Below are 69835 nucleotides of genomic sequence, written 5' to 3' on the forward strand. Positions count from 1 at the left end.
ATTTTGTGGGAAATGATGAGGATACTCAGATACCTTGGACCAAACTGAATCCTCAGGCATGCACACTGATCTCAGTGCTGGGAAGACTGGGATGAGTTTGCTCCTGGCAAGTGCCCAGTGAGGCACAGTATTTCTGAGAGTATCAGAAAAAGTATTTATCTAGATGACAGCACAGTGCTGAGCTCTACATAGAAGTCTACTATGTTTCTGCAGAGCACTTCCCACTTATGAGTGCAGCTTCTTCTCTTCATTTGGCCTCAGGGAATGTTCTGTCCTGTGTGCAGCCTCTTCTGAAGGGTTTTGTCTGGCCCTAAAGCCAATCCCTGCTTCTCTGTGAATTCCTGGGTGGAAAGAGAGTCTGCATCACATTAGTGGATGGCACAGATCCTGTGGCAGTACCAACATGTCGTCAGTGCCAGCTGAAGGCTTTTCAGCTGTGTAGGTAAGACTGAATTTTACTGCCTCAGTTATAAGGGGTCAGAATTGGGTTCAAGTTGGAGGACAAAGGAAAGAGGCAGAGCAGGAGAAGGAGGATGGAGAGAGTTGTGAGAGCCATGGTTTGATGTGGCTGGGAAAGATGAAGGCAGTGAACCTGGTCCTGGAGCAAGTCATTCTTCCCATGCCCTCATTTTGCAGCAGCTCCTGGCACATGTACTCTGAGCCAGCACAGCCCAAGAGCAAGTCACCTCGCACTGGCAAAGTCAGCAAGGGGCAATGAGCATTTTCCTCCCTCAGCAATTTCTTGGCCCATGCAACTGCCCACCTAGGCAGCCTGCACCAAACTGAGCCAAGCAAGAGAAGCCCACAGAGGCCACTTCAGGCAGTGAGAATTGTGCTGAAAGGGGAAAGAGCAGCAGAGATGCCTGCTAAGGAAAGGGAGAGAGACTAATGTGGTACTGCTTCCATCTCCTCCTTCTCCCACAGAGAGCAGAACAGTGGTTTCCCTGGGGTGTCAGCAAAGCTGAGTGAGAGAACTGCCCTGGAAGCAAACAAGGGCCACTGTGTTACTACAAGACTCAGAATATTAAACCCCACCCCTATCACATAAACATGCCAGATCAGTACATTCTATATAAATATTGGCCCAAGTGTCTCCCTGGTGTAACTGCAGTGATTGTATGACAGCAAGGATGGGACTAGCCCAGTGTGTTTAGATTCTCTATTATTTTAACCAGGTGCTTGGGGGGGGTGTTTTCCTTTAATGGGTAATGAGGGCCACCCAAAAGAGAGTTGCTATTTTACTTGGGTTTCATTGAAAGAGACACTATTAAAGGGAGAGGAAATCCCCAAAATGATACTCAGTGATTAACTACATAGAATATAGGATTTCATTGTTTGCAAATCCTTTTTTTCAAATGAACTTGTGGCACTAATCCTCTAATGGCATTATTTCTTTGGAATATATGCCGGATTAAGGAGTCACAATGAGGCAAAGTACAAAAATCCACATTAATCTTTCCCCAGTGGATGCTATGTGGGATGCAGCCTTAACTGTTTTGTTCCAAAATTGGTTCTGTTCCTAACCTTGCCCCAGGTCTACACAGAGGGAAGGTTAGATATAAACAAGTGTGACACTGAGCAGTCAGCAGATGGTCGCAAACCATTTAACTGGATAGAAGGGGAAGTAGTTTATTATTTTTAAACTCCAAAAGCTAAGCCTGCCCTGTGCTGTCCATGACATGCTGTAAGAAGCAGATGCACAGGTTGACAAGGCAGGAGGAGGACACATCTTCAGAAGGATGCCATGGAGAAGACAGCAACCCCCACAGCAAAGCCCAGTCTAGCAGCTAACAGGGACACAGATGAGCCTGGCCATTGTGAGATATTGCATATTCACAGCACAGCCCAGACCTATTGTAAAGTATTTTTCAGCCCAGTGCAGCCACCTTCCTCCAGTTATCCTGCTTTGTTTTGGGATAACCCTGCTGTCCTCTCTTCCCTCATAGCTGCTGTGAAAAATAGCTAAAGATTTGCTTTCTAGGAAGAGGAAACTGGGTCACCGTGAAACTACATTTCCCTTCTGACTGGATTACAGGGAAGCTGACATGGTGCCATGAGGTATTTTCAGTATCCTTCAGTAGCCTAAAGTGGTGAAAGAATTTCTGAATGGGCATCTCAGCACCTGACATACTGATGTCAGAGCCCAGCCTAGCCACTGTAATTGGTGCTTAACATGAATAAGGATTTCCCTAGTTGTAGGGAGTGGAGATTATCAGATATTCCCAGTCCACAGTCTCATTGAACTGCAGTAGGCATTGTGTGTCTTGGGCCAGCAGAGCCTGGCATGTGTTCACAAACATGGCTTGTTTTGTCTCTGTTTCATCCCTGACTACTCTGTTGTTAAGCACAACAAGTAAAGCAGAAAAATCTGTTGAATTCAGTGATTCCTTACCAACAGAGATGGGATTTATGGTCATCTGCATAGCTGAGATGTCTTAATTTGTGAAGTGAATTAGCACACAGGGAGGTGATCTTTCCCAGTGGACACATATCTGTAGTGAGATGCTAGTTTCAGAATTTGGGACAGGATAGCCATCAGAAAACCCTAAAACCAGCTTGGAGATCCTTTCTGTTTGGGAACAGAAATATGCCCTCCTTTCCTGCAGAGAAAGAAGGTTCATCACAGTGGTTTTGTTTCTACTGTAAATGTTTCCCAGCATGGTACCTGAAGGTCACTTCAATTTTTATTTCTCTTAATCTTAACCTGCTGGCTCTCAGCAGCATCTGGTGTTTCATTTCTCCCTTTCTGTATCATTTATATGTTGATGCACTGAGTCAAGCTTGTCCTCACGGCTGGTGTCTGCCTCGCTGCTTTCAAAAAATTGTTACTTTTGTTGGCCAGCTTTATCATTCCCCACCAGCAGTACTCCAGTTTGCATATGGCTTTAGTGTGTACACAGAAGTGGATAGCTCCTTGTATTTAAGGAAGCATAAATTATATCGCAACAGGTGCAGACAAAGGTGAGCAGGAAGTGATAAGGGAAATAGAGAGTTTGCCACAGAGGGAGAGACAAGAAGAGTTTGGCTGATCTAATTTAGGAAAGTGGAGACTTCATCAATTAAAAAGAATTGTCAAAGCTAAAGAGATTCAGCATAAACATCCAAGAGTATTGTTTAAGCTAGAAATGGTAACATTTGCTGTCATAAAAATCAGATTCTAAGGCAGACAGACCGACAAAAAAAGTGAAGTTTAATGTATGTGTGTGATACAAACTTGAACATAGAAGGTTTCACCTAAACATGAGGAGAAAATTCTTTACATGAGGGTGACGAAGCACTGGAACAGGCTGCCCAGAGAGGTTGTGGAGCCTCCTTCTCTGGAGACTTTCAAAACCCACCTGGAGGCATTATTTTGTGTACTACCCTGGGTGATCCTGCTTTGGCAGGGGGGTTGGACTTGATGACCTCTGGAGGTCCCTTCCAACCTCTTATGTTCTATGATTCTATGATTCTATGCCACATATCATGCTGTTGCCTACAAGCAGATTGTGATGGATGATGCAGGATGACCTCTCCTTGTGTCTTCTGTTGCCCTAAAACGAACAGGAGCACTCCAGTCCTGAACAGGAGCACTCTAGTCCTGAGTGCTTCTTTTCCTCACTGACCTACACAACACCACCCTGACAGGACAGCTTTGCTCAGCCTGAAGCAGTATTTCTCGTCAGTATGGACAAAAGGGGTGGGAAAACAAAGAGCTTTTCTTCAGGTAGTTTTGTAACCTGATCTAGAAGGTGAGTCAGCCTCTTCTAACAGCAGCTGTTCCAAGGACATGCAGTGGTTAACTATCCAAGTTTGTGCTGCCACTTCCTGATTCTGCCTTGTGAGTGATCTAAGCTGGGGCATGATCGGAGCATTTAAATGAACTTTTCAAGCCCCTCCAGAAAAGAAAGGCCAGGGACAGCAGGCTGGCAATGGGAGATAGTGCAGAGGAATAGAGGCATTGGGAAGGAACCACAAATCACTTGTGCTGAGCTGCTGTAATCAAACTGATGAAGACAGAAACTCTGAAAAGAAAACCACCTGGAAAGTTCTCTTAGGGAAAGAAGTGAGAATTTGTTTGCATGCCATGGCTCACTTCTGCAAGTCCTGAAAGTTCTCTGAAATGTGAAAGAGATCCTCAAGTGTGCCAATGGAAAAGACAGGTATGTTTATCTTTAAAATAATACTACCCTACAGCATGAAGACACAGCAAGGGTGACCAGTGCTGCTTTCCAGCTCCATAAATGTGCATGGACACCTAGTGACATTGCTTTGTGTAGGTTTTGTATTTAGAAGAAATACAGCTCTGACAGGCTCTGAAGAGCAGGACTTTTCATAATTTTAAGTACTCTGCCCTGAACACTTGTTCAAAGGCAGGTAACTTCCAACACAGTAAGAAAATTGTGTGTAATAAGAAAACAATAAGAAAACAATAAGAAAACTGATGTGTATACATCAGTATATATATATACCCACATTTATATACACATGCACACAGATAAAAGAATGTAAATGTTCCTAACCTTTCTAACCTGCTTTACTCTGATGTTTTCCCCCTGGCCTTACTCTTGCTATAATAACATGGAAACTATCTGTACAAGTCAGAGAGTTTCTGATCCTTCCTCACACGTTTCTCTTTTTTGGAAAGTTGATGCCAGTGACATTCTGTGTAGCTGACAGTTATTAAAATGTTCATGTGCTCTACGGATGACAGCAAATTGTGGAATGAATGTTATGTGGGGGCCTGTACCAGGGAAGGGGGAATCTGTGTGAGCACAGATATCCATTTATGAGCTCTGGTGTGTTACAGGATTGAGGTCTGAGTGCAGGTCATTCCCCTTCCAGCAAACAGTAGAATTTGATACATGTCTTTTCCACATAGTCCTTACAAAGCAGAAGTCAATGAATACCTGCTTAGTTTTTAATGCCTGCTCTGTTAAAAGCATGTGCGTGGGCAAATGCTGGCATTAAAACTAAAGAAAGAGCATTCAATTCACGTTAGGAGAAAAACGAAGCAGCTTCAGAATCACCAGGTTATTATAGCTTGTGTAGTAGAAACAGAAATAAGCAAAGAATGTGTAGAAATTATAAAGCCAAACTTTAATTTCCCTGTGAGTTGGTCACTGAAACTGAGATCAGTGAAGTACTAAACTGTTCCAACAAGGTGTCTGGGGGGGCTTGTTTCCTTCCAGCAGTGGAACACTCCCAGTGTTCATAGCTAGGATGCCTGGTTGGTTTCTGCACTATCAGCTTTGCACTAAGGTTCTGTTTGCCTGTTCTACCCTCAGTTTGGGAGCCTATGGAATTGTTCAGGCAAGGATGTTCTTGTACTTCCTGTTGCACACTTCCTCCTCTCACCTTCCTGACTGCTGGACTGGCCTCTGGCATGGAGAATCACATTGGTGTCAAACTTGAACTAACATCCCCTCAAAACAGGGACATCTCAGCCTTGTTACTTAAATGTGGCCACAAGACTGTGAGCTGAGCCTGGGGATTAAATGACAGTGGAAGCAGCAGGTCAGCCCTCAGTGCTGGGTGGCTGGGTGGGATGACCTTAGGGGCAGTCTGCATTAATGAAGCAGCAGAGAGTGACACTTGTACCACAGGCAACTGGGACCACTGAGTGCTGTGCTAATACAGAGCATTTCCAGTTCCTTTTGAAGGAGGGAAAATGAATTCAGAGTGTGGTCTACTAGACACTGCTTTTCTGGTCTTAGGAAGGAGAGAATAGTAGGAAATTCTCCTTGCATCTGCCATTATGAAAGAAGGTAAGCAAAAATAAATGTTTCTAAAACTAATTCTTTCTGTCTGTTCATCCCCTGACAGATGACATTCAGAGCTGCAGGGATAAGCATGAAGAGGACATCCCGAAGAGCTCCCCATTTGGCTTTGTTATAAAACAATTCCAAGGGAAGAGTTCCTCTTCTGGAAAAAGAGAAGAGCAGCCTTCAGCCATCAGAAAATTCTTCAGGGGCTTTGACATTGGGAAATCTGAGGGCAAGGACAGAAGTGAAATCAAAGAAACAGAAATAGACAACTCTGGAACTGATGATCAGAATGAGAAGCAAGATCTCCCTGTAGAAGGTAATGCAGGTGTGCATGTGGATGTATTTAATTCATAGAAAATCAGCTGCTTTTCTTGATGCCAGAATCCTGCATTTTGCTGCCTACAGCTTATACTTTAGCTCGGATTTGTTCCTGACTGGACCACCTCCCTGGGCTGCCCAGGGAGGTGGTGGAGTCACCATCCCTGGAGGTGTTCAAGAGGGGATTGGACGTGGCACTTGGTGCCATGGTTTAGATAGTCATGAGGTTTAGGGTGACAGGTTGGACTCGATGATCTTTGAGGTCTCTTCCAGCCTTCTTGATTCTATGATTCTATGATTCTATGATTCTATGATTGTCAAGCATGTGCCCTCTAATTTGGTAGGTGCCAAGCAAGGAGTGAGATCCATGTTGCTGAGGAGGGATAAAGCTTTTGGGTGAACCCTCTCTCTATCTCCAAAGCGAGAGGGCAGTGCTGGAGTCAGCTCATTAGCTGCAGAGCTTATTTGGTTTCAAAGCCAAGATCTGAGCAGTAGTTTGGCTTGTATTTAAGATATGTCTCTGGCCATCCTGCTGCTAAAGGCAGACAACAAGAGCAGACGTTTCTGACCACTGGACACTGGTGAGGAGGAGGGGAAGGGAATGGAAATTCATCATGTATGTTAATTTATGCACACAAAAATACTCTTTGCATCCGTACTAGAGAAAACGAGGCTAATTTTAAAAGAGAGCTGGATGATGAGGCTTAGATCCCCATCCTTGTCCTAAGAGTTTTGAGTAATTTTGGGGAAAGAGTGAGAGGACAGCTACTGAAACTAGGAACACTGTTTTGTGAAATTTTTGGCTGCTTTTTTTTTTTTTTTTTTGGCTATAGACATTATATGAAATTACTGATCTGCTAAAGCTTTGTGGTGATCTGATTTATAGTGATCTTTACACTCAGGTTATTGGTCCACACTGGTCAAGATAGCTTGGTTTACTGACAGATTTAGTCCATTTCCTAAAATGGGGAGGTTTAGCCTGGATGTTAGGAAGAGATTCTTCACAGAAAGAGTGATTGGCCATTGGAATGGGTTGCTGAGGGAGGTGGTGGAGGAGGTCACCACCCCTAGAAGTATTTAAAATAAGACTGCATGAAGAACTTATGCCATGGTTTAGTTGATTAGATAGTGTTGGGTGATAGGTTGGACTTGATGATCTCAAAGGTCTTTTCCAACTTGGTTAATTCTGTGATTCTGTGAAAATGTTCACCCTACAGCCTACAAGTTTTACACATTGTGTTAGCAGCAGAGGTAACCAGGACCCTGTTTCTTTCTTATTCAGATGGACTTTCACATCTTATTTCTGAAGCAGAGTCACCATCTGGTGAGCAGAGATTTAACCAATTCATGCAGAAACTGGGCAAGAAACACAGTAGGAAGAATCTGGATCTAAATAACTGTGCACTAAGTGCAGCAGATGTAACAGAGCTGGGTAAAGACACATTTTATTAATACATGTCTTTCATTCTTCTTTGCCTATTCAATTATTCACTCTCCTCTTTTCCCCTGTCTTGCTTTTACAAAGGTCTGGCTTTAATATTTGATTTGATGGTCCTAGGGCCCTGAGAAATCTTAATCAATAAATTATATAAATTATGTAGCATATTTAAATATAAAAACCCTACAAGTGTGTGAAGCAGGTGAATGTCCTTACACTCAGACTACAGATCAGAAACCTGAGGTGCAAATTTTTATGCCTTTATAATGCTGTGTTGGTTGTAGAAAGCATCTCTGTATTAAGATGTATTGAACTCCAGGGTGAGTAGATAATGTGCAAACACAATACACTTTATTTTATTTTTATTTCTTTTCACAGCTTCTTTACTGCCATTTCTCCGAGAGCTGGAAGAGATCAGCCTGTCTTGGAATGGTTGTGTTGGTGGGACTTTGAAAGCTCTCACTGTTCATCTTCATCAAGTGAACCTGTTAAAAGTCCTTCGACTTAACAACTGCAGGCTGACAGCTGAGGATGTCATCTCCTTAGGTACAGGATTTCATTTACATTTACTTCCAGACAGCTTGAGTCTAATGTAATCCATCTCAGCTCATCCTACATCCTACTCCTGCTGCTTTCATACTGGGCAAGGGAAACTCCTGCTGTGAAAGAGTGGAAAGAACTTGAGCTTATGAGTGGCCTTATGCATTTGAGTATCTGCTGAGTTCATTTCTCAGGGTACAAAGCTCTCATATTCAGAAGGGAACAGAATTCAGTCCTGTTTGCAGGAAAGCATGTTTTCAATTTGGATAAGTATTATTTTGGCTAGCTTTGATATCTAATGGTAGACAGAGAACTGAAACAGAGTCAGTCATAACAGGGTCACCCTAGGTCTTCATGCTGCAGGACAGATGAGGGCTCATCACAAAAAAAATAAATCATTTGGAGGAGGCTTTAAACCACCAGTGCTGCCTCAAAGCATTATAAATTGGTTTTGCAATTCTTGGAGGATCTTATTCCTCTACTTACTTCCTTGCTTGGGGTGCCTGCAACCCTGCTGCCCCCAAGGCATGAGATGTAAAAGTTTTAAAGATGGTGTTATGCACTAAGGTTCTGATGCTGAGTCACTTTCCTCTGGGCCTGGAGTTTACTCCGAGGTGGGTCTGTGATTTGTATCAAAAAGAAGGAGAAACACAATCAGCTGGGAACTACAGTAGCTACTGCTTAATTTGCAAGTTCTAAAAATCAGTCTGAGTTATAAAGCTGGGATTTATGTCATTCATTTATGTCATTCAGGCTTTTCCCAGGAAAAGTTCAGTAATAAAATGACATATGTGGTGGTAAGTCAACAGTGGGTCACACTGACTGTTGGGCAGGAAAACTCTACAAAAGCTGGTGAAAATACTTAGTCTGCTTCTGCTGAGGTTAAAGCCTGTGTGTCATTTTCATCACATTTTTTCAAATTTATTTCATCCTTTTTCAACCCCTTTTCTCATATTTTTTTTTCCCTCTTGAGTTTCATTGGTTATATTTCCAATAGATTTATTCTGCCTGGTTCTCCTGTGCTGTTTCCTTCCTCTTTCTGGCTTGGCCTCTGCTGAAACTGATTGTAGGACTTGAATTTCTCGTCAAAAAATGATGTTCTTGACATGTGGAACAGCAAGAGTCAGTTTGCATTGCTTTTGCTTGTGATTTTCAAAATAGCATCTGTCTGGGGCGGTGTGACCACTTGTGGACTCGGTGCATTGTGCTTAGAAATCAATGCCTCAAACATAACTATAAAACCAACCTCTCCTATGTGATTGCTCAGAGCTGTGACTGTGAGAGGTGGTAGGAAACGATTCCTGGAGTTGTACTCCTTTATTTATCTTCTGGGTGGAAAATTTGTTTGGCATGCTAAGTCCTCATGTCAAACGGAGACAAGCTGTGGGGCAGAGGCAAACCCACTTCTCAGCTGCAGAGCATTGCTCAGTATTCAAGACTGAGACAACACTTTAACATATATGCAAAAAAAAAAATTAAGACATGTCCTTTTCTCTCAAACCTGGATGTTCACTTAAAAAAAAAAAAAGTTAAATCATTAATTTCCTATTATAATTTTTTTGTGAAGAATTAATTATGAAAGCACACAGACATGAAAGGGGTTTATTATTAAAATACAATTCTCAATTACTGGCTTGATGTCAAGACTTCAGATCAACTTTCTCTATGACACTTTGAAATTGTATTTGCATATGGCCTGATTAATTGATCCTTCTTGGGAATGAGTTTATGCAAATATGCATCTGCCTCCCTTCTCTGGAGGGAAAGGAAGTGAGGGAGCTGGATTTAGCAGTGGGGTGTTGGTATTACAAAGAAGCACTAACACAGTTCACATTGGTGGGTGCATCCAGCCCGGAAAAGGCTCATTTTTCTGAGTGTAATCAAAATCAGTGCTGTCTGCCTTGGAATCATGGGAAAGTTTGGGCCAAAACAATGCTCATCTTGATTTGTTATGATGTGAGTCAGAAATTCCTCTCAGAAATGCAAGTTTTATGTTTCAGAAATAGTTGTGAGAAGACTTCTTTCATCCCCTTCAAAATGACCTGTGGACATAGTACAGAGGATGTTGGAAGTCTGCCAAATAAAATAGAGCAGAACTATTCAGGGCAGTAAATTCAGACTTGTCACTTGTATTGATTTCCCTGTAGACTGGACTTTCTGGGTCCTGGCACAGGTCTACAGTGATGGCCAAACAATCTGATAAGGATCTGGGAACCTGAATAGGTTGTGTGTACTGTGACAATGACTTGTGATCTATGTTGCTTCTTAGACAAGGTGGAAATTTATACACCATTGCTGCAGTAGCAATAATTTATGACATATACCAATTTTCCTGGCAAGCCATTTAAAATATAGTGAGTTGAGAATTAAGTGATTAACCTTCCTCTTTAATCCATTCCAAACTTGTGTTTTTATCTTTCACTGAATTCGATACCTAGAACAAATCATCTTAGACTTCTGTTACAGGAGAGGCATCTGAAATCATTTCTCAACTTGAAGAACTGGATTTATCATGGAACAGTAACATAGGTGGAAGACTGTCACTCCTGACAAAGAAACTCCAGAAAGAATGCAAGTTAAAACTTCTGAAAATTACAGACTGTAACCTGACAGCAAAGGATGGAGAATCCCTTGGTATGTGTGTCCATCTAGCTGGATTGAGTCTGGCCTCACAATGCCACTTGTCTGCCTTAGATGATGGTTGTATTGAGCTCAAGTTTAGTGGAAAGTTAACTTATTTCAGGCTCTGTATTGTAACAGTATTTACTACAGAGTGTGTGGATTTAATGAAATTTATTCAAAAGAAGAAAGTTGTTCTCTCTGATCAAATGAGGTAGGGTTCAGAAGAAGAGTTAGATCTAAACCACAGTCTGCTTCAGTGGTTCAGGGTGGCTGGATCCTTTGAGACCCTGAGCAAGTCAAGTGTGACAGAATTAAGCAGCTGAATTTGTATTCAGCCATGAGATGGGAAAGAAGGCCTGAGGGATGGGAATTTAGGCTAAGTTGTTAACCACTCATCACCTCTCCCGTCTTTCCTCTCACCACAACTGAATCCTGTGTGGCCTTTTGATCTGATTCTGTATTTTGAAAGATATTTTCTCCCTAAAGAAAAGCCCTTGTGGTCTCATCTGCACTGCAGGAGATGGCCCATATACAACACACAGTCCTCTCTCTTTTCATTAGAAATTTGTCTTTCTCTTTGTATTCCTGCCTTTTTATTCTGTACTTTTCTTGTATTTGGTACTGTTCTTGTATTTTTTCACCTTTCTTTTCATGCAGACTTTTCACTGATTTTCTTGATTCCTGTCCAACTTTTGTTTTGCTCTATTTTTTAGGTAGAACAGGAACTTAGTAAGCCCAAACCACACATACAGGCAAAACCAGCCTCTTCCTGTTTGTTAGGGTGATATATTTTCCTAGGCTTCACCTATATATTTTCCAGACATTTACAAGCTCTGGTTTTCTTTTTCTTCCCCCAGCTGAAATTCTGACTGTGATCCCAAACCTCGAGGTATTAGATCTCTCTATCAACACACAGATCGGCTCCAGCATGAAAGCTATTGCTCAGGATCTGAAACACGTGCCAGGCTTGAAAGAGTTAAACTTGCACATGTGTGGATTAAAGCACGACAGCCTCCAGGGCTTAGGTTAGACTTTATGTTCAGAAAGACTTTCATTCTGAATAAATTGTACATCTGAAAATCATTTAGGAAAGGCAATGAGGTGGGATTTTGCTGATGGTTTGGCAGTATTAATGGGCAATCGTTATTTGCTGTTTGAGGATTGATAAAAGACTACAGAGACTTCCAGCAGGAGTAGCATTTATCTTCCTTGAGCTCAAACATGTGAGAGTCAATGGGGAGAGTTACCCTCCACCCCATTTATCTGAGACACATCTTAGGGTAGATTAGTGGCTCTCTGGATGTGCTTCCTCTCTCCCCTGACGGAGCATAGACAAGGGCACAGAGAGGCTGGCAAACTTTTAACAAGGTAATCCTGCTCTCAGAGGGAAACTCAAATTCACCATCATGACTTAATGAGTGTCCAGTGATGCCATCTGAAATTGGCTTATTATCTGTCTCTCTCCCTAGTGGAGGTCTGATCCATAAGACAAAACAACTGGCACTAATTAGCACATCAGTAGTAATTTCAGCAAAAGGATGAGGATTGAATGGATCTGGGGAATGAGCTGGCCTCACCTTCACCTGCTCTTTCAGGGAAGAATGGAGTTGCAGAGATGGGGAAGCTTTGTGGCATTACTGTGTGTCTGCTGTGATTATACACTGAAGCTTAGCCTAAGAGCTTTGCCTGCAATACCTTGATATTGCAAACTTTGATATTAAATAAATACTGAAGCTGTGACCTGTGCTGTTGCAGCAGCCAGTGACCAGCCTGCTCCCTTTTCCATTTCAGATGCTGCTTTACAGCACCTTGCAGTGCTAAGAAAGTTAGACATATCATATAATAAAGAGATTGGTGGTGGCTTTAAAGACTTGACTGCTCATCTGGCCAGCTTGAAAAATCTGGAAGTCCTTGATCTCCACCGGTGCTGTCTAACAGAAGAGGATGTGACTGTTCTGTGTAAGGATGTGCTGAGGAAATCCATTCAGAAGCTAGGGTTTGACTTCTGAAAGTATCTCAAGGGTGTTTCTGCCCAGCCCAGTCTAGCAGATCTCAGGACATTTTCTTCAGGCAGTTCTGGCAGTGCAGTGTGGAGGATAGCTTTCTTTATTCAGTGTGGAGGATAGCTTTCTTTATTCAGTGTGGAGGGGAATTTTTCCTCATTCAAAGGAAATCTTGTAGTAACTGATCCCATGTGGAACTATGGACCTGAATCTGCCACGATTCAGGCCCATGATGGGAATGTATGAACTGCACTGAGAGCTGCTGTTGTTGATAGTCAGTAATTTTGGAAAGATCCAGGGACAGTTCTCCTGATGGTTTAAACTGCCATGGATCCAGGGTGTGTATGTGCAGGTAAAGGTAACTGCCTAAAACTCACTTGGTGAATTGTAAGTCAGGTAGAGACTCATGGTAGGAGATCTTGCATTGCTGCTGCTTTGAAGAAAAGCTGATGATTACAGCTTCCAGGCTGAAGTGATCCAACTCTGAAGTACTATCAGGAACTAAAAGACTTTTCCCATTCAGTGAGATGATTTATTTTTCTGTGTGCATTATCATAACTTTTTAACTTTGTTTTTTACTCCACAGAACAACATCAAAAATCTCATGACTCAAAGCCTGTATTGTCCACATCTTAAAGAAGATAATTTGAAAAGCCATTGAGGAAGCATTGGGGAATTATTAACTATTAGTCATAGCCGTCATGCTTTGTTTTTAATTTATTGACTAATAGAGCAAAAGAACATGAGTATAAAGGAGTTTCAGTGAGCAGTGAAGACATTTGGAATTAACCCCCTTAACATTTAACGTTAAATTCCCTACTTCACCTAGAAAATTTCAACAGGAAGCCATGCTCTGACAACCTTCCATGCAGTGTGGAATACCTAATTTCTTACACACCCCTGCTGTGAAAATTACAAGGCTATTTATGGACTAAAACACTACTCACCATAAATTTGAGTGTCAGAACTTGGCTTTGACTTTCAGATTGATTTATAAAGACAAGAAATTATGTCAGGCAAATATACAACTACATATTTGTTCTGGATCAGTGACTGCCTAATAAATATTTCATGTTTTCATAGCCCAGGTGATACCTTTACTCTCCAATCTTCAAGAGCTGAATTTATCTTCGAATAAAAATGTAGGAGTCTCACCTGAGCCTCTTCTGGGCAGGCTCAGGTTTTTACCGAAGCTGAGATCTTTGGCCATCAGCAACTGTGATTTAGGTGAAGAGTCATTTTCATCACTAGGTAGGAATGTTTTTTTTTAAAGTGTTGTCTATTCTCTCTGTATCCTTGTGGAACAAAGCATTTCACTCCCCTTTGGCTGAACTCCAGAGCTCATGGTTATTTTACACCACAGGTCCCAAATTAAAAAGCCTGTGGTGAAACCAGTGCTTCATGGGACCTGTTTGCAAGGGAAGACCACTGTGTGCCTTCCCCATTACACCTGACTAGATAAAGTCCTTTTAGTGTTTTGTCTGACAGGAAGCTTTTGTATACTCCCTACTTTTGGACAAGAAAGGAAAACGTGATTTCATACTATGCTATAATTTTAGTTTGGTTGTAACACTGCATTTGCAGTTTTGTAGGGCAAAGTTTTGGCTGAACGTTTTTCACCTCACTGCAGGAAGAAGTTTCAGAAGAAACTTTCTGAGATGTAGTTAAGGATGGGGCAGTGGAGAAACTAAGGTGATGACTGCAGTAGTGGAAAAGGTATTGCAGAGCCATGAAGAAAAGTCCAGTCTGACACAGGATGTGTAAATTCAGCCTCTTTTGCCTGCTTATTGCAAATCTCACTAGATTAGTGGCTGCACTGTCCCTTTGATAGGTGTTCCATATGGCACATGAAATCTAAGTACAGAGGGATCTGTTAGCCACTGTGTATTGTACTTGTATTTTATGCTGCTTACGAGTGACATTGAAACTTATAGTAAAGCTTGCTTGCTTTCAGCAGAAGCAGTAGCAGACTAAACTGGTCTGAGATCCCTGCAGGAACAGTACTATATTTATATCATTACAATTATGTAAGAGTGACATCATGGAAATTGGTATTGTCAGAAGATAACAGAGCATTCCACCTTGCATGGTGAGTTCACAGGAAAAAAAAATGCTGTCTTTAAATCAAGACAAAATTGTTTAAAACAAGCTATTAAATTAATTTAACTTCAGTGGGACAAGGTGAAGCCAATAATGTAAACAGAGCAAGAACCCCCTCCACAGAGTCTTTAAATATTCTACAGGCAGGCTCTTCTTATACTCTTTTGTCTGGCTTCTACTAGGATAAATTAAGTCATTGTAAGCACAAGTAGGCAGCCTGTTCGGAGCCTATTTGCAGCTGAATTGCCAGTGAGGTGTCTGTCAAGGCCCTGTTGTCTTCTCTTAGTAAGCAGAAGTTGCTGGTCTTAATCTTTTCAGCTGAGGCTGCCCTTCACCTTCCTGAACTGGAGATATTAGACCTATCTTGGAATAAGTGCGTTGGTGGGAACCTAAAGCTGCTTTTGGGAGCACTAAAGCTTGCAACGGAGATTCAAGTGTTAAGACTGAGCAGCTGTAACTTGGTGGCTGAAGATTTGACGCTTCTAAGTATGTATAACATGGTATTTACTAGCAGTCAAGGAGCTGGGGCATTTAGACCACAAGTCAGAAGGGACTTGTTCCATGGGCTGAGCATGTTTTTGCATAAATCAAAAGAAAAGATGGGAAATACAGCAGTGGTTTTTTTTTTTTCTGTTTCATTTTGCTGAGGGCTGTTCCCTGTGCATGCACAGTGCAAAAGCTGAAACAAAGAGCAAAGTGCAAAGAATCTTGTAGCTGATTTATCTGTCAGTACAAAAAGGCAGCATTTAGAAAATGTAGGGTTTATATCTGTTTTGTTTTGGTTTAATTATTATTATTTAAAGCTGCCTCTGAATTTTATTTTGCTCAGTTGCTGTTTTGGGTTCAGTAATTTATAGAAAATGTAGATGGTGACAGCCAATAATACAGGCACTGCCAGCTCTCAGTCCACTAGGTGTGCTTCTGGGGCCAGGCTGTTGTGGGAGAATTAAAAGAGAAATATTTTCTCCCACCTCTTAGCAGCTGCTCAGAAATACTGGAAAGTGGAAACCTGATGAAGGAATAAAGCCCAGGATCCTTTTAAAATCTGTTTATTTTATAATCATCCTTGTGATTCTGTGGGCCTGACTCATGGGGTTTGTGTCTGGGACTGGCAGTGGTTGTGTGACAGCTATTAAAGCTCTGTAATCTGAAGGCTGCTGAGAAGCCTGAATATTTCTGCTTTCACAAACATCACCCTCAATGGATGTCTCCTTTGCCAATCATACCTTAAGCATCCCAGTTCCCTTTAGGGCATATTATGTCCATTACCCTCCGACAGTGAGAGGTGGTTGTTGTAATCATGCAACCTCATCTAGTTTTGCTTTCCCCTTTCTACATCTCCCTGTGAAGCCTGTCTGCCTGTTTTAATTGGCACTTGATATAACTTCCTTCCAACTGGCTTCTAGGCTGCCATGCAATTTTAACTTGTTACTTCTGTTCCTTTCCAATTGCCTGCCTTTTAAATGTTGCACACTCCTTCAGCTGTGACAAAAGGGTCTGAGATCAACAGCAAGTGGTTTTATATTACTGAGGAGCTGAATCTTGCTGTTTGACTGCTGAAAAACCTTAAATAACGTGGTGTTAAAATGCTGCTCCTTAGAAAGCTTTCAAAGCACTTGCCAGGATGCGTTAGCTGTGTTTGTGTCGTTTCTTACAGCGCTACTGGCGCAGGACGGCCACCTAGCCAGATTGCGGGAGCTGGATGTGAGCTATAACAACAACATCTCTGATGAAGGGTGGGTCCTCTTCTGTCAAGGCTTAGCAGCATTCAAAGAACTCTCAGAGCTGGATGTCAGCCTTCGACCGTCATCCTGCCGTGACTGTGGGACATGGTTCAGCGAGCTGCTAGCAGCCCTGACACAGCTGCCTGCCTTGGCAGAGCTGGGGATGCAGAGGTGGCTCCTTTCAGAGTCGCAGCAGAAACAACTGGAGAGCTTTAATCAAGGCAGCAAAAGAAACATTCGTTTTGACTGCTGATGGAGGTTGAAGGTTCCTGAAGGGCCATTCACAAGCAGCACAGGAGCCAAGCGTTACGTGTCTCTAACTGAGAAGACAGCCTGGTTTTCAGAACTCTTCCCTCGTGAGAGCTCTTGAAATAGTTCCACAATTATAGAAAACTGTTGTAATTTAACCTTCTGCATGCCTGGATCTCTCCATTGACTGATACATTCTATCAGGTTCTCTAAGCCGTGCTCACAGTACTACACACACTCAGTCTTCCCCTTGTGAATACTGCAGTGACAACTGTCAAAGAGCAGTGGTGATTTCAGATGGACACACACAGGTTTGACAGTGAGGGGAGGAAGTGGCTGAGGTGTGTGCTGATGCAAGGGGGTGGGCACTGTGAATATGGCCTCATGTGCATAAGGATGATGCCTCTAATGTGAAAATACTTGAAACCTCTGTTTTAAATTTTAGTTTCTTCTCCCCCAAACCTTTGCCTCTTTGTCATGTAAGTATGAGATTTGGAAGGCATCCCAACAACTCAGAATTATATATTAGCTCAGTAAGGAGACTACAGAAGGAGCTGTTCTGCCTCTACTCCAGCCCTTGATGCCATCTCATAGTGTAGATGAGTCCTGTGTACAGAATCAGCATAAAATCAAGGTAAGAAAGTTGGCTGGAGTCTTTGCAGGTCTCAGGAGCAAGGGGAATGCTGTGGTAGGTTAAATCTGAGATAATGTCCTGCTACCTTAGCAAGGATTTGGGATACAAAGCAATCTGTAAGCATTCTGGGTAATGCTATACAAAGCAGGATACTTTAGGGATGCACCTTCTCATCCTGAGCTCTTTCAGCCTTACCTAATCTGTGCTTTCTGTACAGACCCTTTTATGATATGCAACACAAAACTTCCAGAACTAAGAGTTTGGGAAGAGATGAAAGCCAGTGTGAGTCCCTGCATTGCCTACATGCTTCCTTGCATTCAAGAGTAATCCATTAATGTTCACAACACCTTGTGATGTAGACAGTGTTCTTTTCCTGACACTAAAGATGAATGAAATAAGCAAAGTTTATTATTCCAGCTAAGAGCACAGCTGCCTGCTCTGTGCCCAAGACTTGTTAGAAGAAGCACCAACTTGGGACACGTGAGTGGCTCCTCCTTTTGTTCATTTGATAATGCCTTCTTTGACATTTTGTTGTATTTGCTTACACAGAGCCAAATTCTAGCATAGCTGTGTCATGGAGCAGGTTAACCCACACGTGAGCTCAAAGACTGCAGTGGGATTATTCACTGGTAAGGTATTTTAAGAAGTAAAGATATTAGATCTGCCCACTGAGTGAGGAGTCTTACAGAAATCCTGAGGCAGCTTGAGGGATAAAGTATTGCTCAATTAGTTCTGAGTATATCTACATGCTGCAGCAGTGTCCTGGAGAAAAGGCACACCAGGACCACTCAGTGGCAATTTCCTAACTTGGTAGGGCCTCTCTCAGCAAGTTTTCTCATGCAGATCCAGATTAATATTCAACTGTCAGCCTAGCTGATCTTTCTAACATCAACTTCTTGCTGGTCAGGGTTACAATCAGAAGCTGACCATGTTCTGCTAATACTTCTTGATCCATGATTTCATGTGAGGGTCTCCATGGACTTCCTCATTCCACTTGAAAAAGTGTACTTGGCTTCCCCAGCTCTGAGAAATGTGAGATGAACTGGAACATCCTGGTCAGAAGCAGCAGGGAATTGCAGTGTGAGATCAGTTTCTACAGAGATCTTCAACCTCTGAAATGAAGCAAAGAGCCTCCATTTTGTACAGGGCTAATGAGACTCTTTCAAGCAGTGACTCAAGTCAGGAGAATTATTCTAATGTGGAAGTACCATCATCTGTAACAGCAGCACATCAACCTCTTCTCTTACTCACTTGCCTTCCTTTGACTTTCCTCCTCTAGTCTGCCTCTGGTCCAAATGGGAAGTTGATCCTTTTGTCTGTTCTGTGAGAATCTCTGAATCACTCCTTTCCCACTTGAACCTCTCTCTGTAATTAATAAAGCAGCTGCCCCATGTTCTATGTCCAGAGTCTGCTGTAATCTTACTGACTGAACTGGACCTCAGTGTTGGGGTTTCTTGCTGTATTAGAGTTGTTCCTCATTATCAGCTCCAGAGCACAGCACTAGCACTGCTAGCAAGGTCTCCACTTGCTGTTCACGATCCCTTTCTCACTCCTTTGTCCTCTGATTATTCTCTCATACCTATTCTGCCAGTAAGAAGCTTTTATTAAATCACTGCTATTAAATGTCCTGTCTATCTGCCAGTCTTCCTGGAAATCTCTCTCTTCCAGTGTTTTCCTCCTCAGTAGTCCCTGAATCATCCTTCTCTCTGTTCCTCTTTGCCTTCACTTAAGGTGAAGAGAATCCATAAGACACCTCCAAACAATTAAACAGCGTCAATTACCTAGAGAAATGGAAAACCCAAACCAAGCCATCCCACTTTCCTGCATTCATAGCTCTCTGCTGCCAAGAAGCATATCAGAGCGAGTTCAGTTTCAATCGATTCAAGAACCAAATAGAAATAAAATCCACACCCTAGATGCAGAATTAGTCGCAGAATTCAGAGAGCACTACCTGGAAGTGGAGCTCTAAGAAGAGCTGGGTCTTGGTGACCCTTGCTTCACCACCTCCTTCAGGATCCCAACTCAGACAGGGGAGGCAACTCAGACAAGGGGAGGGAAAGCTGGACTGCACTTCCCACCAGCCAATTAAACTAAACAAAAGTTTCTGCTCCTACCTACTCATACATTTTGAACCTGAACAGTGGTCAGTCCCAGTCCAGCTCTGAGCTTTATGTATGCTGCGGATAAAACTCTGGCAAGGTTTAAGGAGGAACTGAGCATTATGGAATTAAAACTAGACAAGGACATCAGATGTCTGGGGCAAACAGCAGTCTGCAAAGTGTTGTGGAAAGACATGGCTGCATAGAAGTTTGGCATGCTTGAATTACAGTAAGGAGTGTTTGTCGTGGTTCTTCGGAATAGCAAAGGTGCCAGGAGCCAGAAGCATTGCAGAATATTGCATTCTGCAGAATTCTTGCTTTCAAATAAGCCTGCTGCACAGATGTTTTACAAACTGCTACCAAGCTATCTCGGAGATGAGCTATAAGGAGCTGGCAGCTTGTAGTCATTCAACTCCATTCTAACTCCAGATTGTCAAAACATCAGCCAACAGTTTTGCAGAAGTGTAGAGAGACTTTCAAAACAGCTTTTTGCAGCTCTGTAAGACAGCATGGTGAGGCAAGTAATGCACTTGCATGTGTTCTGACTGCCTGGAATCCTCCTTCATATTTCCAAAGAAGGTACTGATCATTTCTGAATGTAAAACTCATTAAGTAACTACTAGTAGGTGGGGTCACAATTAGTGTTTCACTCTAGGTATGGCTGTACCTCCCTGACTGGAAAACACATTTCTAAGAATTGCATGTAAAATACTTAAGGATTCAGAATAAAGAACACTTAATTGCACCAGATTCCTGCAGGTTCAATCAATTCCCAATCAATCAACTGCTTTTTTGCTTTGAGATGACATGCATTCAGAAGGAGGATATTTCAGAATCTGCCTGATCCAGCTGGAGTCCACGTTGACAGAAGCACAAAAACAAAGCTCAAAAATGGAGTTGTCATTGTAACACTCACTGATTCAAAAGCTTTAATACTGCTTGTATCCTCCTTGCTTGTCCTTGCTTATATTTGCTTTTCTTGTAAATGAAAAGAGCTCTGTGCAATTTACTGCCCAAATATCACTTTTTGGCTTTTGATCCTTTTCCTTTTTTTCCCTTCTTTTTTGTTTTTGCTACATTATAAAGTGCCAAGAAAGGTCCGATTCCCTTCAACCTATGCCACAATCTTTTGACCTGAAAAAGAGAAGAGAGAACAATCTGGATACCTGGAGGAAAGGGATAAAAGAAAATAGTTGTGTGGAGCAGTACTACTGGTGGATATTCTTGATGTAAAAAAGCCAGGCACATTATGGCCTCCAAAAGCCTTGTGTCTGTATTAGACTGCCTTTGTTTGCAGCCACCTGGCTTTTCCTTCACTCTGTGTTATTTTTCCCAAGAGGAACGTTTTACCAGGAAGGACACAAACACTGTACTCCTCCAGACCCTTTGAGTAGAGTAGTAAATGTCTACACATCTTCAAATACCAGCTTTTAGTTCAGAAAACCAGTTTGGGAGAAACACAGTATTTCATGAAGAAATGATAGTCATTACAGAAAAGAGAGAAAGAATTTAGATTCAGAAGAATGAGAGACTGAAGATTTGCCCTTCCTTCCTTCTTGCCCTTCTTTTTTTGAGCAAATGAATTCTGTGGCCCACTGGTGATACAGCCTGGTGTTCTTTTGGGAAAAAGAAACCCAAACAAATCAAAGCAAAAAGCAACATAGAGTGCCTCTACAGTCAAAGTATGATCAACAAGAGTGAAGATGCCACCTGCAGTTAGTTTTGTCTTTAAGTAATGACTTGACTTTAAAGGATCTGCCTTGTTTCAGAGGACAAGGAACCAAGGAAAGCTCCCTTGCAAGTTGTAAGGGCTGTTCTGTGCCTGCTGACTCTGACCTGGTGAGTCAGTGACAGCCTTCTGGTGCATTTTTGAATGATGCCCAATGCCATGTTCCCTGATGGTTGTCCATATCCTGCCTTAACATGATAAGTGATAGAAGTACTGCTCTGCCATAGCTGATGCAAATGGTGGTTTAAGATGTTTCTATGTTGCACAGTGCTCTGTAAGTTGTTCTATTATGACAAAGGCAGCTTTGTATGTATATCGTGGTGGCTTTCTTAACACACCTACCTTTAACTTCATGGCCTTTCTACGCCTTTTTTCCTGTAAGTATTCCCAGATGGCAGCTGTCCCCTGACAGCACACTTCAATTGGAGGGTCTGTCATAGGGTTCTCATCTACAAGTACAAGCTCCAGCTGCTGAAGGCTGTCCAAATCCTCAGGCAGCTGAGACAGTTGATTGTTCTGAAGGAACAGCTTTTGTAAGCCTGAACACACAAAAGCAAACAGCTGTAGCACAAAGAACAGGAATGATGTGGGGTATTCCTGCATGTTCCCAGATGAGGCACCAACAGTTCAGTCTGTGCATGTAATGGATGTATATACTGAACATCTCACCAGAGAGTTTAAAATTTGAAGTTTCTGCTCCCATATATAGAAGAATGGGACCCAGGGGGGGACCCAGGCTTTCCTAGCAAAGCATTTGCTTCGCTAGGTGAAGACCATTCACCTGGCAGCCAGGTGGCTAAATTCAGCTTTCAAAAATCCTGTCCATTAGCAGCCCACAGTGCTAATGGACTTAGCCACACAGAGGTGCAATGGAGAACTGGGGAAGGTGGAAAGACTGGGCTGGGGAGCACCTCTAGAGAACCAGTTCCACAGTGCCACTCTGGATTCACTGGTGCTGACCCATATCAGCATATCAGGGGATCTGCTGAGAGCTGAGCTCTGGGAGACATCTTTTTCTCCAGACCCTAATGTTGAGGTAAGTGATGGATGATACCCTCCTGTCTTCTTGGCTTCGGTACAGCACTTCCCCTATCCTCCTAGTCCCTAACTTTTACCCTTTTTGGCTCCCTTACAGTTACAGGATGAGCCCTCAATGATGTGCTGCATTCCTTCCTTCCCTTCTCTCCTTCTTCCAAAATGCTTTGCTGGTATTTATGTCCTTAAGGGCACAAATATGAAGACTCTTTTTCACCTTGTATTTGGCACAAAGAGTCTGGGAGCTGCTTAAGGAGATTGTTGCGACAGTCCAGTGTTTTCAAGTGGGTCAGCGAACTGATGGCTGCAGGCAGATGCTCCAGACAATTATTCTCCATATGCAGTTCTTTCAGATTCTGGAAAATATGTGTGCATAAGTTTTAATAATTACAAGATTTTTCCTTAGCTTGAAATATAATCAATGTACAGAGGGTATTAACAAATGCAGAAGTAATGTTTATAAACTGAGACACAAATGGGTCAACACAGGGACAACATAATATTCAAACACTGAGGTTTGATACTGTTCCCGTGCTGACAGCCCTGGCCTGATGCTGCACCATATATCTGAAGAGATTAGCAGAACCTTCATTCCTGCATTTGGGAGCACCTGAAATCCACAGAAGCAACACGCTGCGAGCAGACCAAGATCTTCTCTCTTCCATTGCTCCTACCTGCAATTTACTGATGTCTTCTGGCAGACTTGTGAATTTAATTCCTTTATTTTGTCCCAGGTGTAATCTCTCTAATGACTCCAGGAGAAAGATTTCCTTTGGAAAGATACTGAATTGGTTTTCAGACAGGCCAAGACATTTCAAATTTGTCAGTTCTTTCACCTCCGCAGGTATCTAGACACAGTCATTAAAAAGACATATTATGTCAATTAAACAGCAATCTCTGGGATTTTCTTTTCAGGGAAAAATCTCCAAGAAAATGCTGTGGAGCTGCATTACTGTTGATGGATGAACACAGGATGTTCTGCTCATTAATGTAACATTATACCTCACAGTATGGTGGAGATTTTGGCAAAAAAAAAATAGAAAAAATAATCCGTATTGTTTGCTCTGCTGGAAAGATTTCTTAGGGGGGTAATCTTATTTCTGAGCAGAAACATTAGGCTGCTTCTTTATTTCCTTTGTATGCACAGTGCAGGGGAGAGCAACGTAAATGAGTGAAGTCTGAAAGTGATTCTTTTGCATACATTACTACTTCTGTAAATTTAACCTTCAAGAAGGAAACTGCACAAGTAAAAATCTCCTTGGAAAAGAAAGCAGTGTTGCATTGTGTAAAAAGGAAGGTGTAATCCGAGCTCTTAGAATGAATATGCCCATGAATTGTGTTACCCTGATAATAACACAGCTGTAGGGTACATAATTGCTCACTATCAAATGAACAGCAAACAATAATGGGGTTAAAAGCCATTAACAATACCACATCCATTTTTAAATTGCCCTCTGCTCTGTTTTTCAGTTTGTGACGTATTGATTCTACGCAAATGCAGCTCTTATTTTCCAGTGTGCACAGAAAAAGACACAAAAAGACTGAAGCAATCCCTTCACTCACTATTTCATCTTTACAGGTCAGTGTTGCCACGTTCTTGCTATTCTAGCGGGTCCAGGGAAGGGCAACAAAGATGGAAACAAGTCCTGTGAGAAGTGCCTGAGGGAACTGGGGTTGTCTAGTCTAGACAAAAGGAGGCTGAGGGAAGAACACCTCACTTTCTACAGCTACCTGAAAGGAGTTTGGAGCCAGGTGGGGGTCTGTCTCTTCTCCTGAGTAGCAGGTGACGAGACAAAAGGAAACAGCCTCAAATTGCACCAAGGGAGGTTTAGGTTGGACATTAGGAAAAATTATTTCACCAAAAGGGTAGTCAGGGTTGCCCAGGGAAGTGGTGAAGTCACCATCCCTGCAGGCATTTGAAAGACATGGAGATGCAGTGCTGAGGGACATGGTTTAGCAGTGAGCTTGGCAGTGTTATGGTATTAGTTGGACTTGATGATCTTAAAGGTCTTTTCCAGCCTAGATGATTCTATGATTCTCTCCCTGTGTGAATACTCAGATGTCAGTAACACCAAGTAGCCCAAGCTAAGGTGCATATGAGGTGGAACATGCCCTCTCATTCTAGTAGGGAAGGTGACACTCAGTTGTGATGAAGAACTTGGATTTTTTAAAAGGGAGGTATCAATAAAACAAAAAAGAAAGCAAAGGAACAAATACCTCCTGTAGGTGATTGTCATCCAGGGCCAGTTCTTCTAGATTTGTCATAGTGCATATTCCTTCAGGAATCTTATCAAAGCAATTTTCACTCAGATCTAGTATCTTGACACTGGTTAATCTGGCGAAGGACCTAGGTACTTTACTCAGGCCAGTGTTCCTCAGGTAAACACGGGAAAGGGATGGCCAGCAGCAGATCTGACGTGGGAACTTCTCCAGGCTGTTAGCAGACAGACTGAGTTCTCTCATTTCAGTGAGATTCTTCAAACCTGCAGGAAGCTTGTGCAGGAGATTATGAGACAGATCCAGCACAGCCAGTTTCTGGCAATATTGCAGTGTAGGAGGAATAGAGGATAAGTTATTAAAAGCTAAAAATAGCTTAACTAAGTTTGTCAAAAAGCCTACCTCTTCTGGGATGAAACTGATTAGATTTTGTTCCAGATCTATTATTTCTAAATTAGCAATATAACAAAGCTCCTCGGGAAAACTTTCCAATCCATTTTTCTGGAGGTAAATTTCCTTGAGTTTTGTCAGGTTCACTGTTTCTTTAGGCAGACACTTGAGATTATTGTCAGAGAGGCCAAGCAGTTCGACATGATGGAGGCACTCACAGATCTGCACCGGGAGTTCGTGCAAGTTTGTTTTATAGAGCCTGAGCTGACGGAGGGACTGCAATTTGCTGATAACTGGCAGTGAACTGCAGGAGAGGGGATTGTTGCTTAAATCTAAGCTCTGAAGACATTTCAGATCCCCCAGTTCTTCGCATATGTCCTGTATGTGATTGTGATCCAAGTAGAGGATCTTCATGTGCCTCAGGTGATTGATGTCCCTGGGGATGCTTATGATTAGGTTCTTTTCCATGTGCAGCTCTTCCAGATGTTCTAGACTCAAGACTTCTGGTGAGATAGTTTGCAGTTGCTTATTGGCTAAATCAATAAAAAAGACCCTGTCTGTGACATGTGTGGGAGGAAGATCTTCATTATCTGGCACTTCATTCACTGGTATCTCTTGTGTGGTCTCAACCTGGTCATCCTCACAATCAACAGAGTCAGCTTTAGGGCACTGAATGCCCTCTGCACTGGCTTCCTGGCTCTGATGAGACTCAGCCATCTCTGCTCCTTAATTTTAATTTCTGAAGAGAAAAACATTAAAAATCAAGGTACTCAGAGACCTTCCTGTGCTAAATAAATACTGGAAGAATTAGGGGCATTTAGGAACAGGTTCTAGTCTCAGTTGTACCCCTACAAAAAGCTGCTTGTGTTTGTTGAGATCAAAACCTGCAGCACATAGAGGAGGACCATGGATTTGAATCCCAGTGCATCTACAACAGCCAGATTTGGAGAGTGACCTTATGAAGTCAGGGCAGCTAAACAAAGCTACTCCATTGGGATTTGAAAGCCTGCATTTATAAATACTGACTGAGATCTGCATTCAGCTGTGCTGACTGTAAGACAGGAAGAATCTTACTGTTGAAAAGGTTGCACCTTCTTCTGTAACAGTAGTTTCTGAATCACAGAGATGCCAGTGAATCTGGTATTTCATATCAGCAAGTTGTACTCGTGTGACACCAAAAGAACAAGAAGTGGGAAGGGGCAACTACTAGACTGCCTCTGATATCTGAAGAAACCTTTCAGCTGACATTTAAGGAATTGGAGTAATTGAAGGTTAGGAAGCAGCTGTCAGGGCATCAGGTGGGAGGTTACATTTTATGCAGCTGTAACTGCACTGGGAAGATGTCACCGCTCCAGAGATGGGACTGTTTCTAGGTGCCACCAGGACAAGAAAGAACTGAGCAAACACCATGGGGAAGGACCCCTGCTGGGCTGCCCAGTGTTAACTCAGGTGTGGCACGAGGGTATTTTAGTGTTTATTGTCTCCAAGTTCGGTACTGAAGGCTAAGCCCCACACGCCGTGGGACAGGAGAGCTTGTGATCCCAGCCCACCCCTCCTGCCAGCGAGGGCAGTGGTGAAGGCTGTGGGGTTCCTCTGGTGGAAAGGACTGGGACAGGCAGCTCTGAAGTGACTGCTAATCTGCGTAACCAGGGAAAGTTTTGCAGAGGCTCCTTGGAGAACGCACGCAGACCAGAGTAGGTTCCGGGGCGAGCTGACGGAACCCTGCTCCCCGCAGGGCCGGCCGGGCCTCCGCCATGGGGAGGGGCCCAGCACGGCGCAGGGCTGGGAGGACAGTAGGGCCTCCTGCCAGGGCTGCCCGCGCCGCTCCCCCTCCCAGGGCTCAGGTTGCCCTTCTTGGGAACAGGATCCTCGACCAAACATAAACTCGGGGCAGAGCTCGGCCGTGGGGCAGGCACTACAGGGAGAGGATCGCTAAGGTAGGCCATCTGCTTTGCAGGGAAAAAGAACTTACCTCTGTGAATGTTAATCCTCTGTTAGCTCACATCCTACGAGTTGGCATACCAGAAACGTCTGTAAATCCACATTCTTTTCCTTGGGCTTTTCCTGTCTGTCTGGATCGATCAGTCATTCTTGTGTTGCATATCAAGAGCTGTAACCCTCTTCAGGCAAGCCCATTTTTATTGTTGTACACAGCCTGGCACAATGGCACTTGGGGCCATGGTGATGTTGCTAGGCTGCCTTAATGATGCAGTAACACTTTGGTTTGTTTTCCAGCAGGTCATGTCAGTTCGTCCAGATCTTCATCAGCACTATGTGCAGTCCTGCCAAAGCCTGGGCCAACCTGAAAACCCCTTCATTGCTCATGTACTTCAAGAAATCAATAAAAATGATAAAATGTAAGGAAATAACAGAGAACATGTTTCAGATGCTTCTGAAAAGCTTAAACGAGATAGCAGGACAAGGAATTAAAGAAAGTTCACACAGTTTCAGGCTTAAACATAAATCATATTTAGCATTTACTGCTGAAGTTCTGGTTTGACTCATCTTGACATCATCTTGGCAGAAGTTTGCAGCTATATGTCCCTTCTGGGCAACTTTACAAGCAGTGAAATAAAAAAAAGTGAAAAATGTACAGGATGGTGCCTTTATGTCCCTTAAAGAAGCCAAACCAAGTGTCTACTCCTAGCTCCCTTCCTATTGTCTGACTCCTGTTTAAAAAGCCTCAGCTGCATCCAGTTAGGTTCCAGCTGGTAATGCTTTACTGAACCTTCTACTGAATCCTGACAAGGTATTAACCATTCAAACTCTCTCTCGTTTTGTGGCGTGGTAGGGTTTTCTCTCATGGATGCTCCTGGTGTCAAAGTTAATTGTCCTCTGGAGAGAAAACTTGAGAAAATACAGTACTGGGAAATGCTTAGGTTTTGATCCTGAGGGCAGGTTAGAGTAAATAAAGGAAAGGGAACAAGTGAAAAGAGGAAGCTGAAGTAACCTCCAGGATGGTCTTTGCTTCCATCTTTCTTCCCCTCATCTTGCATTTTCCTGCTTTCCGTGCTTGTGTGTTAATTGTGGTCTCACAGCTGTGCAGTGTCTTCAGAATATCAAAAAGGGCAGTTCTGAAGTACAGCCTGAATCATGTTGTCTGTCATGGTGCTACCAAAGGTAGTGGCAACAGCTGTGTGCAAACACATCGGTGAGGGCAAGAATGGATATGCTTCTTAGGTGGAAAAAGAATTATTTTTTCTGTGTCATTTTTCTTCTCCCCATGTGCCTATATTTTTATATTACAGGAAAGGGACAAAAGGGATCACATTGAAAATAGCTGGAAACAATCATCTAGTGCCTGTGCAGAAGGTTACAGATGATGATCTTCAAGTTCTTGCCTCTGTCTTACACAATTCTGTGTTTGTCACAGGTAAGCTTTTTTCATGTGTTTGATATTGCTGTGATAATATGAGAAAACATAAACACTCTTGATTTCAGCCTTAGTTCATCTTGATTTCTTTTTTGCTTAGAGATCACTTAATGGCAGATACACATTTGTCACATTCTTAATTCTTCATCTTTTTCAGGTTTGGATCTTAGGTGTAATGTATTGACTGACGCTGGAGCAAAGCACGTGGCAACGTTCCTCCAGGTGTCAAAGTGATGTTTATCTTCCAGCAATTTGTAATATATTTGGCTATGGTAATATTTATATGTGGTGTATTGGAAAGAAGAATGCACTAGTATGGCAAAATTCCATACCCAAATCCATCCCAGTGGAATCTCAGATTGTATTCTCTGGAGAGGTTTTTAATTTGTTGGCAGTTTGGTTTGGGTGTGGAATAAACTGTGGAGTTTTTAGGCTTACATATCAGTTCAACAAAAGAGGTAATGGTAGTGTCATGTGTGGCAGGACCCTGTTTTAGATACTTTTAACATCTCTGTTGGCCTTTTAATAGGCCAACATAGGGAGCTTAAATGGTGCCCTTTTGTCATTGTAAGCACAGGAATACAGACAGAAAATTATGAGTTTCCATTTGTTGCCCGGGTTCCTGGAGCTCTGGAAAGGCTGTTCACAAAATGCCTGAAGATCTGCATCTGAGCTTGACTTGACCATCTGCCTTGTTTAATCATGCTAAGCACACAGGTTTCTAGGTGATTCTTGTAAACCTCATGAGGGCCTGCACACTATGCTCTTCAACTGCTTCTCCAAATTGGGCTGCCTGAAACGCAGCAAAGGACAGAGATTGCCAGCACACATATGAGGAATCTCCTCTTTGAAAAATGCAGACATGCTCTGGAAGAAGCCTCACTGCTTTCTGCTTTGTTTGTCTCTCAGGAAAACTCCACTCTGCGCTACCTTAACCTGATGTTTAATGATATTGGCACAAGTGGAGCAGAGCTGATAGCAGCAGCGCTCCATGTGAGTATTTGTCTGGGAGATGGAGACAATGGCATCTGGTCTGACATTTTTCCTTTTGATGAACAGTACTGGTCATCCTGCCAAGATCAGAGCTGGCTGAAAGGGCCCTCTGTCCTCAGTCCATTCAGTGGTTTGCTGTATCACAGGGGTTGTTTCTTTTCCCAAGGCAGACTTCAGGAATCAGATTGCACACAAGAGAAAGTTGTGCTGTGCTGCCATTAACACTTAATTATCACAACTATTACAACTGGGTTTTTCTGTGTGAAATATGCTGTGGAATCTATAATGCCACCAGTTCATCCCTTTTTAAAAAATAAATAAATTTCAGTAAATTTGCCTGCACCTTGATGCCAATATTTGTCTTGATTCACGATGTCTGAGGCATGTTTTCAAAGCTTGGCCTTGCAGCAGCAGCGTAAAAACATTTGTTATTTTAAATGTGGCTTCCCAAAGAAACAAGGCTTGTGTGTAAGATCATTGTGTTTGTGAAACGAGACTCACGTGAGCTTTTTCTTCCTTCTTCACACTCTTTGAACTCTGAACTGATTTCAGCTAAATTTGACAGGCCTCCAAACCTCTACAATGGCTTCCAAACAACCCCCAAAACTATTTGTGCAGCCCCATGGCAGCACTGGCTAGGTTTGCTGAGTAGGCTGGTGGCAGGGTGTGACCAACAGCCCTATGGCTGTGCCATGCAGATGCTCTAGTGAGATTCTGCAGCCATGAAAGGGGTATTGGGGACATATGGAAGGTGTAAAAGCTGTATGAAATCAGACTGCATTAGTAATGCTGCTCACAGAACTACTCATTTTGCAATTAGTCAATCATAATCTGTGGTAATGAGTGACTATGGTGGTACTAAGGAATTAAAACCACAAAACTACTCTGCATTGCGTATTTAGGGCTTTAATAGTGAACAGGTATTTCACATCCATTGAAATTCTGTGCAGGGTGAGGGGAAAGATGCTGACTTTTCTGTCACTTCATCAGAACTTTGTATAGCCAACAAAGCATCAAGTCCTATAAAGATTTCCAGGCTGCTTTGTCTCTCTGCCAAGTTGTCCTACTGAAGGTGACCAGCTCCACTGAGCTGTGACTGTTATGTGAACAAAGAGCAAGACAAATAAAGCAAACTGTCTTCTTGTTTAAAATGCTATTTTGATGCCATTTGCATTTCAGCTGCCAATTTAGGTAGGAATATCTGCTTGGATTAGTTTCATGATTGTGAAGTTTGTGAACTTCAAAGAAACAAAAGTTTTCAAGTACTTGAGTTTTGCTTCTAGACTCTCACATGTTTTGATTCCACTGAGAGGAGCCTGAGCCAGCTGCTTAATCAGTGTTATCACTTAGACATAATTCTTCTAGAGGGATGTTTTGTCTTTGTGTGACAACGAGCAGGATTCACAGGGAAAAGGACAGTGGTGGTTTTCAGGCTGTTTAAAAGGAATTGTTATTTTGTTCTTATTATTTTGTCTAGAGGAATGATACTCTTGCATATTTGAGAATGACTGGAAACAAAATAGGAAACAAAGGTGGGATGTTCTTTGCTTCAATGCTACAAATCAATTCAACCTTAGAGAAGCTGGATCTTGGAGACTGTGATGTGGTGAGTAGCCCAGTAAAATTATCAGCAATGGCGTAAGGCTTTCAAAGCTATTACAAAAGTTCTGCACTGCTTAATGATGGGAAAATGCCCTCTGTTGTCCTTGATTTTACATGTTGTGATAGCTGGAGGTAACACAATATATAATATTGCAATGCCTGCTTGGAAAGGCATGCTGCATAAAACACCTGTGAAGTCATAATATGATATATTAGAGCCACTATGTCCCTGGGATTTCAAGGGCATGATTTTCACATTTTCCAAGTTTTGTTTTTGCTGCTTATTTTCATTATACTGTCAAGGTCCTCTGTAATTCACGTCGAAGAACTGACTTCTTATTCCCTAGAGGTTCTTTTCCTTCTGAAGTGTGCAGAGCTGTAATGCCTGGAAGTCACCCAGTCCCAAAGCACTGTTGCTCCTATCAGAGCTTGATCCCTAAGGGACATAGGCACAAGAGTGTTGGAGTGAGTAGAAAGTCACCCAGTTTGATCTTAGAAATGAGTGCTGAGACTTACTACACAGTGCACAAGGAAAGTCAGGAGGGTAGGAATGGGTCGATGCACTAAGCAGGCACTTCCCACTCTGGCCAGTTAAAGCTTTAAAAAACCTGGGGTAAAACAGGAGATACCAATTGGGGCTGTGAGCCTCCTGATGCACAGCCCCAGGGCCTTCCTCATGGTATGTCCTTGTGTGATCACACCACAGGGGGCTAGAAGGTGGAAGTGGTTCCCTGCCCAGGAAGATTTGGTACTGGATCTTCCCCTCTAGGGGAATGCTCTCACCAAGTTAGAAGTGAAATTCAGACAGGCCACTCTCAGCCTTTCTGAATGGGGTGTTCATCCTTTCAGGAGATAATGATGTGCTGTGTGGAGTAAGTTTGATTGTTACCTGGAGGCAGGGAGAACACTGGGATAAGATAAAAATGTTATTAAATTTGTTTTTTAGCATTACAGAATTTGCTCCTAAACTATCAGGGGGAGTATTTTTTAGAAACTGAGAAGGCTGTTATGAAAACATAAACAAGGAGAAATGTAGCCAGTGTGGGATTTGTTTGAAAGCTTGGTAGGAAGTTGATAGAAAACTGATTTTAAGTGAAATAGCTTTGGGTGCAGACCAGCCTAATTGGAAAATAATGTAAATATGAATTAGTGAGCAAATGAGAAGGAAATGCAAACATCTGAACTGGGCTGGATTATATCTAGACTGGCACTACTCTATATCACATTAATTCACATTTGCTATGAATTTACCTAGTGGATAAATGCTACGTAAGGTTCTACCAAAGACCTCAGGGAGCACACAGAAGCTGATTTCAATTCATGAATCTGGAAAACCAAAATGGACAAGGATCTTTGAGATGCATTATTCTTGTTCTTTATTTTCGGATTTGCCAAATTTCCTGGTCACTTGTACTTCTTAGTCTAATCCCACTCTATTCCACAGGGAGTTGATATTGGTGTTAATCAGAAAATACACTGTCTGCTGCACTTGCATCTCCCCAGAGAACACGGAGGCAGAAATAATAGTGTTTCAATCTGAGCCTATTTGACAGAACTGCTGACAGTCAGTTCTAAGAAGTCATGGTAATTTGGTAGCTCAGTCTATACTTTGGACAGCTTTCTCTAAAGAGTTTATTTCTTTTCCTTTCCAGGGTACCCAGTCTCTAATAGCCATAGCAACAGCCCTGACTCAGAACCAATCACTCAAAGCAATTACCTTAAATCGTCCTTTATTATACAGCCAAGAGGTATGTGTGCAGATGGTGGTGGCAGCTCAGAGAGAGAAGCATCACTGAAGTCAGAACTGATGTATTTATGGACAGCTGAACTGCAGCTCTCTGGGCTTCCTTATGAAGTGAAGGGAATGGTGGCAGAGATACTCTTTTTTCCTCTTTGTGTGCCAAGTTCTGTGCAGTCGCAGCTGCCCCTCTTCAGCTAGAAGGTCAATTTTAAAAACAGCTCTTTCTTGGCACATGCCATTTGTTAAATCATGAGCTAAGGCTATTGGTGAAGCAAGCATTCCTTCTGCTGCTGCTTGGAGAGTGTTATGCATTGAGAGACATGATGTTTATTAGGAAATAAGGGGCAGAACAAAAGACTGCTGTTTACCTGAGCAGTGATACAAAAGCCACTGCCAGAGCTGCAGCCTGAAGGAGAACTGACAACTTGTCATGACACTGCACCCTGAGCTGCAGGGCTGTCACTTGCAGCTTCTGTACATTGCTGGTCCTGCTGAAGTCCTGGCTGTTGAGCTGGTTGTGGTGGTGGTTTTACCAGACCAGCAGCAGCTGCCAGGTGTCTACAATAGGTACAACATTTTCCTGATGGCATGGTAATGAAATTAAACTGATCATATGAATTTCGCAGTTTAAACAGATTTTAGTTTTTTATGCTAAGACAGGGCTTGATCTGCCTAAAACCAGTTTTAGAAGTCAATTTAAACTACTGCTGTTGAAAATATAGGCCAGTAAGGGCCTAGTCTGTATCTGTGGAAGACTCTATTTGTTGTTGTGCCCACCTTCAACTCTCAAATTTTCTGAGGCCTCAGGGTTGTTACTTTATTTTTGACTCAGTATTCACTCAGGTATCTTCTTAACTAAATATGACAACTTTAAAACAAACTTAACTTTATCTTACAGTGACAGGACATCTTTTTGCCCATAGCAATCCTTTTTTATGAAATAATAGATTATAGAGTCATGACAAAATGTTTTTAATGCTAGTGAAGACTGACTCAAACATCCAGTTTTAGAAGAGCAATGACTGGGAGGCAAACTGATTAGACTTCATGATTTCAAACATTGGTGCCACTGGTTTTTGCAGGGTTGTGTATAGTACTGTAAATGTACAAATGCCTTTCTAGTCTTTTTTAATTTTCAGGGTTACCATCTTATTTCCTGTTTATTTTTGGTACAAAGCTGAAATATGTGAAATAGGACACTACTGCTAGCTGTGCATCTCCCTTTCAGAATCATAGAATGGTCTGGGTTGGAAGGGACTTCCAAAGGTCATCTAGTCCAACCCCCTCTGCAGTGAGCAGGGGCATCCTCAACTAGATCAGGTTTCCCAGAGCCCTGTCAAGCCTCACCTTGAATATCTCCAGGAATGGGGCCCCAACCACCTTCCTGGGCAATCTGTTCCAATGTTCCACCATCCTCACAGTAAAGAACTTATTCCTAACATATAGTCTGAATCTGCTCTTCTCTAGTTTGAAGCTATTACCTCTCATCCTATTACTTCAGGCCTTTGTAAACAGCCTTTCTCTATCCTTCTTGTAGGCCCCCTTCAGGTACTGGAAGGTCATTATTAGGTCTCCTCAGAGCCTTCTCTAGGCTGTGCACCCCCAGCTCCCTCAGCCTGTCCTTATAGCAGAGGTGCTCCAACCATCTGATCATTTTCGTGGCCTTCTTCTGCACCTGCTTCACTGGAGGAAGGCCATATTTTGTCCTAAAGTAGAGCTTAATAATAAATGAGTTTATATTTTTAGGAAGAGACCACAGTTCATATAGCTCTGATGTTGAAAACCAACCCTTCTCTTGTGGAGCTACACTTGTGCAAGCATGAAATGAAAAACTTTGGTGTAGAGCGACTGTGTGAGGCACTGTATGAAAACTCCAGCCTGAGATACCTTGATCTTGGCTGGTAAGAGCTGTTAAGTGACACAACCCTGACTAACATTAGAAACTCTTGTTCTTAGCCCTCTTAAAAACATGTGTGCCTCTCTCTTTCAGTAATAAAATCAGCCGTGATGGTGTAAAGTTTCTGGGAGAACTACTAAAGTGGAACCAAACGCTGGAAATCCTTGACCTTTGTGCAAACAGAATAGAAGATGAGGGAGCCATCTACCTGAGTGAAGCCTTGGCTTTGTACAACAGGACTCTTCAGGCGTTAGTATCATAGAATGGCTTGGGTTGGAAGGGACCATAGAGATCATCTACTCCATGGGCAGGAATGCCTCTCAACTAGACTCTGCTGCTCAAGGCCTTGTCCAACCTGGCCTTGAAACCCTCAAAGAGGAGGCATTCACAGCCTCCCTGGGCAGCCTATTCCAGAGTCTCACCACCCTTGTGCTGAAAAACTTCTTCCTAAGATCCAGGCTAAACCTACTCTTCTTCAGCTTAAAACCATTCCCCCCCATCCTATCGCTAGACACCCTTATGAAAAGTCCCTCTCCAGCCTTCCTGTAGGATCTCTTCAGGTACTGGAAGGCAGCTATAAGGTCCCCCAAGAGTCTTCTCTTCTTGTCTAGGCTAACCAATCACGGTTCACTCAGCCTATCCTCATAGCAGAAGTGTTCCAGCCCTTGGATCATCCTTGTGGTCCTCCCCTGGACAGCTCTGTGTCCTTTTTATGATGGGAGCACCTGAACTGGCTGCAGTATTCAAGGTGGGGGTTTCACAAGAGTAGAGTAAAGGGGCAGAATCACCTCTCTTGACCTGCTGGCCTCTTCATGCAGCCTAGGTTATATTATTATTTACACAACGTCCCCAGAGACTGCAGGTGTAATGACTCAGAGCATTAGAAACTCAAGATTTTTGCAGTGGCTGATCTGATGTCAGAGCTGCCTGCTTTGGTGATAATCAAAATGGAAAAGTCACAAAGTTCCAACCTTTTTGGTAATTTTTTCCTTCTCAGGGAAAAAAAGAACCTGAGAGTGACAGATCTGGGGGAGAGGGATTTCTTTGCTAAGCACAGGTGTCTCCTGCCATGTGAGATGTTCCAAGGTCTGTGGCACTTCTAGGTGCTGAAGGTGAGCCACAGGTCCTCTTAGAGGCCTACAGCTGGAGACCTACTGTATGTTTCAGACTGTATGGGAGGCCTGTGTCTGGTATCTCAGTGAAGTCCCTTGTAGCTTCACATGAGTTAAAGGAGTAAACACTAGGCCAAAACACAACATTCAGTCTGTGTGAAGGCCTCCTGTTCACCTTCCCACTCTGCCAGGTCTACTCATGATTCATTCTATCCCAATTTCCTTATATTGCCTTTTCTCATCTTGTATCCGTTGCTGTGAGGCCTGACACACACTTGGTCTTCTGTTTCAGGGGGTTTTGGATGGGTTGTGTAGTGGTTCCTCTTAGATGTGATTCGCAGTTTTTAGTCATTCTAAGGGAGCTGTGTGGGGGGAAGGCAAGTAGGTCTGTGACAGAGACAAAACCAAACAAGAGCTGTAGGTCTTCAGAATTTTGAGATAAATCAGATTCCATGCAAGGATAAGGCACCCTATTTGTTGATTCTGATCTTCAACACTTAAGTAAAGAAAATGCTCTGTTGAAGTTAGCTTCCGGGTGAACCCAAAAGAGCTGTAATCTCTTCAGCAGGGTGTTTTTGTAGCTGGTCTTAAACCCTGCGCTGGCAGGATGTAAAAGCTGATCAAAGGTGTTACCTGAAGCCATTAGTTTTAAGTAGCAGACTGAGGAGGTGGTGGCTGGTAGGTGCCTCTGAAAGCCTTCCAGGTTCTCTAATATAAAAATAACTGCCACTCCACAAAGATCAAAGCTTAGCCTGGATAAATGCCAAGGCTTGGGCTTCAAAGCAGACTAGAGATGAGACCTGGCCACCATGCAGTACTGACACTGAAGAGCTAAATAGTGAACAACCTGGCTGCAGGAGTCATGGAAATGCCTTGGGACATAGCACGAGTCCACGGTCCCTACTGCATTTAGCAACCTGAAACAGATGTTACAGTAGGGCTGGCTTTGACACAAGTAATTACATTATCAATAACAAATATGTCAATGTATCTAAGGATAAAATCTAAAATAAGAATCAATCACAGTTAAACTCTTAGTTTTAACTAGGAGATGGGAATTCTGTGGTTTGGCACACATTTGCATAATTAGTTTCCCTGTTCATTAGGTTGTCGGTAGTAAGCAATGGTCTAAGTGGCAAAGGACTGGTGGCTCTTGCAAATGCAATGAAAACAAACATGGAGCTTTCCTATATTTACATCTGGGGGAACAAACTGGATGAAGCCACCTGTGTGGTAAGTGTTTGAACTCCTCTGAGAGGGCTGGGGTTAGTTTGTTCTAATTTGGTTTGGTTACTGAACTGATCTCCTATTGTCTGCTGTCTTCTTGAGCTTTTACCACAATCCCAGTGGACTACTCTCTGTGTCATGTTCTTGCTTTAATTAATTTCAGGCATTTTCAGAATTAATTCAGACAGGGCGCTTGAAACCTAATTGTACAGACGTGGACCCATACGAGGTGGATGGGCACGTTCACCTTGCAGAGCTCTCCCATGGCCTTCAGAAGCATTACTACTGGACACCAAGCTGTGGGGAGGAGACAAGCAAAGATGCTAATGCCAGTCTGGCAATTGCAGCCGTTACAGAGTACCTTTGAGCGAGGTAGTAGCTTGATGCACTCTGTATGCCTCAGCTTTCCCTGTCTGATTTTGAGTAAAATACTATCAGTATCTAACTTGTTGCATGTTGTTTCTTCAGGGTCTTTAGTCTAGAAGGAATCTAAAATTGTTTGAAATGGCATTAGAGGTTAAAATACCAAACAGATGACCTTAAAACTTGTTGGTGAATAATGCCCAGTCTAAGAACCTATTAAATGTGAAAATGCATCAATTTTGCTGCAGTCATTTCTATTGCGCACGGTCCCCTTTGCCTTGCTACAACCAGGGACCTTGTCAATGCCCCCTCCCTGGAGGTGTTCAAGGCCAGGGTGGATAAGGCATTGAGCAATCTGGTCTAGTGGAAGGTGTCCCTGCCCATGGCAGGAGGGTTGGAACTGGATAATCTTTAAGATCCCTTCTAACACAACCCATTCTATGAATCTATGAACTACCTGTAGTTTCAGGGTTCCCAGGTGAAAACATCTTCACTACAGCATAGTGCCGAGATCAACACAAACTAGGTATTCTTAGCAGTAGAGGGGAGTAAAACAGTCACTGCCCAGGGGTGTGTAAATTGTTTGGACTGCATCAGTGCAGATACATGAGCTGAAGCCCCAGATGCTGAACTGCTCCACTCCATCTAAGAAACTTTCTAAGATCAGGATTTTGATCAAGGGCTTCCCATTTACCAAAGATGCAGGGGCTGGATCACAGAAGCTACACAGCCTATGGATGGAGTATTTTGACCACAGGGTGCTCTTCCGCAAGGCTGCTAGAGAGGAAATGCTGCCAGTGCCCTTCCTGGGCACAGAGGCCGTGGTCTCTGCAGTTGGGTGTTTGTGTTGCAGGGAGAGCCTACAGGTGACATAGCTATGTCTCTGCCAGCTGGGGTACAGCCTGGCAGATCAAACTGACAAAACCTTACACTCAGGACTGCTTCTGGGCAGCAGCTTTGCTTGACAGGCAATCAGATGTGCTACAGAATGAGGTTCTGGTTTGGGTAAATCATTTGTTGCTACTGTGCCCTGTGTACTCCCCTTCTGCACAGCAATTGCATGCTTTGGAGCTTCTTCTGAGAGGGACTTTCTTTTTAAAACCAACTTAAATGAACTATAATGCTGGAATTTTAAAACCAGTGAACCCTAGTTTGCTGGGATAGAAATGGTATTTCAATTAACTTGCTGCATGTACTATAACTGAAAAACACCACCAAACTTGGTGTCATTATTTCTCCTGAGTACTGTTTAAAAAACTTTCTCTTGTTATAGCCATGTGGCAGCTTCTGCAGAGAAATCAGACAATGTAAGCATACTGTGGTAGTTAAACATTGTTTAATGGTTTGGATACAGACTTTGTAGAAGTTTGGGAATCTCTCAGGTTGTTTCTTTTCCACCCACTCTGCTCCTGTCTGTAGAACTGACTAGATTTATGCTCCTAAATCAAATCACCAAGTAGGACAGCAGAAGTTTGCAGTAGGAAAAAGCCTTTGAGCAATCTTCTACACATCTAAATGTGCCTGTTAATATGTTTATGTTCATGTAATGTTTATAATGTTCATAATATTTATATTAAGTAACAGAATAATCCCTGAATGTCTGTGCACACAGGCAAAAGACCTACAAGTTCAAAGTATGAGGAGAAAAAAGAAAAATTCCAACAATAATACCTAAGAAGCAGTGATGTAACTGCTGATGCTCTGATTCTGTACTCTCACAGTGGCAGGCAGGGAGATGTATGGATACCCCTTACCTGGCTGAAATGACCAGGGTGGTTCTCAGAGCTGGTGTACACAGAGGGATTTTCTTGTTTGGTTGGAGTTTCCATTCCACCTGCTGCCAAACATGAATCAGCCAGGCTCTGCTGCTCCAAACAGCACTTGGGGTTGTAAGAGGGCTTAGAGATAAGTGCACAGAGCAGGTGTGTTTGTTACACACACCAGCAAGGGGGCACCTGAATCCATAGTCATCTTGTTAAGCACAAAGTCCATACAACATGCTATGCAAACCCTATTCTAGAGAGGAGCTTCTATTTTAACTGCTCTTAAACAGAAAGAATAGAGCAAGGAGAACAAAGATTGAGGATATGCTGAACATACTTGTTCAAGAAAAATCTGCATGTAATGAAAATTCCAAAGTTTCTAAATAGTTAGCTGAGGCTGTGTTATCAAAGTGGGCATTTTTCTAGGTGTCAATGCTCTGGAGCATTGCAGGTTATGCTCTGACAGCCTAAATCAGTACTGAGACACTGATAGTAGAATTTCTTGCCAGAAAGACCAAGATTCAGATCAAGGTCTAGTTTTTGCATGTATCTTTCCTTATCCTGCATATGAAGTCAGACTAAATTCATTGCCCAAATTAATTCTTAATTTACTTGTATGAAAGAAAGACATTTGTTAATCTGCTAATGGGGAACCAAATCAACTGCTCTACCGAAGAGCAGTGTTTTATTTTAAGCAGGTGTGGTAAGATGGCAATGTCATACACAGAATGTAACAAGGTAAATGTCCTCTGCTTTCAAATGTAGGTTTTTGAAATAATTGTACTCTGTCTGAACCCTTGCTGGATAGCAAAATGTTCTGCCTGTAAGAGCACTCTGCATTATTGGCAATATCCACAAAAATAACTCACGTGTTACAGTTTACTTTGAGATTCCTTTGTAACAAAGGGCTGCAGAGAAATTCCTGCTGAACTTTGTATCAACAGCTTCCTGCAAACTACAAGAAGCATTTGTGCAACTCCTGTATTGCTTAAAGAGGCCTCAAAGGCTTAAAGAGAAATTTACTGCTTTCCTTTCTCTGAAAATCAAACCTTCACATTCTTAAAAGATGTTTCTTGTGTTCTTTGGAATGAAGGAATTTACACAGGGCAGATTTTTTTGCCATGTTCTTCTGAATAAATTATTCTAGTAGCTAAAGCCAGCATAATCCTGCTCTGTAAATCATTGTTTCAGCTTCCAGAACTTGCAGCACCTTGCTGAAAGGCAGCATTTTAGCCCTAATTTAAAGGAGGGGAAAATGATGCAGCAGGTCAGTAGCACAACACAGGTCCCCAAGTCCTACTGTGTGCTCTAGCCTTCTACATCACCTTCTACAAAATTAAAGTCTAGCAATAATAAGTTAAGACACAAATTCTAATGAAAAAAAAAAAAATCACTGCATAACTATTTCAGCAATAAAAGTAGACCTTCAAAGCCCTCTGTAAAAAACAACCCAAGTACCTCAAAACAAACAACCCACCCCCAAACACCTCAAAAAAGTGGAAAAAAACCCATAACCTAAGAGTCATTGTACTTGATTGCATTCAGAATAAAGTTTTTGTCTAATTTAGTTTGAATAGATCCAAAATATCTTCTATGAGAATAATGAAGTGTGTTTGTGGCTGAGAACGTGTAGCAATCCTTGGGTTCTTCCCACAGGGTGCTGGGATCGTGCTCATGTAGCCTATGCTTCCCTCCTTTGGCCATTACCCCTCGCAGTCATAAACAGGAGACACCAACTGAGGGAGAATTACAAAACAAGTTTATTAAAGTCTAACATAAACCACTTCAGGCTAAGTATGTACAACTCCCTCCCTTCCCAGGGGATTGTAAAATTGAGAGTTGAGGTATATACAAACAACAGAGGAAAAAAACCCAAACTTATATACATGAAAAATACTTCAAAAATAATTTAACCAAAAAATCAATTATTAGTCCTTATCTGAATATAATTCTGCAAGGCTTATCAATAGCCTCTCCATGATCACAGCCCTGAAATCCTTGACAAGGAACTCGTCTGTACTTGACAATGTTTTTGAAACACATAATTTCAGAAGCTGCTGTGCTTTATGCTCACATTAGGCACAGATTTGGAAGCAAGTGTCATACAAGGAGCTATTCTCACATAACTATTTCCAAATGGCCAATTCAGAGATTTCTAGATGCAGATTTTCAGACAAAGCCAGCACCAGCTTAAGTGTAAAATTAACTGAAACAGTACTGAAACAACTGTGTGACAAATCATGTCATTTTCTCCAAATTAATGGAATTATTAAAATTTCCTCTTTCCTTTTGCAGGTAGGTCTCAAGAAGGAGGTGTCTACCTGAAAAGGTTCTGTCCTTCCCCATATAAATCCCTCACAGAAATATCAATACTGTTAAAAACCTTGTACCTCTCCAAAATGAACTCAGAATCCTTAAGCCTAGGATTGGATGTGCAGCCGATTTCCATGCATCTAGTGGCAAAAGGTACAGTACAGACCTGCTTCTTCAGGTCCTGCAGCACCCACCCTCAACACACCTACAAATATTTATATATTTATATATATATATATATATATATTTAAAATCTATATTCTAGTAAATGAATACAGTTCATAGATATCATACCTCAGCAGCTGAGATATCTTCAGAAAAGATGAGGATAAAAATCAAGACTCTCAGATGGGGACTCAAAAGTGCAGGGCACTAAATTATTGCTCCAAGACCAAACTACAAGCCTGTGTATTCTTGTAAGAAAGGTTAAAATTGTTGTCTTGTAAAAAATAATGATTATCTTCTTGTCTATAAAGAAAACTAAATGAATAATAAAGGAAGTGTTACTGTTATAAGTATCTAAACAAATCCTGTATAAATCTAAGCACTGTATTTGTTAAAAAAGTCTGAAATCTAAGAATAAGTAGGAAGCTATAGCTTTAGGAATATAAAAACAGTCCAAACAAACACTGTTATGGAATGCATCTTCTATGTAGGAATGTAATTGGTTTAAAAGTCTTCTTTCCAGAGCTAGTTCTCTCTTGTGGTCATTTCCCCTGGATACATTAACCTTCAGATATTTCTCAGAAAACAGCAGCATATTGTTAGTTTATCTTCCAAAGCTGTTTGAATATGAAATGTATCAGTTGTATGGGGTTCTTCAGTATTCATGACTAAGCCTATCTCTATCCCTATTTGCAGAGAGAGAAAGTAAAGAGGAACCTTAAGACAAGCTACACTGAGTTTGCTTTTTTATACAGAGTCAAGATCCTGATCTTTGTGGCTCTTCAGTCTTAAACAGCAAGGCCAAGGAATCTTTCAGGTGCTACATCAACATCAGAAGCTAAAAAAAGAAAAGGGAGGAGGAAAAGGGGCAATGCAAATCAAACAGATAAAAGAAAGTACCAGAGAACTTTATCCATTGTCCTTTGCCAGCATGATGAAGGACATCAGCTGTTCATAAATGCTATAGTACAGATAAGCAAAGAAAATAAAAGTGAGGCAGGAATGGCAAGAATTCACTCCAGTGGACAGAGTTAGAGATGCCTGTGTTGAGAAGTTCCTGGTGAACACAGTCATACTTCTTGCTGTCCGTGCTGGACTGCCACATCTGCCCATATTAGAGCATAAAATATGATCAAGAAGCAGAGTTTTACACATGCCACACACTAAGATGATCAACACAAAGAAGCACAAGGTCTGTTACTTTACAAGTACAAATGTAGGAAGAGAAAAAAAATAATCTACAGTCATGCTCTGGAGTCAAGAGATCATTTGCAGAGTATTTAAATTAAATCCTCCAAGAAATTTTTCACAAGTCTGTTTAAATTAAGGTGCAGATTAATTCTTACTCTATGTATAACAGAATCAGCTAAGAGGTATTGCCTGTGCTCTTCTATGTATCAGTGACTGGACACAAGGCATCAGTGGAAATAAAACGCTAGCACCATGTAATAACCAACAAACCATCTCTTGAAATGCATTGTTGGTTGAGTATTAGAACTACTGGACAATTACTTAAATAATGCTTACATCACATTATTGGCACAAACTGGCAAAATGGAGTAGAAAAGTACTCCTATTGTCACTTAAGCTTTTAACTAAGGACCCTACCAAGACACTGAAAGTGTTGCTTTTTCAAAACATACATGGCTAGTAATGAACACCTTTATAGGTGTCTTGTTAGATACCAGTCTGTGCAGCTACTATGGACAAGTGAGGTGAGAGGTAAAGCAATACATAAATACTTAGTGAAAACCAATCAGCACTACTCTGACAAACTCTTGCCTGGAAAAGTATCAGTCTGCTCTGTTGTGTTCTTCCGTAATGCCCACTCGTGCAGCATTCACGTCTTGTTTTCACAGTGAGAGGCAGGATTTATTTTTTCTTTTGTACCTATTGTCTAGCACAAGAAGCAGCACTACTGTCAAAAAAAAAAAAAGGATTCTGAAGCCATGATTCATGCCTCCATTAAGTCAATGCATCTTTTCATCTCATCTGCCACGCACGTTCCAGCTCTCCTTGGTGCAAATGTGCTCTTGGTGCCAAACTCAGGGCAGTGTAGGGATGTGAAACATGAATCTGGGATGTGATGCAACAATGATGGATTCACTTAAAAAAAACCCAACCAAACAAAAAAACCCAAAACCCCAAAGAGTGCTCTGTTGGAAAGAATACTCATCAGTATCTATGCCATTAGAACCCTCAGACTTACCACACCACCAAAAAAAAAATATGCACAAAACTTTCTTTCCCTGTGGTCAGACTTCAGCTGAAGGCAGCTGCTCTGGCAGACAGCAGTAACTTTTTGCAAGCACCTCACCAGAGCACTGGCCTACCTTCCATCCACCATTCTACCACCTTGGAATGCAAGAGTACGAACTGGTTACTACATTCAACTTCTAATTTTCCCCTTAGACCTCTGGGTTAATGCTACTAACTTTCAAATATGGCTTCAAATGTCTGTTCTCAAGTGATGTTGTGACACATCAGACCAGCAGGAACGTGGAAGGAGATCTCCAAAACACATCAACAGATTGAACAGAGAATTCTTAAGGCAGGTGATGCTGGAAAGGAACTGTCTCCTGGAAATCAGTGTTAATTGCAAGTAGAAATTTGATTGTAGATGAGCAAATTCAACAAAGCCTGAAAGACAGCACTGCACAATGGAAATGCCTGACAAATGTCTTCGTACAGAGGAACAAAAAGAACAAGTCCAGTTCAAAAAATGGTGACTGCTTGCTTGATCCTGTTCATCTTACCCAGCGTGTGCAGGTTCACCATCAAGCTACAGCTCTGCACTGTCAGTACAACTGCTGCAAGAAAATAAACTGAGGTTCTGAATATCCAGTCACAGCAGACCTTAGCAATGTTTCTGATGAAGGAGACTGACTGCCTGTCACGGGAAGCAGCATTTGATGGTCTTCAGTCCCAATGGGAAGAGGAAGTGCTAAAGACATCTCAGAGGGTTTCACGTCTATGGACTCTGATAAAGGACTCTTCTGACTCTGGATAGATTCTTGTTCATTGAAAGAATTATCAAGTGCATTAGAATCAGGGGGAGTCTCAGATCCTGGCAGAGTAGAAAAAAACAGAGAAGAAAAAAAATCAAGAAGAAAGAAATTATCAAAAGCTCCTGTGCAAATTTTGCAAATTCCCTTTAAAGGGACTGTCAAGACAAACACTTGGTGTGTCAAAGGCTGCCAGGGCAGCTGGGCTCTCTGGTTTCAATGTGCTAGGAGCTGTGAACACACTGCAAGCGCTGCAATCACATCCTCTGCTGCCTGCAGCACCACAACCAAGACAGATGATGCATTCCGACTTGATCTCCGCTTAGCAGGTATGGAAGATAACAAAACCTTAACATCTGAGTAAACAATGGAGCTTTGGGAAACATTTCATTATGGAGGTTTCCTTTAGATTTTCCACCCAAGAAAATCCAAACCCCACAGCCACATCTAAGCATTCTCTTTAATTAAGACAGCAAAGTACAATACAGCATTTATCCATAAACTTCTCCAGAAGAAAGCATTTGTTAACTCCATTCCAGACAGACCAGACACAGTTTCTTTCCAGTCACTTGAGAAATGACTTTCCATTCCTAACTGAAGTCACTGTCAATGGAGTCCTCGCTGCCTTCTGTTGGAATGCAGCTTGCCACTGTTCTTGGGACAGCTTTCTGGTGAAGCCATATCAAGTACCTGGCCCTTCCTCTATCAGTGTGCTCCGAAGCCTATTGTTTCAGTGCTGAAGCGCTCTCATCTGCCTTCTGTCTCTTTTGAGAGCTGCCCTTCCTTGGCAGCTCTCCCAGCTCACAGCCCCAGGCTCGGCCCAGCCTTCTTGCTGCTGCTCCTCTCACTTCACCCTTGCTTCCACTGCCTTCCTGCTGCACTATGGCCTTCCTAAATGCCACTTCTCAAACTTTTGTCATATTCAAAGATGCCTCTGCTTGTGACTCTCATCTTCGTACCCTCTCCCTCCCAGCCCAGACCTACGCAGGGAGAGGCAAGGGAATTATGGTTAACAGACTTGAAGGATGGACAGATAACAAGGTGTATGGAGCCAGTGTGGAAGAGGCTGAACACCTCTGTCCTTAACACCATAGGTAAGTAATAGATGTCACATTTCTTCCTCATCAAAATCTGGTATCTAAAATAGGAATTGAGAGTGTTTATAAAGTCTTCATAGAGCAGTATCACAGCTGGAAACCTTTTGCCAGCTGTCTGATCTTGTGTGCTTCCTAATCCAGCTCAGACTTGGATTAACATTGACTGCACAGAAAAAAAAAAAAATCTTTCACTGTTAAAAATATGTCAAGTAATTCTGGTATCCAACATGCCTTGTTCACCTCAGTTACTAAACTCCTTTGACATGGTCAGATTCAGACTATGCCTTTTAGGACAAAACGCCAATATTCACTTACAGAAATTCCTGTCAGCAGCCATCTGAGCAACCTCTATGTTGCTCAATGCCTGTTTGCTATAGCAATGCAAATGCTTGGAAACTTGTCTTTAAAACATCTACTTCATGATTTAAAAAGGTTTGGTACCTCTGAAGTGGATGCTTTTGGCTCTCATGAGAGTAACTATCCGAAAATACATTATTTTTAAAATTTTTAGGCCTGGATGTGCAAAAAAAAGAGCCCAAAACCAAACCAAACCAAAACCACAGCAAACAAACAAAACCCTATTGACAAAACATTTATAGTTTTTTTTCTTTGCACAAGGAACTCACCTGTGTGAACTTTTGTTTTGTGCTTCTTAAGATTTTTTATATCTGTGTAAGAATTTCCACACATTTCACAGATAAATGGTCTTTCACCTGAAAAAAATTGGTTTAGCAGTTAGAGCAATCTTGAAATAGAACAAAAACACAGAGATGTAGGGAATGGATTCCAATGTTGGATTTTAAAAAACAACTTTTGATACTCTGTTGTATCTGTATTCAGAAGAAAGTTGTTTCCAGAATAAGACATTAAAACAAAGCAAAAACCACCAAACATTAGGAGTAAAGCCATGACCATGCATCAACATCTACACTGTCACACAGACATGAGTCTGAAAAAGGCAATTACAAATACATTAACAGATATTTCCTTTAAATTACATTAACACAAAAATACATAAATTAAGAAACTCTGCTACTTTCAAGCACAGCACAACACGGTGTGGTTTAAAGGCAAAAGGGTAAAGGTAGAGCATTATTTATAGTTCAGGAAGTAGCCTGTCTGGAAACTGACCTGTATGGGACCGAAAATGTTTATTGAGCTCTCCAGAGGAAATAAAGCTCTTCTCACAAATGCCACAGATATATGGCTTCTCTCCTAAAGGAAACACAAGGAGTTTGTTATTTCAGTGTATAAACCAGAAAACACATAAAGAACAAATCAAAGTGAAATAGAGGTGATGTCCAATGAGAGAAAAAGCTCCCTGAACTGGAGTCAAAGGGAAAAGACACAAGAAAGGAGCTGGACGACAACTCCACATCTAGAGTTTTTGGGCCATCACCCATTCTCAACCCTCTGCAGAGCAAGTCCTTCTGTGCCAGGCCTGCTCTGGCACTGCAGGGCTCTGTCACCCCTCACCTGTATGTTTTCGGGAATGGGTGATGAGCGAGCTGGAGACAGCAAAGGCTTTTCCGCAGCTGTCACACACGTAGGGCTTCTCCCCGGTGTGGCGGCGCACGTGGTAGGTGAGCGTGCTGGCCTGGGCGAAGCGCTGCCCGCACCGGTCACACACGTAGGGCTTCTCCCCACTGTGCTTCCTGCCAACCAACACAGGCATCAGTGAGGCACCTCCTGGCAGGAAGGGAAGCAGCACCCATGCTTAAGGAATTCCCCTCGGTTAGTACTTTATCCCCAAGTTCCTTGTGCTGATGCTCTGTGAGTTTGGCTCTGAGCTAACAGTTTATCACAGGGTGAAACTCCCCCTGGGAATCAGCACATCTGTGATTCCCACGGCAACTGAACTGAATGACAGGCCCTACACATGGAACATGCACCATGAGAACTCAGCATGTTCTGCACTGCAGGGTGCTGAAAGAGAAAATGATGATTCCCACTGAGGGAACATAATTCCTGCTTCTGCCAAAATAAATGCAAAAAAGATTGTGAACAGCGAGAACTCATCTGTCTTACTTGCATCAAGGAAGTCTCTGGTGCTACAAGCAGTTCAAAACCAAACCAAACCCCTCCACATCACTGCCATAAGGACATCAGTGCATCAGCCATATCGTTCATACATCACAAATCACTTCCATAGTGTGCAAATACATAGATGTACTTATCCTGTTGTGCAGCATGAGGGAAGGCCCACAAGAAAAGAAGTAAAAATGATCACATTCTGTGCATGTGTAACTCTTGCTCACACTGGACTAAATGATTCTGTGTATTTAAGCACACAGATAAGCATTTGCAGGATCTCACTTCTGCCTACCTGGCATGGATCTTCAGATTGCTTGACGTTGCGAACTGCAGGTTGCAGACATCACACTTGTATGGTTTCTCCTCTCCATGGTGCATCCGACTGTGGAACACCAACTGGCACTTCTGAGCAAAGCCTTTGTCACAGAGTTCACATTTGTATGGCTTCTCCCCTAGTGGAAAACAAAACCTTTGTGCTCTCTGCACTTATGTAAGGAAGCTTCCCAGTCATCTCCTGACCACAGCTCAGGTGTCTGCCCTAATGCTTCTTACAGCTAACATTTTGGAACATCCTGTAATCAGTCCACTGAAGTGGAATGTGCCAGGAGTACAACAGACAACAGACTATTTTTCGAGGGGGAAAAGGGTTAATAGTATTTTTAATAGCACTGTTTGCTACCACATTTTCAGACTTTCTGCAGATTGTCTCATCATGATTTGAAATATTCAAGATAAACAACCACTAATTGTCTGCTTCTTGCCTGTCAAGCAGAAACAAGTCTTCAGCCTACAGTCTGGTGCTCACTACCTGTAGAATGCTACAGGTACTCCTTTGACTGTTCATGTTCTTAGTGGTCACTAGTCTCATCACACAGGATCTTTGGTTAGTCAGCAGCTGAGTGTATCTGATATTCGTCCCCAGGGTTACAGTAGGAGCAAGGTGTTCTGCAGCTGTACCTCAAATACCTCCTACTTCACCTCTCTACATCTTCACAGCTTCCCACTGCTGGCCCCTGCTGAGTTTTCCAAAGAGGAAAAAGAGCAAAAGTAAACATTTTTTTTTAATCTGATTCACTGTTACTTCAGAATTCTGAATGCTAGCCAAAGGAAGAAAACTAGGTAAGTCAGGTCCCTCTGCTGCTTGGTGGGCTGAGCACAGCACCAAAGGCAAGAGCAGAACAGCAGCTACATCAGGTCAGACTGAGGAAAGAACTAACCCAGCACTTCCTGTCACCTCTAGAGAAGAAGACACAGAAAGACAAGCACAGCACTTCTCCCCTGCACCTTTCAGGGTCCAGCAATTTGCTCTTCATCATCTTTTTGTCATCATCTTGTTGTCTTAACATTTAAGTATTCAAAGCTAATTTCTTTTTGATGCTTTGCCAGTAGCTCTTGATACAACACAAACTTCTGCTAACATTATTGACTGCAGAGATCACAACACCATCACACATTTCAGCTGCACATTTTACTAGATAAAATCCTAAAGGCTGTAGAAAACTAGCCACCTCCCCACTTTTTTAGAAGACCCTAAAGGAGAAGTTGTCTACTTGTCACAAGATCATATTTTTTTCCCAACTTTTGGAGGATCTGGAAATTAGGACTTGGAAGTTTCTAAAAAAGTAACAGAAATTCTAGTATCAAGTACAATGAGTTTTTCACGTGTTTTTCATGCTCTACTGACACTCTGGAGTTAAAGGGCAGCAGCTTTTCTGAGTCTTTCCAAAAACCAAGATGCTCACACTAGTGAAATCCTCTGTAGCTACTGAAAGAGAAAATATGATGCTGAACTGAAAAAAAGCTGAAACATTTAATGCTACCAGGATACAGGTACTAGCTCTTTATGTGTACCAGCAGGACACAACATTTCAGGTCTTTTCAGTGCTGTATTCAGAGGCTATGACTCCAGGTCTTCACAGCCCATGAAGACAAGGCCAGCAGCTTACCTGTGTGAGTCCTTACATGTGTTTTCAACTGATTGCACTGGGTGAAGGCCTTCCCACAAAGCTGACACACGTAGGGTTTCACTCCTTTGTGTATTCTCATGTGTCGACGGAGGCTACTCGCTTCTGAGAAGACCTTTCCACAGGTGTTGCACACTGGCTTAGCTTTGGAGTACTTCTGGTCCAGTTCTTCGGCTGAGCTCTCCAGCTGGTAAGCATTCTTTTCACTGGCTATGTTAGACATGCAGTGCTCCTTCAGTGCACAGCTCTGCTGGGGCTTGCCCCTCTTCTGTTTCGCTGCAATAGTCTGGACCAGGATATCTTGTGCTGCCAGCGTTTCGCTTTCCACCACAGACGCCAGCTGTAGCTCAGAGTTGTCACTGCCCTGGGCAGCCTGCTCCGTGATCTGGGTGGCCAGCTTGTTTGCATCCAAAAACATTTCAATGGATGTGTTCTCGGCCACGTCATTCTGATACTGCACAGATTTATTCTGTATGCTTTTGGGGGAGTTGAAGTTCTTCTTTCGCTTCTTTGGTTGAGGAGATTTCTTTTCTAGAGCTGCTTTCTTTGCCTGCGGTTGAACCAACTCTGCAGCAGCAGTGTCTGCTTTCTCCCGGCTGTTGTAATCTCGAAGAGTCAGAAGGCAAGTCTGTTGGTTCAGTTCAACATTCCCAGTGATGCTGGATGTCTCCATGGAAGAGGGATTAGCAATAAAAGCAAAGTCTTCCATCTTGATTTTGCATTTTGTGACCACTTCTTCTACTTTGAGATAGTCGGCAGCCTGGTGGATTTCTTTGACGTTCCAGCTGCAAAAGAACAAGACCTGAGTGACGATACTCTGGACAAAGAAAACATCTGTTCTATACCAAGGTACCAAGTACAGACAGCAGAGCTGCACAACACTTACACTGTCAGAAAAGGTAACTTTGAGAACACATACAAGGAGATCTAATCTTTCAGTGCTGCACTGCTCCGAGGCACTTAGTGTGACTGACAAAGCTTCATGAAGCCATGGCCCATGCCCACTGCAGTCTGCAGATCCACAGAACTGAGAATTTTATTTTCACTCACATGCTTTTTGTTGATTGTACACCTCTCTAAGGAGGCTTTTGGTCAAAAAAGCTCCAAAATCACAGCACAAAGGGACAAAACACTGGAGAACAAAATGCATAAACCATCATTCTATAAACCTTCTGCCAGAAGATGCAAGTAACTCACAAGCAGCACATTCACCTCAGCAGTCCTGTGAGGCAGGTACTGATCTTGCTTTATAAAATGATTTGCAAATTCTGTATCGTCTGAGCACAGACAACTTTTAACACCAGGGAAGTCCTCAATTCAACTCCTACACTTGATTTTTTCAGTTCCTGCAACACAAGCCTTGTTGGTTTAGAAAAGAACTGAACTGGAAAAGGTGGCAACATGTACCATCAATACATTTATGGAGTGATAGCATTGTAAAGAGAGATTAACAGCAAACAACATCATTCTAACCATCTAGGGCACAGTAAAAGTAATTTAACAATAAGTTACTAGCCACAATTACTCTGTCCATGAACACAACTGGATTAGTACCTTGTATGATACTAGTGCTAAGTTCAAAGTATACCCTTCTGGTGTCCCCTGTGCACCCACCACCAGAGAAGACACCAGACAGCTGCAGCAGTCACCTGAAGCAATACAGTACAAGATGATGTGCGCACATGCCAGTATCATCTTTAGTCAAACAGTTTTCCCTGGGTGAAAATGGTATTTTCACCTTCCTCTTCCCTCTGAGATCTCAACTGCTCTGAAGGAATCACAAACAATCTCTGTGGTCCCAGATAGACATGAAGAACATAGCACACTTCTGCTCTGTTTGCTGAGCATCAGTCACTAACTTCACTGCACAGCTGTTACACTGCTCTGGTGCCGTTGATACTTATAGCTAATCTAAAAACCTCCCCATCCTGCATATTTGGGCTGAAATCATAAGAGTGTGAGCTCTCAGGCTCCAGTAGAAACAAAGGATTTGAAACCTGCCTTTGACACCAGCAGTAAAAATCCTGGACTATATGCTTCTAAGTAGTCACACATCCCTCAGGAGGAATAATCACTTTCTTTCATAGAGAAAAGCACTGCAAAGGATCCTCACCATATGTAAAGCAACACAACAGGCATAAAACCAATGCAGCAAGGGGGGGAAACTTTTTCTGCGAGTCCTTTTGGGCACTGTAATATAAGATTTAAAGTAACAGATCTTGCAAATTCTAACAAGTCTGATTTTTTTAAAAATTGTGCTCGTCCTCATCTATCCTCAGGGTTCAGCCTTTACCACAGACAAAGTTTCTGTGTGTCCTCTGCAAAACCAGATGCCTACAATCCAGCTTCAGAAAGAATACACCTATCCTTCCCTCTCCTGGTAGCCATGCACGATGTTTAATCCCTTCCAATCCAGACAGAAAGACTGGGAGACTGAAACTATCAATCAGTGAAACACCAGACAACAAACCATTGTTTTGGCACTCGTGTCTCATGTGACATTTTAAAGCACACAAACAGACGATCTTCAATCTATCAACATGTACCGCAGCCACAATTTGTTCCTCCACAACTAATTACAAAACACAAAAAGATCCAGTACTGCCTTAACAGAAAGTTTATTTCCCTGTTCTCTTCCCCCTTTCAATAGCACGTGTTACCTGTCAAGGTTTAATTTTCCTGTGTAAATAAACTCCAGGAGTTTTTGGAATCCATCAGCTTTGACTTGAGTCTGGTCCAACACGACGTTGTTGTCAGATGCATCTCTGTAAAATGCACCAAAGTATTCGCTGAAGGAGGCCAGCACGTTCCTGTGCGCCTTGAACTGGCATTCCCCGATCACCACCGTGCAGTCACACAGGAAGCCAGCTTCTCGCTGCTTGTTCAGCCTCTCTAGAAGGTGCTCACAGTGATGGGAATACTGCATTTTGACAGCCAGCTGCAGCCTCTTTGTTCTGATCTGGGAAAGTGGGGAAAAAATATTTACATGTAAGATTTAACGTTCTTTCCCCATTAAAAGCTTAAGTGAATGATTACAAAAGAGCCAGCGTCCAAATCCACTCATGATCACTGCAGGACTGGTGGTTTAGTAGCACTTTTGTCCGAGTGAGATGGGTGGATCCTTCTTACTTGGGGAGCTGCTAATTTTAGAGGCAGAACGAGGGACAGAGGGCAGAGACGTGCATAACTCCCCACGCAGATCAGAGGATTAGCTTGTCTCAGCTTATGAGCTGTCATGTCAAAACTGGTCTCCGAGGAGCACTTTTTCAGCAGCGAGGCACTCGGGGCTCGGACCGAAAGGCACTCAGGCGGCAGGGACAGCTGCTCCTCGGGGCAAGGCCCCGCTTCCAGCCGCAGGGGCAGGACACGGCAGACCCCGAGTCGTCCTGAGAGGACACCGGAACCCAGAGGGAAGGACCGCCTCGGCGCCAATGCAGCAAACAGGATGCCGGCGAGCCACAGGGGCCGCGGCCCGGCCCGGCCCGGCCTCTCCGCTGGACAGGACGGAGTCCGCAGCGCCCTCCCCAGCCGCGGCCCTCGCCCGGGCCTGGCCCTGCCACCCCCGTGACCCCCGGCCAACCGTGGTCCTAACGCTTCCCACCCCGAAAGCCGCTGCGACGGCGGCAAGGCCGTCCCGGGGCTGGCAGGACAGCGGCGGCGGCACCCCACGCACCTGCGGAGGGGAAAGGAAGGAGCGCCTTTGCCTCAGGCCGCCATGTTCTGATGACGCCTCTCACGCCGCTTCCGGGATAGGACTTCCGCTGTCCTGCTCCCGGCTTCGGCCCGGGGCTGAGGAGCGGCGGCGGCACCGATGACAGAGGCGAAAAACGGGGGCGGGGACCGAAAGCCACGACCTGCCTCGTGAGGCAGGGAACGGGCAGGCCCGGGCTGCGAAGAGCTTCCTAGGAGTGTCAGGGAGGCGCGGACTACAACTTCCAGGATGCAGCGCGCCGTGGCAGAGCCAGCCCTTAGTGCAGCGATGCGCTGTGCATGCCAGGAGATGTAGGCGCCGGGCGCGGGGCCTGCGGGGCCGCAACACCGGCCCGAGGGTCGTAACACCACGGGCGGGTGGCTGGGAGTAGATCCTCGCTCTGTGGCCTCGATCGGTAAATAAAGTGTGTTTAATGCACTTAGGACTGTTAGTGCACCAGCATGAAGGAGTCTTGCCCTGTGCGTGCCCACAGTTAGGGAGAACTCAGGGAAAGGTAATTAAAATCTTTGCGCTACGCTGTGACTCGCTCCCAGCCCTAAAACACATCGGGTCGGGTTCTTTTTCAGGTCTAATAGGTGAGAGGAAAAATAAAAGCCAATCCGGCTGCTGTTTCCGCCCGGTTTCGAACCGGGGACCTTTCGCGTGTTAGGCGAACGTGATAACCACTACACTACGGAAACGCCGCTTGCACGAATTTTGCCTCTGTTGTTGCTGATGCCGTCCTGCTTCCCGCCCGGGTTCACCCAAGATCTGTATCTTCATGGAACCATGTGCTGGCAGCTCCCCAAACACACCCAGAGCGCCCCGCAGCCGGCCTCCTCCAAGGGCCTTCTCGCCCTGCTGCAGAGCCGGTAGGTTCTCCCCACGAGCTGTGGGGTGCTCCAAGGTGTCATCTGCTGCCCCTTCTCCAAACATACCAAGAGTAAAGGCATTGGTGTGAACAACAAACTTTATGATGGTATCTCTCCTAAAATGCTTTAGTTGATTTTCAACACATCTGTAAATAAAGAACCATACCCTCGGTTAATATTTCACACCAAAGTGTCATTCTGAGAGGCTGTCATACCAATCTACCTCTTGCTGCAGATACAGAAGCTGGAAGGACTGCTCTGTTGGCAGTGAAGCACAGACGAGGAGAAAGATGCTAACAAAAGCAGCTGCGAAGCCCAGGAAAATGAGAGGAGCAGAGTATGACTGATCGATGCCTGCTAGTGCCAGTGAATGCAGGTGTGATGAGCAGGACAAATGAGGCTGCCAAGGAGAGAAGCAAAGCACTGCAGTTCCTGCAGGAACAAAGCAAGACAGGTTCGGTCTGCGTTTAACGGAAATGAGAGTGAGACAGCCCCAGCCACGGGGCAGAAAGGGAGTTGCTTGAAACTGCAAGCCTTGCAGGGCAGGATAGCACAAAGCAGAGCATGCAGGCAAACTAGGAGTTGAACACACAGCATACTGTTACATGGGGCAGCATCTCCTTTGCAGGCCTTTTGCTGCAGCTGGAGTTTGGAAAATGAAGTGACTAATCCTCTTGGATTTTCTAGTACACCAGGCATTGAAATGCCTTTGTGAAGAGAAACAAGTCAAATCCTAGCCAGTGGGAGGAGAAGAAGAAAAAGCTAAGAGGAATGAAACAAGAAAGGCTCCAGAAGGAAGCAGTCACAGGGAAGGGAGAGGGGAAACAAGCAAGGTGGAAGCAAGCAGTAACAGTATTCTGTTGAGTTTGTCAGTGATGCCACTGCTGTCATCATGCAGAGGTTTCTAATAGCCTTACCATTGCTTTTCATGCTTGCAACATCTCTCAGGACCACATGGAAAACCCCGTGTGGGAATGCACTTGTGTTTAGTGGCACACCATGATCACAAGATCTGTTGTGCAAATGAATAAAACATAAAATACAAACTCACTAATTAATATCTTTTATAATGGATACAATAATATTTTCAGTCACAGCTTGACAACCATAGTTCATACAGGAAGGTCCTGTTCAGGTAAGATGCTATAACCTTGTCTGAAGAGCTGAATGGTTTTCAGATTCACAGCTGCTGAAGTTGCTTGTGGAAGGGTGAAATATCTTTCCAGTGTCTTTTCAAAACAACACACATACTTTAAATGTACACAAAATGCTTTTTCTTAATGTCCTTTACCTGGGACATGGCCAAACAGACTGCCTTGACCAAAGGGAGATTTCTGGTGTTGCCATGGACACTTAGGACACTGGAAACTGAAGAGTCCTTGTCCAGTGCCACTATATTTTGTTTGATTTCTGTAGATACCCATGTCCTGGGGAGATCAGGAGGCTGTGGGGAAGAATGTCAGTGACAATGACCTGAAGATGAACAGTAGTGAGCAGACAGCAATTCTGGTTGCTACCCTTAAGCCACTACTTAACTGAGGGGAAATTGACAGGTCTTCCCTGAGCACCTGGTGCCCTAGCTGTGTGTGATGGAATCTCATTATGATGTCACACAATGTTTTACAGTGTATCAATCTTTGAAGGCTACTAATTGCCATGTGATATTCTATAGGTTCACCTGGATAGCTGTGATCTCAAAGCACATCACAAAAATTGGGAAAGAAGGCACCACTTCACAAGTCACCACAGCTGAGGAGCTGCTTCTACAAGGCATAAAAATTAAATTGTTTCATGTGCTTGAGCTTTGAGGAAGAGATGACCAAGAATCCTAATGAGGTGGGAAAAGCTTAACCCCTCTCTGGTGGTCATGAAATTGTAGTTCAGAATCAAAGGCTTTATTGCCTTGAAACCCTGTTTCACCCTCCTAATATTATCATAGTCATCAGATTGACAGGCTCTACTCCAGTTCTTGACAAATCATCATCATGATGTTGGGGTAAGGACTTACTTCCACTCCAGTTCTTTCTGGTGGTTTTAGCCTCTTTCCTGGAATTAAGCTGAATGCTTAAACAAGGAGATAGTCTGCATGGTCCCAGCTGGTATTAAGGTGAAAGGTAGTGCTCCTCCTAACAGGAAGTTTTCAGTTTGAACAGAAGGCTTCTGGCTTCCCTGAATGCAGATCACTGTGAGAGAGTACAGGGAGGCTGAACCTAACTTGGAGCACAGAAAATGCGATTTTTTATAAGAGAATTCACTTAATACTTAATAGAAAAGAACCTGACATTACAGCTACCCGGAATCTAGTGTCTTTGGGGAAGCCTGTGTATGTAGCATGCCTTTTTTAAATCCCAATAAAAACCATAGTCTTGCGGTTACTTCCTTCTTAGTCCACAAACACTTCTTTCTAAAGAAGTGTAATGTACATTACTAAAGATTTTATCACAGTAGTGCTGTGCAGTGTATGTACAACTAAGAAAGATCAACAGCTCTACAGTGTTCCTTCATACTCCATTGAATTGGCCAAAACATACAGCCTTGAAATACCTAGTTTACCATCGACATCTCAAGGTCAAAAAGCAAACAGACAAAAACTGTTTTGAGGAATACAATTCAGCCGAGGTGAGACAGCCGTGTCTGAGGTGAGTGCTTCAGGGAGCAAGTACTGCCTTGCAAAGAGAAATCATGGAAGAGATAAATGCCCTCTTCTAACAGAGCACAGGGGGGCGGTGAAGCCTTGCTTTGAGGGAACGGAGGTAGCCTCTGGGCCTAGTTCTTCACGCAGAGGTCCTAGACTGAGCTGGGCAGGGCCCAAACACGGGTCCAGACCCCAGGCCCTAAGCCCCGTCCCTAAACCGCAGGCATCATCACTCAAATCCCGGCTCCATGCACCAGGTCTGACTCTGGTTCGCGGATCCAGAGTCATGCCCCATGTCCCGGCACGGCCTCAGTCCCCGGCCAGGCGCGCGCCCGAGAGCACGTGGTGCGGCCGGCGGACGAATAGCCGCAGCGTTCCACACTCCCGCCACTCTTTCTCTTCGCCCCCGCCCCTTCGCCCAGCCGCAGCCAATGGTGGCGGGGAAGAGTACCCTTCCGACCAATGAGAGGCGCGGTGCGCGTGGCCGGGGATGCTTTAAAAGCTCGGCCGGGGGGTGTCGCCACGTGGGGAGCTTCCCGGGTAACTAACCCTAATGGATGTGGGTGCGCTCCCCGCGACCGTCCGCTGTTTTATTCGCTGACTTTCAGCGGACGATGGGAGTAGCTTGGTGGAGGGGTGGAAAGGAAAAAACGTCAGCTAGGGGCTCTCCTTACTCCCGCCATGGGGTCTCCGTGTATCCCCCTACTGCAGCCGGGGGCCCGCCGCAGAGGCTCCCGCCTCCCATCCTTGAGGCCGCGGTCGGCCGGCTCCTGCTAATGCCGCCGCGAAGAGTTCGTCTCTGTCAGCCTTAGCGGCGGACGGGAGCGAAAGGGCTCGTTCCCCGCACCGGGAGACTCCAGCAGAGCAAAAAGGATGGCGCTCATAGTCCACCCGCCGCGCTCCCTCCCCATGGGGCGCGTGCACCCGGGCCCGCTCCGACAGGCTTTCAGCTGGTGAGGGCTTTCCACATGCCCCCTCCTCTCGCGTCCGGCTGTTAGGGCCGCCGCGAGGCCGCTCGAGCTCACCGGGGCGGGCAGGAATCGGGGTCCGCGGTCCGCCGAGAAGGAAGGAAGGAAAGAACTCGGGTCGGGGCGGTGGGGAACCGGGGCCCCAACCTCTCGCTCTCTGCCAGAGGCTGGGCGCCGACCGGGCTGGGCTCACCTCGCCGCGTGCTCTTATCTGGAAGCGCCCTGCGGGGACGGAAACTTAGAAAGGTTGAATTTTGCGCACGGAATTTAAGAAAGGTTGACTTTTCCCTCAGCTTAGAAGAAGGAGACGATTTTCTGGAACCATGCAAGCCTCTGTATACTGGGAACTGGAGATAAATATTTGGCTGAGGTGTGGAGGAACGGCTTGTGAGGGGGGGAAAGTGCCAGGGCTCGTCCCTAGCGCTCTGCTTTACGTGGAGACTTTGCCCCTGCCAGCCTGCCTGTTGTATGCCAGCCTAAAGCACTGTCCATGAAGAAATAATGTAGAGAGCCCATAGGGTGCCACTCCCCATCGTGGAAGCAGACTGGTTACCTCAGCTGATGGTTCTTGCCATAGGCCAGACCTTTTCTGTGCTTCTTTGGCCAGTCTCAACCAGTCAGGAAATGCACTGGAAATAGAGGTTCATGCCTTGTGACAGAAGCTAAAGTGTGCACTGCCCCACCACAGGTCTCCCCTCAGCAAGGGAGCAGGCATGGCCCTAGAAAGTTGGGCTTGCACATGATTCAATGCTCAGATTTTACCAACCCTGCAGGAATTTCCTGAATGTTTGACCACTGCCATCTTGTGGCCGCCTTTTTATTTTCTTTGCACAGAGGATGGGAGCGAACTTGGGTACTTTATTTAATTCTGCTTGAAGAAAACATTCTGTTGCCAGAATAAGTGAAAACAGGAGAGTCCGGCGTCACACATTTGAAGATGTAAAGGTCGTTTCTAGTAGTAGAATCTGAACGTTGCTTAATAAACCTCATCTAGCTAGAACACAGCTGGCTCTCCCAATGGAAATTTGTTGTTTCAAACAAACTTGTTTCCCTTGTTTTATCTTGTTTCTGAGCAACAGCTTTCGCTTAGCATCAAATACTTCAGTTCAGACTTGCAACTAAGCATGTGAAGCCAAGATACGTGCTTTAGTATGTTTTTTATTTCAAATGAAAAAAAGACTTTCTTTTCCTAAACATATTGGGGTTTGTGGCATTAACAATACCCTTTTTCCCCCACTGTCACTTCTGAAAGAGCCAATAAGCTTAAACAGCCAATTTTCTGAACGCAGGAAAAAGTGTTTTGCGTATCTGTGTGTAGGAGAAGGGACATTCCGAAACTGACAACTTGATCTACTTTTGGTTCTATTTATTTCTGCTAGCAAGGAAAACTTTGTGAGCTATGGTATTGTTGTGGAGACTTAAAAAAGTGTACCTGTTGCTGCAGCTTGCTACTGGTTCTGAGCAGCCTGCAGCTGCCTTCCTCACCCCTATAAAAGTCCAAAGAAGGTACTACTTTAGGAATCTCTAAGGAAGCTCTCTGCAAATTAACCCCTGAAGAATTTAAAACAATTTTCAAGTGGCAGCCACCTTGATGTGTCAAAGATACACCATGTGGCATGATTCTGCTCCAAGACCTCCGCTGCTGGTGAGTAGCAGTTACCTGTGAGTGTCATCAACTTGTGGAAGCAGGTCCTCTTTGCCATGTTTGAATCACAAGGTATAAAGTGGATTTTCTTCCCTGCACAGCCCTTGTTAATATCTGCAGGCTTGTTTGGCTTTAAAAATCTAATGGTTCATTTGAAGCTGGTACACTGAGAAGTTTTATCATCAATGCTGGCTGTTATGCAGAGGGGTACAGAGGAAGGTGATGATGTTTAGGAGAAGAGGAGCACTTGTGCTCAATAAAATTATGAAAACACATTACTTAGGTTCCTACTCTGGACTGGCATTCAGACGGTTTGGGAGCTGGGATCATGCATCCTGACTGATGTGTTCTCAAGTGCTGGATGTCGGAAATTGCCACCAGGTCATTAGGGGGGTTCTGTAACAAAGGTTTAGGTGATGAAATTTGAAGGATGTCTCGCTTGCATCTGCTTAGGGTGAAGGTTTTCACCGTTTGAGGTCAGTCTGACATTTGTCGTATCATGTTGGGTATGTGGGATGTGCTTTGGCCAAAGAAGATAAAGCACTGTCCATTGCCCTAGCAGTATGGAATGGCTTCCCTGTGCTCTATGAATGTGCATGAGGTTGTCTTCCTTTTGCATGGTCATTTTGCAAATATGCTACTTCTGAACGCCCTAGAGTTTTCTGTCCCCAAGGGAATTTGTTCCCTTCCTGCGGAGAACCAGCACAAAACCTCAGTATAATGTGGATGAGATCCCACAGAATTGACAAGATAGCAGGAGGTGTAATATTGCCCTCTTCTGAGGATGTTTCAAGAACTGCCAGATTTGAGGTCCTGGGGGGATGAGTGTAGCTCCCTGTGACCACATTTTCAAGTGCTTTTTTTTTTTTTAAGTATGAGATAGCTGTGGTTTATTCCAGCTGTGGCAGTGTGTGGTGTGCAGGGGTCTTGAGCTGTGCTTCACTCCTGGCTCTATCTTTCAACACTGTTACCCCTCCCAGTCTCAACAAGAACACTTTTCTGCATGCTGAAGAACTTGCTGTGTAAGAAAGCAGCAATATTTTATCTTACAGTGGTTCCATTAAGCTGTTTCCACTTGACATTTTAGCTTTCTTGCATTAATTTCAAGCCAGATGTGATTGTGTTGTATGTGATGTGCCAGTGCACAACAAGCCAAAACAGGAGAAAGTTACATCACTTCCAGAGGTTTATATGCAAAGATGAGCAAGCAAGTAAGTTAGCACAGGTTCACATGCTGGTATGACTTTGTATGTAAACTTTGCTGCCTACTTGAAATGACCAGCAGAAAAAAAAAGAATTTTTTCCCTTATTGAAAATTCTGCTTGGTATTTCAAGAAGTTTTTTTCAGAGTTGACAACACATGCAGGCTGTGGGAGAACACTGCAAGGAGAGTTAGTGTTGATCTATCATACTGAGTCTAACAAAGAGGTTCAAGTTGACCTTGCTTATGAGACAACAAAAGTGTCTTAAGGAGAAATAATAATTATCAAAGAGTAAAGAATGGTTTAATTCAAAGGCTGTTTAACCTCCAACAGGTCTGGCAAACATTAATAGAACCCTGCCCCAAATGCTGTTTGTAGATTGCCTCAACGAGGGGGACTTTCAAATTGTGGTTGGATGTGGTATCTAAGGGAGTTTATCAGCAAGGGGAATGGAAGAAGCATACATCTCAATCATTGTTACATGGGTGACTTAATGGTAAAGTGAAGTCATGCACTCAAATCTTTGTAAATGCTAAAAACATGGACTAAAGATGGTTTAAGTATATGATCACTTCCTGTGCCTTTCTTTGCCCAGTTCTCTCTGTTTGGCTTAACACACCCAAGCCCAGGAGTTGTTTTATCCAAAAGAAGCTTGGAGAGACCAACCCCAGGCAACGCTAAAGCTCTGACACTAGAGCCTGAGGAGACAGCTCTGGGTCTTGGTACTGTGCTCAGTGACTTTGACCAGCTTGATGGGTTAGATCAAGTCAGTCTTCAAGCAGGAGTCCTGTACTGCATGACTTTGTATAGAAAGCTGGGAGGTGGCTTTACTTTCTGCGTTTATAATCTTCAGTTTGTGGAGGCATGGTTGTAACTTGTGCCTAATGCTAACTTCCAGTTAAGGTTTTTTACTTAGTCTTTTAATTAGTATGTATTCAACTCTAGCTGTGGTCACTGGGGGAGCCTGGCAAACCCTCAAATCTGTAGAAAAAGAACAGTTACCAATGGTTGGATTGATATCAGACCTAAAGGTGATAATGGTTTGACAATGGAAGAGACGTTTTTCTGCCACTTTGTCCAGCTGAATGTTCTATTTCAAAGATCTCAGTATGGTGAGCTGCTCTCCTTTTGTGGGTGAAGCCTTTGTGTTCTGCATCTCATCTGTGCTCTGAGGGTCTGTAAATGTGCTCTTGCTGTTGAGCAGATTTTTTTTTCCAACAGTAGATGGCAACAGCTGTTCATTTGTAAAACAGCAGAGAACAGGGTGTAACCTGCAAGTGGGATCCTTCCTGGGTAGGGGTGTCAGTGAAACTGTTTGTACAAACTTTTCCTTTTCCCAGGTACAGCTAAACTGCCAATAAACAGGAACCTTTGCAATTAAAAAAAAAACCAAAACATTTTAAATACAGTTCATTTCAAAGCAAATATCTGAAAGATGCTATGTATATATTTCACAGGAACAAATGTAAAAAGATATTTAAAGATGCGTTTTCCACTTTACACTCAAGATAAATTCAAGTGGTTAAGAAGCACTGGTTAGCACTAGAGGTTTCTTTTTGAGCTTGCTCAAAATGGTAGTAATTTTCAGTTTACATTTGGTTGAGAAACCAATTAAAACATATCTTCGCACAAATTTCCTGTCTATAAGCTTTAGGATTCACCTTGACAAATTAGTTTGACACCTTTGACCTCACTGAACTAGTGCCAGAGATGAGCATTGGCAGATCTTCAGTTTTACCTCTAAAATTGGACTGAAACGAGCTGTGCAAACCTTCTCCTTTCTAGTGGGCAGAGCTAGGTCGTGTGATAAATTGCCCTCCCCATTTCTCATTTATTTAACTACATTTATTGTTTTCTTTTATGGAATATATACTGTGTGTCCCAAAAGTGAACGTGGGAGGCTGTGGGAGGGAGGAAGGTAATCATCTCTAACAAAGTTAGAGCACAGTCACAAGACTTTGGGGAATTTTCCAGCTGCAAACCAAAGTTCTGGTGCATTATCACAGCGTTCTGTTTTGCCACGATAACGAGTTTAAAGACTAGCATTTCTCAGCTTTTATTGAAAAGATAATCAGACTTCTCTACATTAATGATGGAATATTGGCAGCTGTGATAGTTTTGTAGAAAACATTTTAGTGCTGCAATTAGTATTTTAATAAGGTTGGTTTTTATTACTCTATTGCTATTATCTGAATCGTACAGTTGGACGCTTCGCTGTGCTCTGTGGGGGACAAAACAAGGCAGAAAGGATAGAACTGACTGAAATGAAGTGATGAAGGGGGGTTGGTTTCAAGAAGGCTACTGACTCCAGATGTGCCCTTCTGAGCTTCTTAGATTCCTCATCTGTAAAATGGTGATAACGATACTGACCTCCTTTGGCTGCTGTGGGTGAGAAGCACTAAGCAGGGCTATCCTCTTCTTCTTTGGCCCAGGGTAGCAGACCCGTGGAGCTACATTGCTTCCTGAAAGGCCAGGGCTCTTCACACATAAAACTGTCTTCTAGGTCACAAACTTTCAGGATCAGGAAAATTTACCAGTCTGCAGGCATAAACCTTTTCTCTCTGGTTCAGCCTCTGAGCCTCCTGAAGAGCAGAATTCCATCACTTCTTTCATCACTCTAATATTCCTTTAAACAACTGTATCATGGGATCTATTGTGCTTAGCTGTAGTATGTCTACCATACAGTCCATGTTTTTCATCACAGGAAGCAGCTTGAACTGCTTATAACACATGGAGTATACATTTGTCTTGGTTTAGAACAGCTTTATATCGTTCAGCTGGCTTTACAGCCTCTTCTGTGCCTGCGGATAAGTATGGTTCGGTATAATCCCAAAGTTTCTATCTTCTGCATCATCAGCCTGCACTTCTGTTACCATTTCACATTACGCTCCTCCAGGCAGCTTTGAACAACCTTAATTTGACAATTAAAGGAGTGAACTGGCAAAACTGCTAATTTCTCTCCTTTCCTCTCTCTTATCTCATATTCTCATATTCTCTAAGGTACACGTCTCTATCTACATGTTTCCAAGAAGGTGTTCAATTAATAACTCAGACAAGGCAGAGCTGATAGGATCTTTTAATTTATTAATTTAACTCTTCCTTTCAAACAAAATGCCAGAAAATCACTGTTTTCATGTTTTTCTCTATTTATTCTGGCTGGATTTTTTTTTAATTGAAGTTTCGTGCTGTAGTCCTTTTGATTCTGTTCCCAAGAAATTATCAGGGATTACAGTGGTGGCCTTACAGGTAACAGGGGTTCTCACTGATGTGTTCAGTAGCAGTTTTCTTCTGCATTAATGTTGATTTTAGATTGTTTTCATTTATAGCAAAAAAGTAAAGCTGGAGACTTGGCCATGCAGGATACAGAAATACTAGATGTTTGTTACTTGAGTTCAAGTGGTTGGTTATTGTGTTTTGTTTGGGTTTGAGGGGTTTTATTTGGGTTTTTTTTTGGTGTTGTTTTGTTGTTTTTCTCATGACTAGACAGCTGATGAGTACTACAACATAAATTTTCAGTGGAGGGAATCCCAAGACTTTTTCAAGGGCAGAGGTTTATTGGTCTGTACATGCTAGTCAAAAGCAGTTAGCTTTTTAATCTGTTCTTTCTTTAGACGTGGGCAATGATATGTTCAGCTTCCATCTGTGTTAGTCCTGGAGCAGGTTTGAACTTGAAATAAGAGCTAAGCTGAACTGATACCACAGAAAATCCTCTATCTCTAGACTCTTGTCTACAGTTTACATGCATCTGGTGTCAAGGAGAATCTACATCACTGTCAGTGTGAGCTAGGAGATACAGAAAAGCCAGAGTCACTCTTGGCTAGAGCTGGAGCTGAGGACATCTATCTCCACAGAGCCCCAGGTCGCTTAGTGAACATCAAATGAATTAATCTCACTGAGAAATAGGTAGCCAACAGGCTAAAGCATGAAGTTATTTACTGAAAAAAAAATCTTTTGGAGTTTGTTTCATTGGAGGTGAAGATGATTATTTTTTGGTATTTTTCATACCAAAATATTACTAATGAAGTATTTTACACATTTCTGTGCCTGGGGCTTATAGATGAGTGCTCTAACTGCTTTCAGAGAGAGTAACAACCATGAATTTGAAACCATCAAAACAGATGGGAAATTCTGGAGCCTTGCTGCTGATTTTCCTTCTGAAAGCACATACATTCAGAAATAAACTTCTAGGATGTAAAGGTAATGTTATCTAGCACAGAAATTGTTAGGAATTGCAAAAACAATTTTACCAGTTAATCAGCTTTTCAAAATAATCTTTTTTTCTACCAAGCTGATTTTTTGTTCTTTAATCAGAGGACTTTCCATGTAGATTTTTCCTCTGGGAATGACATTTTTAATGGAGCAAACTTGTATCACCAGGACAAAAAAGTTGGTTTCCTTGCAGTCAGGATCATGAACAGATAGAGACTATTAGTTAAATCATTGATATTGTGATTAATATTGACCATTGGTTTAGTTGTCAATCTATTTCACGGAAACCTTGTGAGCATAAAGCCCAGGTTTAATAAGCTTGAGGATACTGCACTGCTGGAATATCTCCAGCACTTTGCTTCTGTTTCAAGTTTATCTTGGTAGTAGTAGTGAAGCAGCTGACAAGTGAAGCTTGAGGTGACTCTGGATTGTGAGCCTGCTGTGTCACAGGGCTTGGCTACAGCATGGTAATGTTAAACTGTTTTAAAATACAGTTTAGACTTGTAATAAAATCCAGTTTAAATAATGTTTTAAGTGTGTTTCTCAGCTGTAAGTTCTGGCCAAGTGTTTCAGTTCAGGAACACAGTTCAGAGAAAAATTATTGCAAGAAGGAACAATGCTTTAAAAGGTGAAGGTCTACCAGCTTGAAGCCAAGTTGTGCAGCACTTCTTTTGTTTCAGGTACAGAGAGGACTTGAAGTATTCTTCATCTTAAGGCTTGTGCAAAGTAAAATCTGCCTGTTAAACAAGCCCTTCCTAATACTTAAGATGTGTGAGTTTATTGGTTGAAGACATGGGAACCGAATTTGAAGTCCAAAGGAGATGTTTTGGAATGCTCATTGGTAGAAAGACAGAGCTTGGGCTGTTTATAGAATCCTAAGAACCACGTGCTGCCTGTCAGGGCAGAATACTACTGACTGTTCCTTAAAGGCTTGCTTCAAGGACAAAATGAAACCATTTCCATGGGGTGCAGCCATCAATCACCAGGAGGATGTTCTTACACACCAAGTACAACATGGTACAGCCTTCCAGTGACCTTAACACACTGGCCAGCGTAGGAGCTGCTATAGTAATTACAGATTACATTAAGTATCAAGTGAAAGCCAACAGCCAACTACTAGGCAAACCTTTTATGCATTATTAAAATCATATCCTTCCCAAAAGATTCCAGCTAATAAAATTGAATTTGATAATGCAATCAGTAAAAAGCAGGTTTAAAAACCCCCTCTCCTTTGTTGATAGTGTCCCAAGAGAGCCTGTGTTTTATATAATGCTTTATGTCCATAAAGTGTGGAAATAATCCCTCAGGTATACGAGCAGTTTCAGTTGCACGTTCTCTGGGACTGCCTTGAATTTTTTATAATTATATTTTATTAAGAAATAATTGCTATATATCAAGTTAAAGAATTAAAGACTGCGGTTACCTAATGTTTCAGCAATTATAATATAGAAAATGTTAGGCAGTATGGAATGTGGAGGATTGTTCTTGAATAGCAAGAAGCTAGTTCTCCTTCTTGAGCAACCAGCTGGGACAGCTTGCTATGGGCCCCAAAACCTAAAAAATATTTTAGATTTGGCTTGAAAACAGGAGGAGAGAACAAACACTTTGTAAAGGGAACAATGTTTGCTGCTAATATTTCAGATAAATCACTTATGGATGGATATAGCCTATATTTGCTCACCTTAAAGGAGCCCCAATGGACCTGAAAACTTGGCATTAGGAGGGATAGTCAGAATAAGATTTTTTTTTTCTTCTGGCCTGGACAGCAGGTTTTGTTATGTAGCAGAACCAGGGTTTGAGAACTGACACCATACAGCAGCTGATTTATGAGTTTATTGGTCAGTCTTTGACTTCATACGACTCTTAAAACTTTAAAACAAGCTCTATGCTATTCTCATCTATCTTACTCAAAATGTAGAGGAAAGTTAATACTGAATAATAGTCTATGACTGGATTGGTGGTGTGGTTCTGCGAGCCCAAAGGGTCCAAGACCCCAATCTGAAACTTGTTAGCAAAAGACTTAGGTCTGCAGCAACCATCTAGAACATGGCTCAAAACAGCATGTGGAGTAGATGGTAAGAGGATTAAAAATTAAAAAGCCCAGGATAGATCAGTTTCATGACAATTTATTTTACACACACAACACCACAGCTGCAAAAATCTATGTCCTCAGTCATTAGCTGGCACAGTGGTACAAGAGCCTTGCCCCAGCCGTGCCTGAGTGAGGACTTTCAAATTCACTTTTTCTTCAGTTTTCCCAAACTGAGATATATCAACTTCGTGCATTGGATCACAGCTATTACCAAAACCAAGAAGTACTGTCTGCTCTGTTCCTGTCAAAGGGTATGGAAATACTGCTTCCATGAGAATTTGTCATTCTTAATTCAGGCTGGATATAGTCTTAGCTTTTGAATCAAAGCTGTCCTCATAAATGCTGTTTTTACTTTTTAAAAGTCAGATTGCTTATTTTAAAAACAAGGATTTAAAGTACAACCCAAATCTCTATCCCCCTGGCCTTAACTGTTTGCTGTCTCAGAAACCACCTGAAACAGAAAATGCATCAAGGGTAGTAGCAGAGAAGGCCAAGGTCAGCCCTTGTGCAGGTCTAGTGCAATAGCTGGAGGCATGTCTACTGAACCTGGGGCTGAATTTGGTCTTTGTGAGTCAAGATTCTGTTTCAGTACTTCAGAGGCACCCAAGTAAACTTTCTAATTGATGTTTTCCACTCATTTTCTTTCTCTGCTGGTTCTGCATTTTGATTGAGTCATGTTTCCCTAGCTTTCAGATGTGTGCTTGAATGCTGGAAAAACTCACTCTCATGCATAATGAAAGAGGAAAAATTACAGAGGAGGAATTTATTGGCTAGGGACTCTGTTCCTGCTCTGTATCTTGCTCTACTAGCTCCCACAGCAAGTGAGTGGTAGAGCCAAGAATAGAACACCACTTCTCTGACACCCAGTCCAGTGCCTTAACCCCTGCCTCCCGTGAGAAATTTTGTTTCAGCTTTCTGTACAGTGAAAAGATAAGATCATACTTTATTTTGGTGCTTAAATTGATCTCTGGGGTGAATGATTAAGGTTGGGAAACAGCCAGAGAATAACCCAATGTAAATAGTGAAATGTAAGGAGGTTATGTATATAACAGTAGAGCTTCTCAGACTGCTGTGTGTCTAGATAGAACTAATTAAAAATTGTATGAAGTTTTTGAGTTCTTTCAAGTTTCTTTTGAGCATGTAAGGTCTTCTTCAGAGATGAAGCAGGATTTCTTCTGCTCAGCTGGATGTTGTTTGAGAGCAGCCAATGAAGGTGTTCCTTTGCCTGTAACATTGAGATGCTTTTCTTCACCATTATTGCTTGCACTGGTGGGGATAACAGCAGGTGGTGTGTTGCCTGTTTGGGGATAGCAAAGGAACTGGGAAAAGCTGGAGTGAGCATGGGCTGACTGAGTCATTCTAACTGCAGAGCACTGCTTTTGTTTGGGAATAAGTATAGTAAGGAGTAGTGTGTGTAAACTTAGCATGGGGATATTAATATGAAATGCTTAACTGCATCCAGTATTCACAAGCCATAAAGTCAAGAGTGGTCTCTAGAAGTGCTGACCCAGCACCCCAGCTTCTGAAACAGACACTTCTCTAAGTTTGATTAATAAAAGTGTGTCCTCCAAAATAGCCATCTGTGCTCAGTGGATACAGAGGACCCACATTGTCCTTGGCAAGCCTTCCACAAGACTCGTGACTGCAGTTTTGTTATACGTTAGCCAGCTCCTTTTCAGGACTTCTTCTCCAGAAAGACCTTGAGCTTTGGCAAATCAGGGAGTTATCACCTTGCACTCAGTTTCAGGCAACAGAAGAGCTTCTCTTCTGTGGCCTTTCGTGGCATATGAACATGAGGCAAATGCTCAAGTGCCACAGGTGAAAGCTGGATCCCACCTCTCTTTTGAAAGCATATAGGTTTGAAAAGTAAATATTTGTGGAAGTTTTATTTCCAAAACCTCTTCACACACCATGAATGGGTGTGTATGTGTATATGCAGGGAATAGAGATTGCTGTGAAAAGAGAGAAAGGAGGTCACAGCAGCTTTCTATCCATGTTCTCCAGCCATGCTCACTGCTTACTTGCAAGCATTTGCAATACGACTGCACACATTTGAAAATGACCCTGTGTAATTTTAGGTACCCAGAAGTGTGGGTGCATAAACAAGTTGCTAGGGATAAGCTGAAGCAGGACCTGACATCACCACTGGTACAGAGACATCCTTCTCCACAGATGGCAAAATAGCACATCTGCTTGCTCAGGGGCTAGAAACAATTGGGAATTTTTTGGCAGTGTTTTACATTCAGGAACTCTTTATTTCTCACCACTGAAACATTTTGTGGGAACATGCCAGTTTCAGTGAGACTTCTGTAATAAAAAGTTTGCTTTTAGGCTGAATTCTAGAGGGAGCACGCTCTCACCCTGATCTGACTGTCTGAGAAGAAGGATTTAACCCCCAAAGTTTTCACATTCCAGGAGAGCCATAATTTTGGATTGTGATGCTGTCAGAGTGCTCTTTTCCTGTGTTTTTGTATAAACAAAAAACTCCACCCTTCCCCCAAAAATTAAAAAAAAATTAAAAATCCCACTTCTGAGTTCATCTTCTTGTGATTTGGAATGCTTCTGAAATTTAGAAATTATTTCTGGGATAGGAAATTTTGTTGTTCTTCAACTTTGCACCTCAGCACTCTGTCATGATCTTTGCATCTGAGATTTTGCTCTTGATGAATGAGCTCTCAGCCATAAAGACTTCTGTGAGCCAGGCTTAAGGACTTCCCTGAAAAATGAAAACCCAAGGTAAAACCACAGTTAGCTTAGGAAATGTGAGGAAGGAGAGAAATGAGATTTTTGCTCTTCTGCCTCTTCTGTAGGGTTTTGTCATTTGTTCTTCAGCCAGATTCTCCCACTGCAAACACTGGCTGCTCAGGTCACACCTGAGCTGTGGGTAGATCATTGCTCTGTTACCAAGGAGGGTCTCCTAGGGTTCTGAGCTGGTGCCCCCATGGCTCTGCTGTTCCTTCATGAACGTCTCCCCTGCTGCCTCATCTAAAGGGTTCCCAAATTGACATGGCTCTTCACATTCGTGGC

The 69835-nt window shown here is 43.0% G+C and overlaps 4 protein-coding genes and 1 non-coding gene across 6 annotated transcripts; 2 read left to right on the forward strand and 3 right to left on the reverse strand.

The window, feature by feature from the left end:
- The first annotated feature begins 4129 nt into the window (after positions 1-4129).
- On the forward strand, positions 4130-16745 carry LRRC31 (leucine rich repeat containing 31). Its single transcript, XM_054386231.1, has 10 exons — positions 4130-4142; positions 5806-6063; positions 7348-7497; positions 7882-8049; positions 10510-10677; positions 11523-11690; positions 12457-12624; positions 13752-13919; positions 15087-15254; positions 16426-16745. Exons 1-10 carry the CDS (start codon positions 4130-4132, stop codon positions 16743-16745), a joined length of 1749 nt encoding a protein of 582 aa, XP_054242206.1.
- A 3749-nt stretch (positions 16746-20494) lies between these two features.
- On the reverse strand, positions 20495-25562 carry LRRIQ4 (leucine rich repeats and IQ motif containing 4). Its single transcript, XM_054385756.1, has 5 exons — positions 24456-25562; positions 22913-23086; positions 22456-22594; positions 21546-21742; positions 20495-20608 (listed from the first exon to the last, which is right to left on the reverse strand). Exons 1-5 carry the CDS (start codon positions 25560-25562, stop codon positions 20495-20497), a joined length of 1731 nt encoding a protein of 576 aa, XP_054241731.1.
- A 1512-nt stretch (positions 25563-27074) lies between these two features.
- On the forward strand, positions 27075-37157 carry LRRC34 (leucine rich repeat containing 34). The gene is made up of 10 exons (XM_054386102.1): positions 27075-27202; positions 28094-28218; positions 28376-28440; positions 29128-29211; positions 30689-30817; positions 32466-32561; positions 34301-34455; positions 34545-34700; positions 36670-36796; positions 36954-37157. The coding sequence occupies exons 1-10, from the start codon at positions 27087-27089 to the stop codon at positions 37155-37157; spliced, it is 1257 nt and encodes a 418-aa protein (XP_054242077.1). The 5' UTR covers positions 27075-27086.
- A 6913-nt stretch (positions 37158-44070) lies between these two features.
- On the reverse strand, positions 44071-53198 carry MYNN (myoneurin). Of its 2 annotated transcripts, XM_054386044.1 has the most exons (8): positions 53168-53198; positions 52155-52453; positions 49477-50279; positions 47823-47982; positions 46973-47151; positions 46628-46711; positions 46123-46209; positions 44071-44461 (listed from the first exon to the last, which is right to left on the reverse strand). In XM_054386044.1, the coding sequence occupies exons 2-8, from the start codon at positions 52418-52420 to the stop codon at positions 44193-44195; spliced, it is 1848 nt and encodes a 615-aa protein (XP_054242019.1). In that variant the 5' UTR covers positions 52421-52453; positions 53168-53198; the 3' UTR covers positions 44071-44192. The 2 variants fall into 2 exon arrangements, with proteins under 2 accessions (XP_054242019.1, XP_054242017.1); XM_054386042.1 differs by lacking the exons at positions 46123-46209; positions 53168-53198 and having other exon boundaries at positions 52155-52440.
- A 615-nt stretch (positions 53199-53813) lies between these two features.
- Positions 53814-53886, reverse strand: TRNAV-AAC (transfer RNA valine (anticodon AAC)). Its single transcript has one exon. It is a non-coding gene; the product is annotated as a tRNA-Val (tRNA).
- Between the last annotated feature and the right edge of the window lie 15949 nt (positions 53887-69835).

Source organism: Indicator indicator, chromosome 13 (genome assembly GCF_027791375.1).
Source record: "Indicator indicator isolate 239-I01 chromosome 13, UM_Iind_1.1, whole genome shotgun sequence".
In the NCBI taxonomy this organism is placed as follows: domain Eukaryota; kingdom Metazoa; phylum Chordata; class Aves; order Piciformes; family Indicatoridae; genus Indicator; species Indicator indicator.

Excerpts from the sequence above, each read along its gene's own strand:
- LRRC34 (XM_054386102.1), top strand. The coding sequence starts at position 27,087 with ATGTCAGTTCGTCCAGATCTTCATCAGCACTATGTGCAGTCCTGCCAA. Across the intron at positions 34,456-34,544 it reads AGATACCTTGATCTTGGCTG|TAATAAAATCAGCCGTGATG; the intron begins GTAAGAGCTGTT and ends TCTCTCTTTCAG. Across the intron at positions 36,797-36,953 it reads TGGATGAAGCCACCTGTGTG|GCATTTTCAGAATTAATTCA; the intron begins GTAAGTGTTTGA and ends AATTAATTTCAG.
- MYNN (XM_054386044.1), bottom strand. The coding sequence starts at position 52,420 with ATGCAGTATTCCCATCACTGTGAGCACCTTCTAGAGAGGCTGAACAAG. Across the intron at positions 50,280-52,154 it reads GGAAAATTAAACCTTGACAG|CTGGAACGTCAAAGAAATCC; the intron begins GTAACACGTGCT and ends GTTCTTTTGCAG. Across the intron at positions 46,712-46,972 it reads CCATTCCCGAAAACATACAG|GAGAGAAGCCATATATCTGT; the intron begins GTGAGGGGTGAC and ends TGTTTCCTTTAG.
- LRRC31 (XM_054386231.1), top strand. Across the intron at positions 7,498-7,881 it reads AGCAGATGTAACAGAGCTGG|CTTCTTTACTGCCATTTCTC; the intron begins GTAAAGACACAT and ends TTCTTTTCACAG. Across the intron at positions 15,255-16,425 it reads TGAAGATTTGACGCTTCTAA|CGCTACTGGCGCAGGACGGC; the intron begins GTATGTATAACA and ends CGTTTCTTACAG.
- LRRIQ4 (XM_054385756.1), bottom strand. The coding sequence starts at position 25,562 with ATGGCTGAGTCTCATCAGAGCCAGGAAGCCAGTGCAGAGGGCATTCAG. Across the intron at positions 22,595-22,912 it reads AAGACATCAGTAAATTGCAG|AATCTGAAAGAACTGCATAT; the intron begins GTAGGAGCAATG and ends CATATTTTCCAG. Across the intron at positions 20,609-21,545 it reads GAAAGGCCATGAAGTTAAAG|GTCAAAAGATTGTGGCATAG; the intron begins GTAGGTGTGTTA and ends TCTCTTTTTCAG.